The 72,089-nt window shown below is 42.3% G+C and overlaps 2 protein-coding genes across 9 annotated transcripts; one reads left to right on the top strand and one right to left on the bottom strand.

Annotated features, from left to right (window-relative positions):
* Positions 1 to 19,959: 19,959 nt before the first annotated feature.
* LOC109900472 (centrosomal protein of 44 kDa-like) lies at positions 19,960 to 33,540 on the bottom strand. 8 transcript variants are annotated; one of them, XM_031837846.1, is made up of 11 exons: positions 30,282 to 30,456; positions 29,948 to 30,046; positions 24,983 to 25,130; positions 22,104 to 22,250; positions 21,824 to 21,919; positions 21,472 to 21,624; positions 21,139 to 21,348; positions 20,799 to 20,865; positions 20,544 to 20,662; positions 20,244 to 20,281; positions 19,976 to 20,107 (listed from the first exon to the last, which is right to left on the bottom strand). In XM_031837846.1, the coding sequence occupies exons 2-11, from the start codon at positions 30,037 to 30,039 to the stop codon at positions 20,059 to 20,061; spliced, it is 1,119 nt and encodes a 372-aa protein (XP_031693706.1). In that variant the 5' UTR covers positions 30,040 to 30,046; positions 30,282 to 30,456; the 3' UTR covers positions 19,976 to 20,058. The 8 variants fall into 8 exon arrangements, 3 of the variants coding, with proteins under 3 accessions (XP_031693706.1, XP_031693705.1, XP_031693708.1); XR_004212003.1 differs by lacking the exon at positions 30,282 to 30,456 and adding exons at positions 30,527 to 30,556; positions 33,499 to 33,540 and having other exon boundaries at positions 20,005 to 20,107; positions 20,244 to 20,662; XR_004212005.1 differs by having other exon boundaries at positions 19,960 to 20,107; positions 20,244 to 20,662; positions 21,063 to 21,348; positions 30,282 to 30,458.
* Positions 30,414 to 44,872, top strand: LOC109900473 (F-box only protein 8). The gene is made up of 6 exons (XM_031837849.1): positions 30,414 to 31,085; positions 35,195 to 35,592; positions 36,432 to 36,558; positions 37,168 to 37,286; positions 37,355 to 37,551; positions 42,165 to 44,872. Exons 2-6 carry the CDS (start codon positions 35,204 to 35,206, stop codon positions 42,350 to 42,352), a joined length of 1,020 nt encoding a protein of 339 aa, XP_031693709.1. The 5' UTR covers positions 30,414 to 31,085; positions 35,195 to 35,203; the 3' UTR covers positions 42,353 to 44,872.
* Positions 44,873 to 72,089: the final 27,217 nt, after the last annotated feature.

A 72,089-nucleotide genomic window follows, 5' to 3' on the forward strand; every position in this document is an offset into this window, starting at 1 on the left:
TATACAGCTGCACCATCGAGAGCATCCGGACCGGTTGTATCACCGCATGGTATGGCAACTGCTCGGCATCTGACCGTAAGGTGCTACAGAGGGTAGTGCGTACGGCCCAGGACATCACTGAGCCCAAGCTTCCTGCCATCCAGGACCTATATAATTGGCGGTGTCAGAGGAAAACCCATAAAACTGTCAGAGACTCCAGTCCCCCAAGTCATAGACTGTTTGCTCTGCTACTGTATGGCAAGTGGTACCGGATCGCCAAGTCTAGGACAAAAAGGCTCCTTAACAGCTTCTACCCCCAAGCCATAAGACTGCTGAACAATTCATCAAATGTCTACCCGGACTATTTACATTGCCCCCTTCTATTTGTTTTGTACACTGCTGCCACTTACTTTAGTTTATGGGAAATATTTTCTTAACTCTTCTTGAACTGCACTTTTGGTAACTAAGCATTTCACGGTAAGGTCTACACTAGTTGTATTCGGCGCATGTGATGAACAAAGTTTGATTTGATTTGATGGGAATATGGCCCTGTCTTCACTATTATTCTACAATGTAGAAAGTAGTCTAAATAAATGAAAACCCTTGAATGAGTAGATGTGTACAAACTTTTGACTGGTACTGTATATTATGGTGGTACCAATCCTTCCACTTTGCTGTGTATATAATTTCACAATGGGTGTGATACAACACACCCATTTCCTGGTTATTCTGTCCTGCTTCCGGGAATCTTCATATCCAGAATTGTTGGCACCTTTGATAAAAATGAGCAAAAAAGACTGTATAAATAAATAATACAACTACTGAGCTATATTGTTTGCTCCATACAAATTGGGATTTGATACTAATATAATTGCTCAGAGAAAGAGATTTTGTTTAACAAGTATTCTTTAAAAGAATCAACAAACAAATATAGGGGTCAAAATAATTGACACCCATGTTTTCAGTAGCCTCCCCTTGTGAGGATAACAGCAATGGGTCTTTTTCTAAAATATTTTATGAGATTGGAGAACATAAAACTCTTTCTCTAAGCAATTCTATTAGTATCAAATAATATAAGCTCTAGACCTCAGCTGAATCTGATAATGAATGGTGTGGCTGTTGAACAAGTTGAGGAGACTAAATTACTTCGTGTTACATTAGGTTTAAACTGTCATGGTCAAAACATATAGATTCAATGGTTGTTAAAATGGGGAGTGTCTGTCCATAATGAAGAGATGCTCAGATTTTTTGACACGACATTTCAAAAAGCAAGTCCTGCAGGCTCTAGTTTTGTCCGATCTTGATTATTGTTCAGCCATGTGGTCAAGTGTCTGCAAAAAAAGACCTAGTTAAGCTGCAGCTGGCCCAGAACAGAGCGGCACGTCTTGTTCTTCATTGTAACCAGAGGGGCTAATATAAATACTATGCATGCCAGTCTCCCTTGGCTAAGGGAGAGACTGACCTCATCACTTCTTTTTATAAGAAACATTTATGTGTGGAAAATTCCAAATTGTTTGCATAGTCAACTTACACACAGCACTGACACACACACTACTTCACCAGACATGCCACCAGGGGTCTTTTCACAGTCCCCAGGTCCAGAACAAATTAAAGGAAACATACAGTATTATACATAGCCATGAGTGCATGGAACTCCCTTCCATCTTATATAGCATAAGTGAACAGCAAACCTGGTTTCAAAACACAAATAAAGCAACACCTCACAGCACAGCCCCTCTCCCCCATGTGACCTACTTTATGTGTGTATGTACTGACATGTACAGTATGTGTAACTGATAAACACACTATATGTTAATGTTCTTAAATGTATGTAAATTGTAAACTCCTTTGTAATGTCTTTTTCGTTATATGTCGGACACCAGTAAGACTAGCTGTCGCCATTGTCGTTGACTAGTGGGGATCCTAATGAATTAAAATCTGGTTTTATGTTTTCTGTGGCCCTAGGAAGAGTAGCTGCTGCTTTCGCAACAGCTAATGGGGATCCTCATAAAGTAACCCAAAATTCCAAAGGAGAGGCCTCTCAAGTGGTGCAGTAGTCTAAGGCACTGCATCACAGTGCTTGAGGCATCACTACAGTCCCGGGTTTGATCCCTGACCCATGAGGCGGCGCACAATTGGCCCAGCGTTGTCCAGGTTAGGGGAGAATTCGGCGCCTGCAATCTGATTTCTGTCGTCAGTTGGATGGTGTTTCCTCTGACATATTGGTCCGGCTGGCTTCCGGGTTAAGCGAGCAGTGTGTCAAGAAGCAGTGCGGCTTGGCAGGGTCGTGTTTCGGAGGAGGCATGGATCACGACCTCCGCCTCTCCCGAGTTGCAGCGATGGGACAAGACTGTAACTACCAATTGGGGAGAAAAAATGGGTAAAAGTAAAAAGGGTTGTCCCACCTCTCCATGCTATTTGCTCTCTCTCTCTCTTGAACTGCTGGTACAAAACATACATAAAAAATTGGCTTGCTCACATATCAAAATCAAACAAACTGAACGCTCAGAAATCCCTCCAGCCAATAATATCTATTTTCACAGCATTCAGCTCATGGTCTGGTTACAGGAGCCATTGGTCTAAATCAACTCTACTACCTCTTAACTCAGCTATGAGAAACGTTCAACTACCACCCATGGGCCCAGTGAAGAAACAAACCACCTACTCAGACATCACCGTATCCCCCTCTATTCACACTACTTGCAGGAAGAACTACTTAGAAACCTTTCAAAATATTTTTAAAAAGACAGTCCGCTATGGCCACTTCTTTGCATGCTAGAATCTCAATTATTAAAATCTATGTCCTCCCTCGTATCAATTTTATGAGTTCCATGTTTACCACTGCCCCCTATGGACTATTGGTCTAAACCTGACTCTATCATAAAGAAGTTCATTTGGGGGAGAAAGAGACCACAGATTAAATATGTAACACTACAAGAGAACAGAAGCATCAGGTGGACTTGCAGTTCCAAATCAAACATTTTATCACCGATCATTACCTGAAGACCTGATTAAACCCAGAGGCTTCTGTTCCTTGCCATGCTATAGAAGAGTCAATAGTTTCACCAATTAGATTACAATATTTAGGCAGAGTTGCAAAGAAAAAAAACATATCTCAGACTGGCCAATAAAAATTAAAGATGGGCAAAAGAACACAGACACTGGACAGAGGAACTCTGCCTAGAAGACCAGCATCCCGGAGTCGCCTCTTCACTGTTGACGTTGAGACTGGTGTTTTGCGGGTACTATTTAATGAAGCTGCCAGTTGAGGACTTGAGAGGCGTCTGTTTCTCAAGCTAGACACTCTAATGTACTTGTCCTCTTGTTCAGTTGTGCACCGGGGCCTCCCACTCCTCTTTCTATTCTGGTTAGAGCCAGTTTGCGCTGTTCTGTGAAGGGAGTAGTACACAGCGTTGTACGGGATATTCAGTTTCTTGGCAATTTCTCGCATGGAATAGCCTTCATTTCTCAGAACAAGAATAGACTGACAAGTTTCAGAAGAAAGTTCTTTGTTTCTGGCCATTTTGAGCCTGAATCAAAATCACAAATGCTGATGCTCCAGATACTCAACTAGTCTAATGAAGGCCAGTTTTATTGCTTCTTTAATCAGAACAACAGTTTTTAGCTGTGCTAACATATTTGAAAATGGTTTTCTAATGATCAATTAGCCTTTTAAAATGATAAACTTGGATTGGCTAACATAACGTGCCATTGGAACACAGGAGTGAATGTTGCTGATAATGGGCCTCTGTACTCCTATGCAGATGTTCCATGAAAAAATATTTTGTTTACAGCTACAATAGTCATTTACAACATTAACAATGTCTACACTGTATTTCTGATCAATTTGATGTTATTTTAATGGACAGAAAATGTGCTTTCCTTTCAAAAGCAAGGACATTTCTAAGTGACCCCAAACTTTTGAATGGCAGTGTACACATCAAAGGATCTTCATGAACATTTCAACCTATTAGCTATAAATGGCAATGATATATCTCTAGCAGTAGTGAAATAAAATTCCATGAGATAAAAAATATAGAATTACTTCAACGTTGCCCCTGACACCAGGGTTGCAAAAATGCCAAACTATTTATAAATTCCCAGGTTTTCCATCAATTTCAGTTGGAAGATTCCCGGAATCAGAAGGAAATGAGCCAGAAATCTGGAATCCTCCAACCAATTTTGGGAAAGTTACCAGAATTTTGCATCCCTACATCTGATACAGACAAACGTAGTGGTCTTATGGTTAAAGTGTCCCTGGTACTCAGCATTAAAGTTGCAATAAGCAGAAATCGCTCAGCCATTTCCTGGTTGCTAAAATTGTAATAGCTTGCCTAATTTCAGTTTATGTGACAAAACAAGCAATACTGGGGAGAGTCATTGTAACATCTAAACCGCTGTAAAATATATTTTCAATAACCCCAAATTTGGTATTTTCAGCTGTTTGAAGCTGGTGTACAAAACTGAAAGTAAAAGATGCAAGAACGAAACTTAGGAATGGAAGCATAGAAATAATGCACACAGAACATATCTACCACTTCTTAGACTTCCTTTCAGTGAGAATGACAGAATATAACTCACATTTCTATGTGTATGTGGTCAGGTTGCCCAAAACATTACATATTGCAGCTTTAAAGAGAGAGATTGGTGGTAAAGGCCCTGCGATAGACTAGAGTCCTGACCAGGGGGTGTACTTGTACACCAACCTGCCTCACGGTGCAGAACAGATAGACTCCTGCTCCTATGAGCCATTCTGGCAAGCATAAGCCAAGGCTCGTGCAAGACTACTTATACAATGTGATACAATACAACACACCCATGCTAAGTACGATAATGTGTCTGCCTAATTATGTCATAGGTCCTTATTAAATGGAGAGATGGGTGGAATGGTATAGTGATGGAATGTGTGAATGTTCTCTCTGTTCTCTCTGCTGTTGTTGGGCTTCTAGGCCATATGTAATGATAGGGTGGCTACATTGACTAGGAGCTGGGTGTGAACTTTATAGTTGAAATCATGTCATTAAGTTAACACCACCAGTCATAAAACTATATTTACATCTACCTCCCATCTGCTGTGAATTAGACAGGATGTTCTCTCTCCTGTTCAAAACTAACATTGTGCTCAATTGACGCACGTAGCTGTTCAGTCAGAATGGCATGTACCCATGATGTATTCATCACACTGTTAAATGCAAATTACTCAATGACTAAAGGGCATGTGATAATATGGTATTCCCATGTGTCAGGGTGTTGAAGAATGTTGATGAGAGTAATTTGTACAAGAGAAAGTTACACATCCTAATATGGTTGCTGAAGTTTCCTTTTCGTGATGGTGTGCAATGGCACAGCACCCATGTCACGCACAGCCACCACGGCTTAAAGGGGTCAGTTCAGTTAAAAGCACATTTTTTTATGATATTTCCACACTATGAGGTAAAAATAACACTGTGAAATTGTGAAAATTATGATAATACCGTTTTTGTGTAAGACCTGTTTGAAATAAATGCCTGAAATTTCAGCCTGTTAAGGTGGGATGGAACATTTGGCCCACATCATTATTATAAAAAACCATCTGGTTAAGGGGGTGGGTTCTAGACCATCCTGTCAGCCAATCAGGGCTATGTATGTAAATATATTTTTATTTTGCTTCATAATGTCCACACGATCAGACTGAGCATTTCAAGTATCAACAGAGGCTCAGGGAAGTAAATTATTCCAAATATATTTCGGAGTTTATGTAAATAAGCACAGTGATTTAGAAATGTCATTAAATGTTGGCTCAAAGTCAAAGGTGTAAAAACTGAATTTCCCAACCTGCTTTGAGAAATGCATACACCTCCAGGTTTTCACCTCCTGGTGAAAGGGTTTGTTCAAATACCATTGCCTCGCTCTGTCCCAGGTACAAACATGCGTCCTTTGTCCTGAACTTATCCACATTCTGTCTTTTATCCGTCTACTGTGTCCGCATTGTGACCAGATTTCCTGGTCTCTGCCTGTATGCACATTATTTGACAGATATTCTTTCAAAATAATATTTAATTATCTATTTTAACAAACACATTGACGCCATAAGTCAATGGTGCCACCTGTCAATAATTTTAGAGGCCGATATAATGATGATTTCACTGTGCAGATCCGTCTACACTTGTAAGACACAATGGGTCCCTGACTACCTCTGGAAGATCTGATCACAATCTTTTAATCATCTACAACTGTTGGAACAGTCAGAATGTGGACAAGACCGGGACAAAGGTTAGAACCAGGTATAAACAGGGCTTTTGAGAAGTATGGCTCAATGATTAATTAGATATTTAGAGAGAGTTTTCTTTCCACAGAGCAGCCCTTGATATGACCCTTTAAACATGCACCAGTGGGAATTGAACTCACAACGATGTTGTTGGTGGTAGCTCCACACTCTTACCCACTGAACCAGACGGGACCTTTTTTAAGGTTGGCAAGACAATTGGACAGACGAAAGCAAAAGTTCCACCTCAGTTTACTCAGATACACTGATTGGAAAAGCCTTGACAGGTGTGAACAAAATGGTGGAAGCCCATCGTTAGGCAGCCTTTCACCAGAGGGATATGCTATAAAGCAGCATCAATGAGTTAGCCAGCTAGATAATTTGCCTAAATCTTCTGGAAAATGATTTAAATTTGAAAATAAAACTTGAAATTGGCATGGTCTAATTGACTCGACAACCAATAAAACATATCCCAGTTCAGATTTCTTAAATGAACCAGAAAATAAAGTTATTTCTGGTTGTTTATCAAGGTTAGCTGGCTAACTCATTGATCCAGCTTTGTTGTGTACCCCTCTGGTCGGTTCTTTCAGATCAGTGAAATGAATGAGGAGAGAGGACAGGCCTTTCAGACTATGCAGAAAGAGCTAAAGCCTCACAGTGATTCTGGTCGTGTTCCCCTGCTCAGACGTTGCATGCATCCTCCGATGGCCGAGTGCCATGTAATCAACTGTGCAGTCGGGCACCAGTTTGCTATAACACATGATGTGTTTAGCTGATACATAAAATACCTATCCAGACGTTGCAAGATCTGGCATGCATCGACAACACTTGGGCAGAGGAACGCGCCCATTGTAGGAAGTAGGAGACAGAGCCCTCTAGTGATCTTCACTAGGCTGTACACCTGCACCTGTATGGATCCACAGCGAAGACTTTTCATCACATGAAGAACCAAGCCTCTTTACCTGAGTCAAAGGTGAGTTTTAAGTTCTTGTTTACCCATAGACTCTTTGTTATTCTTACAGTGATTCGTGTTGACTTTTTATACTCTGGAAATGCTTTTATTAGATCTGGTTCATTGACAAATATTGAGCAACAAGATGACTAATGTCTATGAAGAAACTCATGGAAAGGGTAAAGCCATAGAGCTAGATAGAGGACTCATCTTTTATAGAATCTGTGACAGCATGGGCAGCGCCATTGAGGCTACAACCCATAGGACCCGCCACCCAGTTGACTACTTTGACTACTTAAAATGGCAACAAAAAAAGCATGGTGGAAGCCCCCATGCTAAACTGGCCTTTTGGCATCGAGAGGCCTCTATCATTCTCTATGGGTAAAGCCCTTGAGGATCAGACATCTAGTTTCATCTCGGGAATCCTGGTGAAAACCAGTGACACAATGACTGCCATCTTGCAGGGTAACCCCCACAACATGCCAGAGAATACAGTAATCGATACATTTGATAACAGGCAGTAAGAAAGACCAGAAACCTTTCAACCACCCTTCATACATTTAGCCATAGTGTTTCTTTCAATATTGTGTCACGCAGCACAATGTCCGCATAAACAAAATGCATAATGCTTATGCCAACTTTAGCAGTATGTTAGTCTTGTGTAAGCGCCATGATGATTACTTTACAGTAGTGTCACTGGCAGTTCAACAAGTGATGTATTAAATCGTTTTGTCTGCACATTATTTTGAGATTTCCCTCCGTCATTTAGTGATATGCTCTTTTAATGTCTGGGCTTTGTAATGCAGTGTGTGTGTGGTGTGTGTGCATGTCTTTGTTGTATTACTGTGAAATAGGTGCATCCGCTTGACCTTGTGTAAAGTACTGTGACTGGCCTTAATGTGTGGTGCAGTGGAAAGAGGAGACAGATGGGTAGAACACAGCAGGAAACTCAGTGGTGTAAAGTACTTAAGTAAAAAATACTTTAAAGTACTACTTAAGTCATTTTTGGGGTCTGTATTTTGGGGGTTTTACTTTTAATATTTTTGACTACTTTTACATTTACTTCAGTACATTCCTCAAGAAGAAAATGTACTTTTTACTCCATTAATTTTCCTTGGCACTCAAAAGTACTTGTCACATTTTGAATGCTTAGCATGACAGGAAATCTGTCCAATTCACGCATTTATCAAGAGAACATCCCTGGTCATCCCTACTGCCTCTGATCTGGCGAAGTCACTAAACACACAAGCTTCGTTTGAAAGATGTGTTAGTGTTAGTGTACCCCTGGCTAAAATGGTGTCGTCTGGTTTGCTTAATACAAGAAATGTGGAATAATGTATATGTTTACTTTGGTACTTAAGTGTGAGAAATTACATTTACGTTTGATACTTAAGTACATTTAAAATCAAATACTTTTAGACTTTTACTCAAGTAGGATTTTACTGGGTGACTCTTTTACTTGAGTAATTGTCTATGAAGGTATATTTACTTTCATTCAAGTATGAAAATTGGGTACTTTTTCCACCACTAAGGAAAAGTGGTATCCCATTGGCACAGATGTCAATTCAACGCCTATTCACGTTGGTTCAATGTAATTTAATTTAAATGACGTGAAAACAACGTTGATTCAACCAGTGTGTGCCCAGTTGGATCCCGCTCTTCTGGACACATAGAACTAGCACACAACAACATGGGGATTTTCTCTCCTGTAAGGTTCTCGTGAACTCCTGTGACTCATTGCTTGTCTGAGGAGAAAATGGCACAGTGGAAATGACTTATGTTTGAGTCACCGCTGCCAAAATTGATTTCCCTATTCTATTTTTGACTATGATGATTCTCTTCATTTCAACCAACTACTGTTACTTCAAGGTCAAAGCAGCATGTTCTGGCAACATGTGTTCAAAAAGTGATTTACACACATTGATATCAGCAGGACTACACCAAACTCATGAAGCAAACTGTTGCCTTGTGCTGTGTAAGATAGGCTGCTAATTGGTGGTGGAGGGATGGTGCCAGTGTGAGAAGGTTAGGCTGCAAACACAGACAGTACTTACCAGACTAGAAGGTCACTGACTGGCTGCCAATTAATCTGATTGGCAGTCAGTCAACAAACTCCCTTCACGGTCTGAATAGAACGCCCCTTTAACCCATATATGCCAACACAATATGTTGTCAGTATTCCTACGGAGCATGTAAAGCAGAATATTATCAAATTCCTGTTGCATAGTAATTAAGTTGACTCTGAGGATGGTGTGGTATTAGTGCCTCTGCTTTATAGAACTGAAAAGCAACCAAAAGGTCAAAGGTCGTAGAGAAACAATATGAGTATATATGTCTGTAAGTCGAGCCGTCAACTTTCCCAGCATTGTTGCTTTCGCAAGAATGATATGACAACATGGAGCACATGTAGCAATGATGATTGACAGCCAGGGTTAAAATTAGTCACTCAAAGATAACGGACCAATTTTAAAGAGCATGCATCCATTGAAAATACCCTTAGGCTCTAATTACTGGCTACCACTTAGAAAGAGTGTGAGAGACATTCTTATTCGTTCATGGAAGTTTACTCCTTTACCCTCTGTTTATCATTCAAACTGCATTACATGACGCCTTGCTTCAGAAATGTCTAGATGTTTACGGAAACGTGTGTGACCTCGTCCTATCCTCTGCCGTGGTTGATTGGTTATCGACCACAGGATGTAGTTATTGTTTTGGAGGGGTTCGGAACCGATTTAAGATAAGAACTACAAGAGGTTAGTTAATATGTTCTTTACAAACTATGGTGGGAACGAGAGAGAGAGTACAACTCCCTGCCAATTCCCAGTGTTGCTCGGGGTTGAGATATCTTCAATGTAAACAGAGGCAGAAGGGCTTACATTGGCTCAGCATTCTATAAAAACTCTACAAACCCTTAGCTCGGCGAGATAGTCTTGTGTTATTTATTCTCTAAACAGCCTTTATCCCAGGCATGTTTTTCAACCATGATGACTGGCCTGTTGCCACAAGGTCTGACAATCCGGCTGGCCTTTGCAGCAGATGCGGTTTCTGTTTCATAACGGTCATGATAGAACAGATATATTTGATTCATTTTTCCTGGACAAATACAGTTGAAGTCGGAAGTTTACATACACTTAGGTTGGAGTCATTAAAGCTTGTTTTTCAACCACTCCACAAATTTCTTGTTAACAAGCTATAGTTTTGGCAAGTCGGTTAGGACATCTACTTTGTGCATGACTCAAGTCATTTTTCCAACAATTGTTTACAAACAGATTATTTCACTTATAATTCACTGTATCACAATTCCAGTGGGTCAGACGTTTACATACAGTAAGTTGATTGTACCTTTAAACAGCTTGGTTTTAGAAGCTTCGGATAGGCTAATTGACGTCATTTGAGTCAATTGGGGGTGTACCTGTGGATGTATTTCAAGGCCTACCTTCACACTCAGTACCTCTTTGCTTGACATTGAAAAATCTAAATAAATCAGCCAAGACCTCAGAAAAAAAATTGTAGACCTCCACACGTCTGGTTCATCCTTGGGAGCAATTTCCAAACACCTGAAGGTACCACGTTCATCTGTACAAACTCAGGAAGGAGACTCGGTCTGTCTCCTAGAGATGAAAGTACTTTGGTGCGAAAAGTGCATATCAATCCCAGAAGAACAGCAAAGGACATTGTGAAGATGCTGGAGGAAACCAGTACAAAAGTATCTATATCCACAGTAAAACCAGTCCGATATCGACAGCAAGGAAGAAGCCACTGCTTCAAAACCGCCATAAACAAGCCAGACTACGGTTTGCAACTGCACATGGGGACAAAGATCATACTTTTTGGAGAAATGTCCTCTGCTCTGATGAAACAAAACGTTTGACCCAAGTTAAACAATTTAAAGACAATGCTACCAAATACTAATTGAGTGTATGTAAACTTCTGACCAACTGGGAATGTGATGAAAGAAATAAAAGCTGAAATAAATCATTCTCTCTACTATTATTCTGACATTTCACATTCTTAAAATAAAGTGGTGATCCTAACTGACCTAAGACAGGGCATTTTTACTAGGATTAAATGTCAGGAATTGTGAAAAACTGAGTTTAAATGTATCTGGCTATGGTGTATGTAAACTTCCGACATCAACTGTATGTTTTCACCACTGATTTGTGGTGTGTTGTGGGCCAATGTGCCTCTTTCCGTTCTATAGCCTTCTTTACCCAGACTCTGATGCAGGTCCTGCCAACAGTCCACTGTCGTTTGTAGCGTCTGCTCGGTCAGTGACCTCAGCAGCACATTCACAGTGTGAGAGAGTCGCAGTGTTTATTTTTCAACTCCATGTCTGAGTGACCTCCACAGCTCGCCTAGTGTGCTCGCTCACAATGATAAGATGTTATTGTAGGACTTCCTATAGCCCTATGGAAACTGTTTTGATTGGGAACCCAAAGGGCTTTTGGACCTGATCCAAATATAACAACTTGGCTTCTATTGGCCGAGAGAGTGAGAAATAAGAGTCAATTTGCAATCAATCATTAGATGGAGAGGAGGAAATTATTTTCGGAACAAAACAATGAGGAGAAATAGTGGAGTTAAATTGGAGTGTTAGAAAAACAATCCTCAGCGTGAAGTAGGTAAATTGTCCGCAGGATGACCGGCTTGGAACCGAGACATATGTTAGGTAAGATAATAACGAAAACTTAATGTGAATCAAATCAACAATGACTGGATGGTTTTTACACAGGGGCCCTAAGCGGGATATGGGTCGGCCATGAAGGTTTAGATAGCTGGCTAGACTAACTTACCTAGCAATCTTATCGACATGAGTGACTTTCAGTGACTGACCTAACACAAGAAAAACTGCTGATGCACTAGCTAACAAATCGAAATTGCATGTGGTGTATTCTTCTATGCTATCTTTCAACAGTAAGTTGAGAACCCCCGACTGAGGTCCCCCCCAAATAGTCCCCCTAGCGGCCGCAGGGCCCTACCTGCAGCGCATAGTCTGAATATAGGCAGATAACAAAAACATCAAAGTCACTTTACTCGTGAGCTCAAGCAAGAGCTGACAAACAATAACTACCACTTACTGTGGTCCGTCAGGGGGGGGTGGGGAGGGGGTCATGGGGAGAATCCGCTATAAGCTAAGTGTCACATTTGATCGCAGGCGTGTGTCTACAGGCACTTCACTGCCCGGTTTGGGCCCATACATTTCAATCTTCACTGCCCGGTTTGGGCCCAACATTTCAATCTTCACTGCCCGGTTTGGGCCCATACATTTCAGTCTTCACTGCCCGGTTTGGGCCCATACATTTCAGTCTTCACTGCCTGGTTTGGGCCCATATATTTCAGTCTTCACTGCCTGGTTTGGGCCCATATATTTCAGTCTTCACTGCCCGGTTTGGGCCCATACATTTCAGTCTTCACTGCCCGGTTTGGGCCCATACATTTCAGTCTTCACTGCCTGGTTTGGGCCCGTACATTTCAGTCTTCACTGCTCAGATTGGGCCCGTACATTTCAGTCTTCACTGCTCAGATTGGGCCCGTACATTTCAGTCTTCACTGCTCAGATTGGGCCCGTACATTTCAGTCTTCACTGCTCAGATTGGGCCCGTACATTTCAGTCTTCACTGCCCGGTTTGGGCCCATACATTTCAGTCTTCACTGCTCAGATTGGGCCCATACATTTCAGTCTTCACTGCTCAGCTTGGGCCTGTACATTTCAGTCATCTATACCCGCAGCAGTCATTACAATGACTGATTACTCCAATTAGCCTAGCATGGTGCCTGCCATGTCTGTCTGCTAAGGGGCTAACCAATCAGAATGGTAAAGAGTTAATGGGCATGCTTGAGATCCAGCTAATTAGGGTGGGAATGAACTTGAATGTGGACTGGTGTGAGAGGAGGGAGGAGTGGCGGGGCGCACACAGATTCATATAGCACACACACACACTCAGGACCCTGAAGGAATGTGCCGAGTGCCAGCTCCCTTAGATTATCCCTCCTTCTTCCCTCTCTCTTTCTTTCTCTCGTTCTGTCTGTTTTCTCAGTACTGCTGTGACTGATGAAGGCTGGAGTGGAGATGCAGATTAAGGTAGATGTGGGGCAGTGACAGACAGAGCCATGTGTTCCAGCCAAGGCTAATCAACAAAAGATAATGACACATTCACTATTAACTTTTTTTCCTCTCTCTCACTCTGTCTTAATATCAGCCTCTGGGGGGCTCTTAGTCTTGAGACACATTGTGATTACATTATGAATCATAGCTGTGGCTAGCGTATTTGTTTTAGAGCAGAGTGAATTGGGACGCTGATGGTTTCTGGCTTTCAGTTAAAAACTCTAGCTCAATTGGTAGAGCATTGTGCTAACAAAGCCAGGATAGTGGGTTTGATTCCTGGGACCACCCATATATAAAATGTATGACTGTAAGTTGCTTTGGATATGCTGAATGGCATAGATACTGAACAAAAATATAAACACAACATGTAAAGTGTTGGTCCCGTGTTTCATGAGCTGAAATAAAATATCCAATAAATGTTTCATATTTACAAAAAGCTAATTTCTCTCAAATTTGTTTACATCCCTGTTAGTGAGCATTTCTCCTTTGCCAAGATAATTCATCCATCTGACAGGTGTGGCATATCAAGAAACTGATTAAAGAGCATGATCATTACACATGTGCACCTTGTGCTGGGGGACAATAAAAGGCCACTCGAAAATGTGCAGTTTTGTCACAACAGAATGCAACAGATGTCTCACGTTTTGAGGGTGTGTGCAATAGGCATGCTGACTGCAGGAATGTCCATCAGAGCTGTTGCCAGAGCTAATGAATCTGTGGGTTTACACAACTGAAGAAGCTACGGACAACAAACACATTTGAATTTTATCGATGGCAATTTGAATGCACAGAGATACTGTGACGAGATCCTGAGGCCCATTTTCATGCCATTCATCCACCGCCATCACCTCATGTTTCAGCCTGATAATGCATGGCCCCACATCTCAAGGATCTGTACACAATTCCTGAAAGCTGAAAATGTCCCAGTTTATCCATGGCCTACCGACTCACCAGACATTTCATCCATTGAGCATGTTTGGGATGCTCTGGATCGACATGTACGACAGCGTGTTCCAGTTCCCGCCAATAACCAGCAATTTTGCAAAGCCATTGAATATGAGTGGGACAACATTCCACCGGCCACAATCAACAGCCTGATCAACTCTATGTGAAGGAGATGTGTCGCGCTGCATGAGGCAAATGATTATCTCACCAGATACGGACTGGTTTTCTGATCCACACCCTACCTTTTTTTTAAGGTACAGTGTCTGTGACCAACAGATGCATATCTGTATTCCCAGTCATGTGAAATCCATAGATTAGGGCCCAATGAATTTATTTCAATTGACTGATTTCCTTATGTGAACTGCAACTCAGTAAAATCATTGAAATTGTTGCATGTTGTGTTTTATATTTTTGTATATGTGGAGGGAATTTGTATTGTATTTGTATTGAAACAGCTACTTGAGCAGATGGTGTTTGATTTACAGTATAATAGGTATGTTGTAGCAATAAGACAATGTAATATTAGAGCCTTTTATCAGAAATACACTTTGGAGTGAACAGATGGCATAGTTTGTTTATACCTTGTTGGACAGTAGTAGGCCTTTCTGCTGTAAAAGACACATGCTTCCTCAACCCTAAAGGAATATCGGTTCACAGTCAAGTCCATAAAAAAAGAAAACATTCAAATTGTGACAGCAAAATGTTTTTTTTCTTATAATCCAATCTAATGCCTTGGAGGATTGACTGTTTTACTGCAATTCGTAATGAACTAAACTGATGACTGAGAAGACGATTGCAAAGAAAATGATTAATGGAATCAATGGGCTTCATTCAACATTCATTAGCCTTGGAGCGATTCCCTTTATTCAATACATATCAACATTAGGGAGGGAGGGTGTATGTTTCTAGTGAATACACTTCCTCCCCTTCCAAAAGCCCTACAGCTCCGGGTAATTAATTTAAGCTGAAATGGAGCGGCTCTCGTCAACTCCACACAATGCAAGAGGTGTGTTTGTTCAACAGTGCTTCATTGTACTCTTTAGTCGTGTGTTGTATTCAATTCATAGAACATTCTTTTTCTTGGGAGAGGCATTTCTCTTGATAGACTACATACAGCAAGACACAGCCACAGAATCCCAACAACAATCAACACACACAGAAAACACAGGATGCACAGTGCAGAACATCAAATCAAAACCCTCACACACAGCCAGTAAAAACAAGCAGGGTTTAGGGAACTATCTTGAGGAAACATAGCAGTGGAGAAGAAGTGATTAAGGACTTCTCCCCCGGCTTAGCCACATCTGGGTAGGGCAGGTCTCAGATCTGCTACTTTTGGTGCTCGCTCTGTAGGTCTATGATCAGACTTTACTACAGAGACTGTGTGGTCTCACTCTGCCAGCTGGCACCTGCTGAGCTCCCAGCATCAAGGTAAGCTGCTCTACACACACACACACACACACACACACACACACACACACACACACACACACACACACACAGAGAGAGTGGGAAACATGCACACATTCACAAACAACTAGAGAGAGACACACACACCACCTCCACTGGCAGGGCTCACCTCTGATCTACCCATGTTTTTGCTGAGCTGCGTCACACTTACTCCTGACTCACACTGAAAGTCAATAACAATGTTCAGGAACAGTGCCTTGGATTTGCAATAGCAGACTCTGTTCCAGAATACTAATGTGTACATCCTTCCAGACAGGTCCAGACACATGACCTGGATGTTTCACCTCTCCAACAGCTTCAGCCAGCTAGAGGCCTGGGAGCTGAGCTAAACAACATGTAAGAGGGAAGGAGAGACGGAGGGAGAAAGGTCTCAGAGGTTAGGCTAGCTCTGTTCTAACTTGCTGTCTCTAGAACAAGGGGTCAATGAATGGACCCTCTAGGAATGACCATTCAGATGTAGAGTGGCAATTTGCTCTGGAAACATTCCATCTCACAGAGCACTTAGCACAGTAGCAGTGAAGGATAATTGTTCTCTTATACATAGAATGACCACTAGAGGGCAACAAGGAAGCATGAATTAATAATGTCAGCTGGAATATACTGAATAGCTGTCTGTTAGTGAACTCCAGTGGTCAAATCCAAACATCACACTGTGGTCAACGAAATAAAGGATTGGCAAAAGCACTGCATTTTTGGTGAAATTGAGAACTGGTGAAATATTAAGATTTTGTCTGTGAAATATACAAGCATTTGAACACATCGAACACATTTGTTTTCTGACTCCGTTAATACATTTGGTAATGCAACATTTATTAGATGCCTTCATCGAAGAAGATGCATTGGGGGCAGTGGTGGAATAAGTACCCAACTGTAAAGATTCCTTAATAGAACATGACTCAAGTAAAAGTCATCCAGTAAAATACTACTTGAGTAAAAGTATTTGGTTTTAAATATACTTAAGTACCAAAAGTAAATGTATAAGTAATTTCAAATGACTTATATTAAGCAAACCAGAAAGGCACCATTACATGTATTTAATTGTTTTACTAATAGCCAGGGGCACACTCCAACACTCAGACATAATTTACAAACGAAGCATTTGTGTTTATGTAGTCTGTCAGATTTTCTCTTGATAAGTGCGTGAATTGGACCATCTTCCTGTCCCGCTAAGCATTAAAAATGTAACTAGCACTTTTGGGTGTCAGAGAAAATGTATAGAGTAAAAAGTACATTAAAAGCTACATTTGTCAAAATTATAAATAGTAAAGTACAGATACCCCCCCAAAATATTTTTACTTAAGTACTTTACACCACTGATTGGCGGTTTGCCACTTAGAGAGCAGCAGGAGCTGCTGAAGACTGTCCAAGCTCCATGGATCTTTGTTTGAATGAAGGTCTTTGGTTCAGTTTGATTGAGTAAGTTATGCTCTGACAGAGCTAGGCCTTTTGAATTAGAGTTTGCTCATGTTCTGGGCCACTCAGAACCATGGTTCTAAGCCTCAGAAGGTGACCATCCCTCCGGCGACCAATTTGGTGGTTGTTTAGCCCCAGGGAAGTCCTGGCTTTTGATCCCAGTCCCCAGCTAAGTTTGTCATTAAAAGTCTATATTTTGGCTTTAACCTGCCTCTTGAGTGTTTGTACTGTGGCCAATCCTCGATTACACCACAGCTTATGTGGCGCTTACAGGAATCAAAGCCAAATCTCTGGTGTTGCAAGCACCATGCTCCAGCACACTGGGTTGTCTATTTCTTTGGATCCACAACTCTCCTTGGTCATTGTTTTTTTATTATGCATCTTTATGATATTTTAGGCCAGGATTCAATTAAAGAGCACTTTGTCAGCAAAGACCTCATTTACAGTACAACGCTGCATATCAAGAAGCTGATTAAATAGCATGATTATACACAGGTGCACCTTGTGCTGGGGACAAGAAAAGGCCACTCTAAAATGTGCAGTTCTCAAGTTGAGGGATTGTGCTATTGGCATGCTGACTGCAGGAATGCCCAAGAGCTGTTGCCAGATAATTTAATGTTCATTTCTCTACCATAAGCCACCTCCAACCTAGTTTTAGAGAATTTGGCAGTACGCCCAACCAGCCTCACAACCGCAGACCACGTGTCACCATGCCAGCCCAGGACCTCCACATCCGGCTTCTTCACCTGCGGGATCATCTGAGACCTGTCACCAGAACAGCTGATGAAACTGAGGGGTATTTCTGTCTGTGAGAAAAAACTCATTCTGATTGGCTGGGCCTGGCTCCCCAGTGGGTGGGCCTATTCCCACCCATGGCTGTGCTCCTGTCCAGTCATTTGAAATGCATAGATTAGGGCCTAATTAATTTATTTCAATTGACTGATTTCTGTGTATGAACTGTAAAATGTTGCATGTTGCATTTATAGTTTTGTTCAGTATAGTTGACAAATTGAATAAGGTGTGCTAGCTCTGGAATATATCAAGTACATGAAAAGGCCTGGGGATCTCCATGAGAGGTTTGAGAAACCACTACTTTATAACATGCCTTGAATTGAATCTCAGCCTGAATGAGGAAAACTTTGAGCAGAATTAGACTTTCTCAAATGATTCATTCCTTGTCCTTTCTCCTAGCCTTCTTTTCAAAATGCAATTGATCTTCTTCATACATTTCAGTTCGTACAGGGCCTAGGGGAGCTCTACTGTGAGGAGGAAGGATGATTGAACAGGAGCATTGTCCAGTATAGCCAGAGAAGACATCTCAGAGGTCTGTTGGTGACCTCTACTGGTCAGGTCCATAGTCAAAGTAAAGATACACAAGACCGGGTATTGTATGTAAAGTTGTTAGTGCAAATAAAATAGATAATTACAGTATCAGTGTAAAGTTTGGACACTCATTCAAGGATTTCCTTTATTTGTACTAATTTAAACATTGTAGAATAATAGTGAAGACATCAAAACTATGGAATCATGTAGTAACAAATCAAAATATATTTGAGATTCTTCAATGTTCAACATTTGTCTTGACAACTTTGCACTCTTGGCCTTCTCTCAACCAGCTTCATGAGGTAGTCACCTGGAATGCATTTCAATTAAAAGGCGTGCTTTGTTAAGTTCATTTGTGGAATTTATTTCCTTATTAAGGCGTTTGAAGTCAGTCAATCTGGAAAAGTGCAGTCGTAAAAACCAAGCGCTACGATGAAACTGGCTCTCATGAGGAACGCCACAGGAAAGGAAGACCCAGAGTTACCTCAGCTGTAGAGAAGAAGTTCATTAGAGTTACCAGCTTCAAATCTCAACTGTTCAGAGGAGTGAGTGAATCAGGCCTTCATGGTCAAATTGCTGCAAAGAAACCACTACTAAAAAAGGACACCAATAAGAAGAGACTTGCTTGGGCCAAGAAACACAACCAATGGACATTAGACCGGTGGAAATATGTCCTTTTGGTCTGATGAGTCAAAATGTGAGATTTGTTTCCAACCGCCATGTCTTTGTGAGACACAGAGTTGGTGAACGGATGACCACTGTGTGGTTCCCACCGTGAAGCATGGTGTGATAGGTAGCCTAGTGGTTAGAGCATTGGGCAAGAAACTGAAAGGTTGCAGGATCGAATCCTGAACAAGGCAGTTGACCCACTGTTCCCCTGTAGGCCGTCATTGCAAATTAGAATTTGTTCTTAACTGACTTGCCTAGTTAAATAAAAAAAAGTTAAAAAACAAAAAATGGTGTAGGGTTGCTTTGCTGGCGACATAGTCAGTGATTAATTTAGAATTCAAGGCACACTTAACCATCATGGCGCTAAGCCATCCCATCTGGTTTGCGTTTAGTGGGACTATCATTTATTTTTCAACAGTACAATGACCCAAAACACACCTCCAGGCTGTGTAAGGGCTATTTAACCAAGCAGGAGAGTGATGGAGTGCAGCATCAGATGACCTGGCCTCCACAATCACCCGACCTCAAACCAATTGAGATGGTTTGGGATGAGTTGGACCGCAGAGAAGGAAAAGCAACCAACAAGTGCTCAGGATGTGGGAATTTCTTTAAGACTGTTGGAAAAGCATTCCTCATGAAGCTGGTTGAGAGAATGCCAAGAGTGTGCAAAGCTGTCAAGACAAAGAGTGGCTACTTTGAAGAATCTAAAACAAAATATATTTTGTTTAACACTTTGAGTTACTACATGATTTCATAGTTTGTTTTCACTATTATTCTACAATGTAGAAAATAGTAAAAATAAGAAAAACCCTTGAGTAGGTGTGTCCAAACTTTTGACTGGTACTGTATATAATGGATTGTGAACAAGTCGATATTTATCCATGATACCTTTATTCATCACTCACATACTAATCCGGAGATCAATTACAAAAATACATATCTTTTTAAAGTCTGAATTTACATTGAGGGTTCTATACTTCTTAAAAGGCTGGATGTGTCTTTCATCCTAAAACAAAGGAGAAGAACAAAACTAAGTAAATAATGAAATGAAGTTTAAAATACTGCATTTGTTTTATACAGTAGATGGTGTATTAGCCTTGGTTAACATTAGAGGGAATACAACATTGATCTAGAGTACTTACATGTTGGCTATTCTTTCCAATCTCCCTTTCATATTCTCCTAAAGAAAATGAGTCAAGACAGAATGAAAAACAAAGTGCTTGATTTAATCCGTATTGCGGAAGATCCGCGTAAAAATTTGATGGTAATTTCCAATTGAGTCGGCATATGCAGAGTTTACCGTGAATGAAGTCTCTCGAACATTGCCTTTAAAATGTCAAAATCAACATATAACGTGGCTCTTTCACAATACTCCAGATTGAATCCAGCCCAAATAGTCTTCTAATGTTTCCATTATATTTACTTGTAATATCTGCCATTACCTCTGGGGGTGCCGTTGTCACACAGGGGCTGATGGGATAGCTAGCAGAAGGGGTGGAGGACTGAGGACGCTCACAGCCAGAGTTGTGTAGGAGGCTCTCTGGAGGACTGGGTCTTGACTCTAAGGGTATGTGAGTATCAGTTTAACTTTTAGATCACACTGGGAATTTGATCTTTCTATTACTGTATTTCAGTTGTTGTATACGATGGCCCCAATAATACTTTACTAAGACACTTTTGTCCAAATCAGTTCCAACCAGTGACTTCTTTTGCATTATCCGCCATGTGATGACTCCAACCTCTATTGATAAGTGACGACGACTCCTAGAGGGGAAAAAAAAACCTTGAAAGCTGTACATTTTTCCATCTTTAACCAGCAAACAGAGATACAGTAGACATTCTAGAATGGACTGACATCATTAGTTCAACATCTGCTTCTACTTGTCATTAGATAGAGGTACGGAGAGTTCTTTAGAAGAGTCTCCAGATCGGACAGATGTGGTGTAAAGATCCCTTCCTACCTGGGCCATGGCTGACACAGTATCCAATAATCCCTTTGCAGTGGATATGGACGGACGGACGGACGGACACACACACCTGGGCCATGGCTGTGGAGAGGGTCAGTCTGGTCTCCAGCAGTAGCACTCTGCTCTCCAGGTTCTCCCACTGGTGCTTGTCTATAGTGATCCTCCCGGCCTTCTCTAGAAGCTCCAGCCTCTGCTCCAGGGCCGAGAGCCTCCCCAGCCTAGTCTGGATCTGCGGCAGCTGGACCTCCAGCGCTGCCAGCCTCCCCTCCACCACCAGGTCCTGGTAGGGGGGGTCACAATCCATTCTGTGTGTGTGTGTGTCACTTTGGTGCTGTGTGTTACAGAGAGAAGGGCTGTGTGTGTGTCTGTGCTTATAATTGTGGAGAAGTATGCTGGTACTCACTGTTTGAGGGACTGTAGGTGCTTGGTTCTGGACCTCCTCCAGTCCCAGCCCCTCCTCCTCTTCCTCAGACTCTTCATTATCAGAGGTTCTACTAGAGGAGACCCAGGAGTCACCCCCAATGTGTCTCTCCACTAGTGGCCTGCTTAGGGACAACTGTGGGAAAGAACCATCTCACCTAGTCATGTTAAGGTCGGGCCATGTACTCATGCAGCATTACAATGGACAATTGTATTATTTTAAAATGTTTTATTTAATCTTTATTTAACTAGGATAGCTCAGGCCTTTTTGATAAAGTGTAGAGCGTTGAACAGGTCTGTTGGGCTACACTGTCATGTCCTTGGCAAAGACTTACTGTGGTGGCCATGGGGTTCATTGTTTCAGCCTGAAATGGGAGAGCCTCACTTTTGGAGTCTGAACTCGAGGCCTGAAAACGAGCTCTCGGCTTTGGCTGCAACACATGGACCTTTTCTTTTACCAGGTAGGCTATTGAGAACACATTCTCTATTACAATACAGACATGGTCTGATCAAGAGGGTGCAATAGTTAATTGAACCGTGAATACCGTATCATCATTATGTCGTTGATGATACGCTTTGCTCTAGGCTCGCCAAAGCTGAGGGAGACAGACTGACCTTGTTGCCTTTGCTGAGCTCTTTGTGTTTCTGCAGGGCGAAGGCGATGACATCACAGAGGATGCAGGTCTTTCTTTCTGCATAGCCAAACTGGAGGAACTGCTGCTTGGTCAGGACGGGTTTGTAGTGGAAGAGATCCCGCAGTACCTAGATGTGGGTGAACAATAGACAGTATGACACACACACACACACACACACACACACACACAGCTGAATTTGCCCTGCTGAAAAATTGTTTCAAATCAAAAATACACCATGGTTGTTTTTTCATTCAAACAGTAAAAAATGCAAAGAGCAAAACCATATTCATTGAAAATGACATTGCAAAGTATCTGGTACAGGGGTTTTAAACTCATTTTGCGCCGGGGGCCACATTCGTTCTTCAAGAAGGTCCAGAGGGTCACACTGAAAATGTGTTCATTTCTTCACCATCAAAACGTGCAAAGAAATTGTCCTGTATCCAATGCTTTTGCAATTTGATGCTACCCGACTGTCTCGGTTTCATTTGAATGATTATTAGTGAGCTGGACACAGTCAAGAAACAGTATAAATGTAGGTCCTTTATATTTTCTACAGTTTCCATTTGGTTGTAATCATTTTTTTTAAAGTATATGGAGTTTGTTTTCCCTTCCAAAAAATGATGTGAATTAAGTGTATCGAGGCAAGGGATACACATGAAAAGGGAATAATAGGAGCTGGAACACATGACAAATCCAAACATTCTACTGATAATTGTAAAACTCACTATAGTTGACATGAGTTCAGGGAAAGATGGCAGTAGGTATGACAGGAGGGCTAAATGAGTGCTTCCCTGTTACACAGACTATAATGCAGAGCAAATGGCTTGTCTCTTTGCACCGTCTTCTGTATGAAATGCTGCTGGTGTGTCGGCCCAATCTGTCTCCCATATTTTTGTGTGTGTGTGTGCCAGCAGTGACTGGGCGCCAGCCAGAGGGTCTAGCTCTTCCTTCTCCCTCTCCTCTCGCCAAAATGAACCGATGCTGTGAGAGGAAGATAGTGCTGAAGCCGCAGGCGAGCTAAGAGAACAGAAGAGGGGATTCTGATCCGAGATGAGAACTTGGACCAACATGGAGTTCCTGTGTTCACCGCAGGAATCAGGATTTCATGTGACCCTTTATAAAATAATTGCTCAAGGACGCTGTGCTGCCAACCACCGGTTGCCAGATGGAAGGAAACACCACCAGAGAGTGTGTTAAATAAAGATGCTGCAGATCAGGGCCCGCTCAGTGAAAACCCTTCTGGTTCTGATAGCAGGGTTAACAGAGGCTATAGTACAGCCTCAACAAAAAGACTGAAAAACCCCTGATGCATGTACACAAGTCATTCCTTCCAAGTCCTCAGTTGGTTGTGATGAGAGAGGAGCTGTAATATTAGAACGTGAGATGAAGGAAATGGCTTAGCCTTGACCTGACCAAGCACAATATCATGAAAAAGGGAATTCCGACAGTGGGATATTTCCCATAGATAGGAATTAATGGAATTTCTAGACTACTTTAAGACTCCATTCATGTCATTTGAGCACCACAGGAATGAAAAGGAATCCCACATGTAGCCTACCTTTAACCTCTACAGGGGAAATCGTGCACTGTTTCAAAATGACTTTATTGGTAGTGAGTGATGCAATAGCAATGTCTTCCATGTGTGTGTATTAGGGGAAAATATTGCAGTTCAGCTCAAGCTTGGAGGGGTTAAACCACAGCAGAGCATCTGGGTAGACAGCCATTGGCCTCAGGAGACCCCAAGGAATAAACTGAAGTCACAGTGTGCGAGTGTGTGTGTCCGTTGCCTGTGAGGAAACTGGAAACACTTTGCCATTTTGAACCATCACGACCATAACTGTGATGTATGAGAGAGGGGATCTAGAGGGGAGTCCCTGCTATTGGGAGAAACTGTTCCGTGTTAGGGAGACGACACTGCATGGGGCCACATGGGGAGAGCGGTGGTGGGGAGCCTACTGGAAAAGTAGGACCCAGGAAAGATCCCAGCACGCAGTGAATGAACAGAGCATTAAATCATAGGGAGGGCATGAAGGAACAAGCCTGGGAGATAATACAGTCAACTGGGGAGTGATGGCTTAGCCGTGTGTTTCTCAAACGGGTAGGTCTAGATGTGGGATTGCTGCAAGGGGGGGGGGGTACATTCAAAAACATGATTTCATCACGAAAGATGTTAGTCATTAGAACACAGACACTCTGCGTCTTCGACCTACCATTCTAATGGAGACCTATGGAGTAAAATCCCTCCACTGTGCATGATGATAGTTAAATACTAAGGCTATGTCACAGAAACATGTTAACCTACAGTACCCAGTCAAAAGTTTGGACACACCTACTCATTCAAGGGTTTTTCTTTATTTTTACTATTTTCTACATTGTAGAATAATAGTCAAGACATCAAAACTATGAAATAACACATAGAATCATGTAGTAAGGTGGGCATTGCGTCAAAGAAGCAGTGCGGCTTGGTTGGGTTGTGTTTCGGAGGATGCACGGCTCTCGACCATCGCCACTCCCGAGTCTATACGGGAGTTGCAGAAATGAGACAAGACTATAACTAACAATTGGATATTGCATTCCTCATGATCTGGTTGAGAGAATGTCAAGAATGTGCAAAGCTGTCATCAAGGCAAAGGGTGGCTACTTTGAAGAATCTAAAATAGATTTTGGTTTGCTTAACACTTTTTTGGTTACTACATTCTCCCATGCGTGTCGTTTCATAGTTTTGATGTCTTCACTATTATTCTACAATGTGGAAAATAAAGAAACCCTTGTCCAAACTTTTGACAGGTACTGTACACTATTACCCTTAATCGATTTGTTTTTTTTAAAGAACACAATAGAATCAATGTGTGGATTTACCTTGTAGATGCATTCGATAAAACGTAGGTCGTTCTTCCCAGTGAGTTCCACTCCGAAGCCCACCAGGTGTTCAGCAAGGTGTGGTGAATAGGAGATGAATGCATAACTCACTATGGGGAGAAAGGCAGAAGGATCCCCTTTGGCCAAGCTGGAGAGATATAGATTGTGTTTTACAATGTGTACTACTGTTTTCATATGAATTAGTATCATTGAGGCCTAAATATATGACAATAATGCTCTGTTCAGACAGGTAGACAGATTTTAATAACAACAAAAAGTTGACCAATCAGATCAGCTCTCATAAAGATCTGATGTAATTGGTCAAAATACCAATTAGTGGAAAAAAATAAGAAAATGACCTGCCTGTCTAAACACAGCTCAACACACATTTTGACAACAATGGAACCCAAACGAGTTCGATAAAAACTAAAAAATATATATATACACGTTTGAAAAGTAGCCAACCTTTTGTCTCCTGTTTTTAAATGATCTCACATCCACAGAAAATTGTATTTGAGCCACATAATTTTTTAAATTCCAAGCATATTGTGTTTGACGCTCTTCACTTCAAAAGGAATTCCTGCTTCCCTGTTCATCAGTTGTGCAGACTGGGGTCCTCGTCAGAGAGGGACCCACGACTGGTTAATGTAAAGCATGTTTACAAACAGAGTTATAGTCGGGCAGGGCTCCGTACAACCCCCTCTGCCACCTGCCGGAGACTTCAAAACAAACCCAGACCATGAACTGCACCCGTGACTACAGCTCCAATCTGGATGTTTATAGGACTACAGATGTTTAGTCTGTCTTCCAGCCAAATCATTTAGTCTTTGTCGCAAATAGCACCCTATAAAGTGCAAAAAAAAAATTAACAGAGCCTTATGGGCCCGTAGTCAAAAGTAGTGCACTATCTGGGGAATAGGGTCCCATATGGGAAACATCCCATCTCGTGACATTATCCTACACTACAGGTTTGCCTATAGCACACAAGAACATCATACAGACTGTTGATAATATTCATTCTAGCCTAAATTTTCATCCTTAATTCATCACAAGTTCCATATGTCATCACACTTGCAATGTGTTGGCACTTTCAAGACAAATACTGAGTGTAATGGACAAGGGCCATAGAAATCAGTGACCCCACAACCTGGATAAAGAGCTGGTCAGATATGCTCATCATAGCAATGGGATCATTGGAAATTAGGCTCATGGTGGAACAAAATATTAAATCATGAGAAATGCTACCATATGCACACCTGCCTCTCCTTCAAGGTCTCATCTGCCCAAAATATTCTTAGATACTGCATGGATGGTTAATAATTAAAATATTTGTAGAATAATAGTGAAGACATCAAATCTATGACATAACACATATGGAACCATGTAGTAACCAAAGAAAATATATATATATATTTGAGATTCTTCAAAGTAGCCACCCTTTGCCTTGATGACAGCTGTGCACACTCTTGGCATTCTCTCAACCAGCTTCACCTGGAATGCTTTTCCAACAGTCTTGAAGGAATTCCCACATATGCCGAGAACTTGTTGGCTGCTTTTCCTTCACTCTGCGGTCCAACTCATCCCAAACCATCTCAATTGGGTTGAGGTCAGGTGATTGTGGCGGCCAGCTCATCTGACGCAGCACTCAATCACTCTCCTTCTTGGTCAAATAACCCTTACACAGCCTGGAGTCGTTTTGGGTCATTGTCCTGTTGAAAAACAAATGATAGTGGGACTAAGCCCAAACCAGATGAAATGTTGCGTCATACTGATGGCAGAGTCTATGGACACTGCCTGGTGTCAACAGTACAGGCTGGTTGCAGTGGTGTACCGCCGACAAATCTGCAGCAACTGCATGACACCATCGCGTCAGCATGTACCAACATGAATGTGGAACATTCACGACTTGTAGAATCCATGCCCCAAATAATTATTGGTATTCTGGAGGCAAAGGGGGGTCTGACCCATGAGAAACAAGATTCTCTGATCTAATGAAACCAAGATTGAACACTTTGTCCTAAATGCCAAGCGTCACGTCTGGAGGAAACATGGCACCATCCATACGGTGAAGCATGGCGGTGGCAGCATCATGCTGTGGGGACTGGGAGACTAGTCAGGATCGAGGCAAAGATGAACGAAGCAAAGTACAGAAAGATCCTTGATGAAAACCTGCTCCAAAGTGGACAGGACCTCAGACTGGGGCGAGGGTTCATCTTCCAACAGGAAAATTACCCTAAGCACACAGCCAAGACAACACAAGAGTGGCTTCGGGATGAGTCTCTGAATGTCCTTGAATGGCCCAGTCAGAGCCCAGGCTTGAACCTGATCGAACATCTCTGGAGAGACCTGAAATAGCTGTGGAGTGAAGCTCCCCATCCAACCTGACAGAGCTTGAGAGGATCTGCAGAGAAGAATGGGAGAAACTCCCCAAATCCAGGTGTACCAAGCTTGTAGCGTCATAGCCAAGAAGACTTGAGGCTGTAATTGCTGCCAAAGGTGTTTCAACAAAGTACTAAGTAAAAGGTCTGAATACTTATGTAAACATACTTTTAAAAATATAGAAATTAGCAAATGTATATATACATACAGTAATGGCAAAAAGTTACAACAAATATGAATTTTCACAAAGTTTGTTGCTTCAGTGTCTTTAGATATTTTTGTCAGATGTTACTATGAAATACTGAAGTATAATTACAAGCATTTCATAAGTGTCAAAGGTCTTTATTGACAATTACATGAAGATGCAAAGAGTCAATATTTGTAGTGTTGACCCTTCTTTTTCAAGACCTCTGCAATCCGCCCTGGCATGCTGTCAATTAACTTCTGGGCCACATCCTGACTGATGGCAGCCCATTCATGCATAATCAATGCTTGGAGTTTGTCAGAATTTGTGGGGTTTTGTTTGACCACCCGCCATTTCAGGATTGACCACAAGTTCTCAATGGGATTAAGGTCTGGGGAGTTTCCTGGCCATGGACCCAAACTATCGATGTTTGTTCCCCGAGCCACTTAAGTATCACTTTTGCCTTGTGGCAAGGTGCTCCATCATACTGGAAAAGGCATTGTTCATCACCAAACGGTTCCTGGATGGTTGGGAGAAGTTGCTCTTGGAGGATGTGTTGGTACCATTCTTTTTTCATGGCTGTGTTCTGAGGCAAAATTTTGAGTGAGCCCACTCCCTTGGCTGAGAAGCAACCCCACACATGAATGGTCTCAGGATGCTTTACGGTTGGCATGACGCAGGACTGATGGTAGCGCTCACCTTGTCTTCGCCGGACAAGCTTTTTTCCGGATGCCCCAAACAATCGGAAAGGGGATTCATCAGAGAAAATGACTTTACCCCAGTCCTCAGCAGTCCAATCGCTGTACCTTTTGCAGAATATCAGTCTGTCCCCAATGTTTTTCCTGGAGAGAAGTGGCTTCTGTGCTGCCCTTCTTGACACCAGGCCATCCTCCAAAAGTCTTCGACCTCACTGTGTGTGCAGATGCACTCACACCTGCCTGCTGCCATTCCTGAGCAAGCTCTGTACTGGTGGTGCCCCGATCCCGTATTTGTGCCATTCCGAAGGTGAATGGGCAAGACAACATATTTCAGTTCCTTTTAACGGGGTATGTTAGTAGGTGCCAGAGGCACCAGTTTTTGGAAGGGCTGCAACACTGCTGGGTTTTTCACACTCAACAGTTTCCTGTGTGTATCAAGGTCCTCCACACAAAGGACATCCAGCCAACTTGAAAAAAATGTGGGAAGCATTGGAGTCAACATGGGCCAGCATCCCTGTGAAACGCTTGACACCTTGTAGAGTTATGCCACGATGAATTGATGCTCTGAGGGCAACTCATTATTAGGAAGGCGTTCTTAATGTTTGGTATAAGCCATGTATACTGTATACAGTGAGCTCCAAAAGTATTGGGAAAGTGACACATGTTGTTGTTTTGGCTCTGTACTCCAATACTTTGCATTTTAACTTCATAGTCAAATACTGAATGTCAGTTTTAATTTGAGGGTATTTTCATACCAAAAGTATTGAGATAAATTAACATGTGTATTAAAGTTGTCAAAAGTTCAGTATTTGATCCCATATTGCTAGCATGCAATGATTACATCAAGCTTGTGACTCTACAAACTTGTTGGATGCATTTGCTGTTTGTTTTGGTTGCGTTTCAGATTATTTCATGCCCAATAGAAATTAATGGTAAATAATGTATTGTGTCATTTGAGTCACTTTCACTTTAACTATAATGTGCTTCTAAACACTTATACATTCACGGGGATGCTACAATGATTACAGATAGTCCTGAATGAATTGTAAATAATGATTAGTGAGAAAGTTACTCACAAATTTCATACCCCAAGACTTACTAACCTCTCCCAATATAATAACAGGGGAGAATAGCATTTGGGGGTGTATGATATTTGTGCATCGAACATTCTCACTCATCATTATTCACGATTCATTCAGATCTATCTAATAACAATAGCAAAAATGGAGGGACTATGTACAAAAATTGTCATTTCTAAACGGTTCATACACTCAAATGACAGCTGACATTCTGCACATTAAACTCAATCATTGTATCATTTCAAATCCAAAGTGTCAACCCACTGTCCACCAGTCTTGGAACACCTGATGGTCAAATCAGGTGCTGGAGTACAGAGGCAAACAACAAAAATGGTCACTGCCCCAATACGTTTGGAGCTCACTAGATATCAGAATGAATTAATAAATATATGGGGGATTTATTTCTCCAATGTAAGCAAGTAAAAATGACAAATGTTCAAACATCTCCTACACTGCAACTAAGAGACTGAATAGTGGAGCCGTCATGTGGCCATCAACTGAACAACCACAACACAGGTGCCGACAGATTGTAAAGCTGGCTCCTTCCCTCAAAAAGTTTGGGAACGTGTCACAATTGTTTAGTTAGCACTGGCACCATTTTTTATCCATGACCTAGCTAACATACCCATTATAGTCGACCTCTCTTGGGTACTTCAATGCCCGTAGTTTAACATCCAGCTTCCGAAGACATCCTTTCAAATCACCGGTTGACATCATTGTGGACCTTGAAGATGCAAATGACAGACAGGTAACGTTACCACAACAATTCTCCCATTTAACAAATTTTGCAACGAATGGATAAAACACCAACTAGCTAACTAACAAACAATATAACGTTAAATGTTGGCTAGCTACCAACACAGCTTTCCAGCAAGTTACTTGCTAACGTTAGATTTTGTTGAGGTGACACGTTGTAGCAGCTACTGAAACATACCATAACACAAAATATAATAAATTACCTTGTATTTAAGTAGAAGGGCTTGCCAAATTAGCTCGCTAACTGGACATGTATTTTGTTTGTTTTGCCCGGGTAAATAACATAACTGCTGCGATTGGTTGCCATGATAAGTGAATCAGAAAAACTAGAAGGAAGATTCAAAAGAGCACATTCGTAGCTACATGGCGGTAAAAGTTTTGTTTGTAGACTTCTGGTTTTAATGTCGATGGTAAAATGACGACGACTTATGAAACAAGCTGAACTTACTAAATCCATGTAAAACGCCGTCTTTTCTGTCTGTAGTTGAAAGGAAAACAAAAGTATTCTGGTTAGCTACCTTTAATGTGTTAGAAGAAACAAAGCAATGCACTGCAGATTTTTTTGTAAAAAGTCCAATGGATTTCTGTGTAGCCCGACATTTTTTTCTAGAATAATATTTTTGAAACAAAACAATTGAAAGATTGTATATATCATAGTTAAGTACCATTCACAATCGTTAGATGGATTTACTCAGTTACAGTCACGTCATTTCCACCAATAACAAGCGAAACGTCAAACCAGACAACTGTGCGTGTGAAAAGAGGAGGGAGAAAGGAGGAGTTGAGGAAGCCCTATATTGAGTGATAGGGGCAGATTAGGCCTTATGTCACTTTGTGAGCAGTTTTTCTCTACAACAGCGACGATAGTGGGTATTTTTGGCCAGCATTCAGCGGAGATGGGAACATCTGGTTACCGGTAGAAGACCCAAAACTATTCCCACCGAAGTTGTTTACGTTCCTGACTGTGTATACGTCGCGGCGGCGGTACAATCTTCCATACAATTCAGGTAGGTGGCGCTGATTACAATGGTCGGTCATTGACAAGACGATGGCAGTTTGGCTTGTAATAATTATATTGAAGAAAGGCGAGGGCTTTAGGTAAATTTGGCTTGATAGTGAAATTATTACATATCAGCTTCTGAACATAACTTCAATGTTGATGTTGTTTACAGCAAGACACTGAACGTATTTCCAGCCCACTACTATCTGACTTTGTATGACAGTTTATCCAATTACTGAATTAGGCAAACGTCAACAGACGATGGGGCACATAACTCTAGTGCTTGACAGAGTATGGTCACTCTGTTCACCAAGAGACAGTTCTTATTACATGACTACAGGTATGTATGAATGTCCTTCTCACTAGCGAAACGTTTGCATTAGTTTGTTAAAGATTGTACATTCAGTAGGCAGCTGATCAGAATGATTTCTCAGAATCTGTATTGTGCGTCACTTTATCGACTGTACACCTACCATTGGGTACAACATTCTCCGTACAGGTAGGCTACCACCTGTTTTTCCATCACTAATAAGTCAAAACCCACTGTAGATAGTTGCTCATTTTAAACTCAAATGATATGTTTGCAACCACCAGATTCAGTTAAAACACCCCCCAAAACCAACTAATTTGAATGCCCCACCCCATGAACCAACTACCAATTTAGACCAACCATATGCCTGTCCTGTGCATTCCCTATACATCAGTTCAGCCAATGTGATCACACCATGCACTGTGCAAGTTTGCTCTTTCTACTGAATTATTTGTTCAGAAAATGATTAAAATAATTGACTAGCAAGCCAGGCCGTCATAAGTATGACAGTAAGACATCCATCCACATTTGAACAAATGCACCCTTAGGTCAGTTGAACTAATCCAAACAGTTTAGGCTATGTATCTAGACCTAGTCTAGGCCTACATATCTAGGACCATCTATGACCTACAGTAACCCTCTCGCCATATAACCAGTAGACAGACTCGTGTCAACTTTAAAGATGCACATGCAGAAATAGCTCTGCCTTTTCCTGGTTGCTAAAATTCTAATAGTTTTCCTAATTTCTGTTTGTGACAAAATAATCAGTCAGTGTAGAGAATCATTGTACCATCTAAACCGCTGTGAAATATGTTTTCCATATCCAATTTATTTTCTATTTTCAGCTGTTTAAAGTAGAGGTCAACCGATTATGATTTTAACGCCGATACCAATTATTGGAGGACCAAAAAAGTCGATACTGATTAATCGGCCGATTTAAAAAATATATATATATATATTTGTAATAACGACAATTACAATAATACTGAATTAACACTTATTTTAACGTAATATAAAACATCAATAAAATCTATTTAGCCTCAAATAAATAATGAAACATGTTCAATTTGGTTTAAATAATTCAAAAACAAAGTTTTGGAAAAGTAATATGTGCCATGTAAAATATGTGCCATGTATAAAAGCTAATGTTTAAGTTCCATGCTCAGAACATGAGAACATGTGAAAGTTGGTTGTTCCTTTTAACATGAGACTTCAATATTACAAGGTAAGAGGTTTTAGGTTGTAGATAATATAGTATTTATATAACTATTTCTCTCTATACCATTTGTATTTCATATACCTTTGACTATTGGATGTTCTTATAGGCACTTTAGTATTGCCAGTGTAACAGTATAGCTTCCGTCCCCCTCCTCGCAACCAACCTGGGCTCGAACCAGGAACACATCGACAACAGCCACACTCGAAGCATCGTTACCCATCGCTCCACAAAATCCGTGGCCCTTGCAGCGCAAGGGGAATAACTACTCCAAATCTAAAAGCGAATGACGTTTGAAACAGTATTAGCGCACACCTAGCTAACCAGCTAGCCATTTCACATCAGTTACACCAGCCATTATATGCTGATAGGCTTGAAGTCATAAACAGCGCTGTGCTTGCGAAGAGCTGCTGGCAAAACGCACGAAAGTGCTGTTTGAATGAATGATTACGGGCCTGCTGCTGCTCAGTCAGACTGCTCTATCAAATCAGACTTAATTATAACATAATAACACACAGAAATATGAGCCTTTGGTCATTAATAAGATCGAATCCGGAAACTATCATTTCGAAAACAAAACGTTTATTATTTCAGTGAAATACGGAACCGTTCTGTATTTTATCTAACGGGTGGCATCCCTAAGTCTAAATATTCTTGTTACATTGCACAACCTTCAATGTATGTCATAATTATGTAAAATTCTGGCAAATTAGTTCGCAATGAGCCAGGCAGCCCAAACTTGCATATACCCTGACTCTGCGTGCAATGAACGCAAGAGAAATGACACAATTTCACCTGGTTAATATTGCCTGCTAACCTGGATTAGTAGTTATAACTAGTGATTATGATTGATTGTTTTTTATAAGATAAGTTTAATGCTAGCTAGCAATTTACCTTGGCTTCTACTGCATTCACGTAACAGGCAGGCTACTCGTGGAGTGCAATGGTTAGAGCGTTGGACTAGTTAACTGTGCGGTTGCAACATTGGAACCGCTGAGCTGACAAGGTGAAAATCTGTCGTTCTGCCCCTGAACAAGGCAGTTAACCCACAGTTCCTAGGCAGTCATTGAAAATAAGAATGTGTTCTTAACTGACTTGCCTAGTTAAATAAAAGGTATAAAATTACAAAATATATACACATTTAATTAAAAAGATAATCGGAACTCGGCGCCCAAAAAGACCGATTTCCGATTGTTATGAAAACTTGAAATCGACCCTAATTAATCGGCCATTCCGATTAATCGGTTGACCCCTAGTTTGAAGCTTGTGTACAAAAGTAAAAGATGCAAAAAAATAAACATAACAGGAATCATGGACATAGCTTACAAAGAACATAACTAGCACTTTTTAGACTTGCTTTCAATGAGACTGACATATCTAGAACACACATTTCTTTGAATTTGGTCAGCTTGCCCAAAAAGTTACATATTGTAGCTTTAAGACATTCCCAAGTGTGTTTTTTGAGCAGCCTACAGTCTTAATGCTCTTCACGTGTAACCACGCCAGCCCAGGACCTCCAGATCCAGGCTTCTTCACCTGCGGGATTGAAACTTGGAGTGTTTCTGTCTGTAATAGAGCCCTTTTGTGGGGAAAAACATATTCTGATTGGCCTGGCCTGGCTCCAGTGGGTGGGCCTGTGCCCCCCCCCACCCCCAAGCCCACAGATGGCTGCACTGCTGTCCAATCACGTGAAATCCATAGATTAGGGCCTAATTTATTTAAATTGGACTAATTTCATTATGAACTGTAACTCAGTAAAATCGTTAATTGTTGCATTTATATTTTTGTTCAGTATATTTCGAAATGGCTTGTTGTGTAAAGTCACATTAGAATCTGCCTCGACCACTTACAGAGACTGTTCCAGAGTGCCCTTTCAGGAAGCAATTGCTTTGATTTGATCGGGCTAATGTATGCGAGATGACACATGAAAGTAGAGGCAATCGTTGAGATGTTTCTGCGGACAAACAGCTAGGGTCTGAATCCAGATTAAATTAACCCGTCACGGATGTTTCTCTATTTTGTGACAACCGCTGAGCCCTTCAGTGACTCAGCATAGCAGGGTAACTCCAAGATAGCTATGCCTACCATCAGCTGTTGCCATGCCAGTGACTAAATTAACCAGGAAGTAATCCAGCTGCCCAAACATTTAAACAAGGTAGAACGATGGCCTCCGTTTTTATATTGGATTGTTAAAATAGGACTTTGGATCACTCAAATGTAATTATAAAGCCCTTTTTACATCAGCAGATGTCACAGAGGGCTATACAGAAACCCAGCCTAAAACCCCAAACAGCAAGCAATGCAGATGTAGGTGCACAGAAAAAACTCCCTAGAAAGGCAGGAACCTAGGAAGAAACCTAGAAAGGAATCAGGCTCTGAGGGGTGGCCACTCCTCTTCTGGCTGTGCCGGGTGGAGATTATAAGAGTACATGGCTATTTAAGGCCAGATTGGATGGCCAGGAAATTCCCAATTTAATGCCTAGTAACTAGACCACTGAGCTACTTCTGTTTGATATTCCTCCTGAGGGAACCTATTCCCTATGTGACACATGCAGACTGTGCTGCCTGTGTTGTCTTGCCTTTACACCAGATCCTGCAGATGGGTCAGGGGCTGTGGAGGGTGGCCAGGAACCAGCAGCTGCAGCAGGAGTATGGAGAGCACTGGGATGCTGGACCTGGCCTTGACGGAGATCCCCAGGATTTGGGGATGGAGATGGGGGTTAACCCAGGCCAGGCTCCCCCCTCCCCCGGGGTGGGCGACCTGCCACCTCACCCCCACCCGCGGCGCCACCCCCAGCACTGCCAAGGGGCAGACATCTACCAGCTGCTACGTGCCCGCCGGGGGAAGGAGCAGCAGGGTTTCATAGACCTGGAGATGCTTCCTCCAGAGCTCAGCATCACCATCCTGTCCTACCTGAACGCTACAGACCTCTGTCTGGCATCCTGCGTGTGGCAGGACCTGGGCCACGACGAGTACCTCTGGCAGGGGTGAGTAGTAGACTGACAGGGTCTGTGGAAGGGAGGAAGGGGTGAGTAGTAGACTGACTGGGTCTGTGGAAGGGAGGCAGGGGTGAGTAGTAGACTGACAGGGTCTGTGGAAGGAAGGCAGGGGTGAGTAGTAGACTGACAGGGTCTGTGGAAGGGAGGCAGGGGTGAGTAGTAGACTGACTGGGTCTGTGGAAGGGAGGCAGGGGTAAGTAGTAGACTGACTGGGTCTGTGGAAGGGAGGCAGGGGTAAGTAGTAGACTGACTGGGTCTGTGGAAGGGAGGCAGGGGTGAGTAAGTAGACTGACTGGGTCTGTGGAAGGGAGGCAGGGGTAAGTAGTAGACTGACTGGGTCTGTGGAAGGGAGGCAGGGGTAAGTAGTAGACTGACTGGGTCTGTGGAAGGGAGGCAGGGGTGAGTAAGTAGACTGACTCGGTCAGTTAGCGGGTGTTCAGAATGAATTATTAAAACTAATGTCACTAATTGGTATTTTGACCAAATAAGATCAGCTTTTTTAAATGTGAAAAGTTCTGATGTTATTGGTCAAAAGACCAATTATTGGACAAAATATCAGAATCGGGCTCCCTGTGTGAACGCAGCCAATGAGAAGTGTGCTGCAGGACAGGACCTGATACACCATTACAGATTCATCTATGTTTTTAATTGTCCACAAATCATTCAAATGGTGCTTGCCACAAGTATAACATGTACCAGGTTCTGTGTCTTTAATGGTTCAAAGAGTTGATTGGGTGATCATGTTTCTAATTGCAGTCCTCCCTTTTTCTCTGTCGCTCCCTTGTTCCCTGACTTGCTCTCTCTTTCTCTGTCTGGCTGTGCCCTAGTTTGTGTAAGTCCACATGGGGTCACTGTTCCATCTACAATAGAAGGCTTCCCTATGGCTTCTCATATAGAAGACTCTACATGATGCTAGATGAAGGCAGTCTGACGTTCAACGCTAACCATCAGGAGGTAAGTCATCTCTTTTTCACCTTTATCCCAAATGCCTCGTCCACCTTTTTAAAGCACCACTTCCCCACTGAAACACTCCGGTTTCCCGGACGTAGATAAAGCCGGCTTAATCTGTTTCCGGGAAATTGTTCAGTATGTATATATATATGTATATATGTATATGGACCAATTAGCTTTTTTTCACTACGTTATTGATTCTTGATTTTTTTGACCACAAAAAATATATGATTTAGAAATAGTGAGTACACAATGAACCCACCACACTTTACACATCAAACCCACCACACTTCAGCCCACCTTGAAGACAAATGACTACCAGCTAAATTACTTGTTTACTGCCGATGCATACATTCTGAAAGACATCAGCCTTGAAGGTCACTGCAGGTCAAAGCCTGGTTCCCGAGAATCTGTGGAACATTCTAATGGCGTTATTTGGTCTGTCTGTATCGCTAAGTGGATTAGGCTCACTATGGCCAGCCACTTAAAGGGCATGTGATAGCTGTGTGATGGACTGAAATGGTGCTGGGTCTCTACTCTCCCCCTCTAATCCCTCTTTCTCTCTGTGTGTGTTTCATATTGACTCCCCCCCCCCCCCCCCCCCCCCAATAGGGTATCAGTTACTTCATGTCCAAAGGCATACTGGTGGACCACCCCAAGGAGCTGGCCAAGTTCATCTTCTGCACTCGCATGCTCAACTGGAAAATGCTGAGGGTATACCTAGATGAGAGGTGGGTTTTCTTCATTGAATTCTCACTGGGCTTTTTTCAAATTCTTATTGGCTTGTCTCTAATTACAGGAGAGATGTGTTGGACGAGCTGGTCACGCTGCACAACTTCAGTAACCAGTTCCTGCCCAACGCACTGAGGGACTTCTTTAGGCACATCCACGCCCCAGAGGAGAGGGGAGAATATCTGGAGACGCTCATCACCAAGTTCTCCCACCGCTTCTGTGCCTGCAACCCTGTCCTGGTCCGGGACGTGGGTCTCAGCCCAGGTCAGTGCACTGCAGGGAGTTGTAGTTCTAATCTGCAGGGTGTTTAGGGAAGTCGGATGAGTGTTATGTTAATTCAGCCTATGTGAGCGGAGGGAGTTGTAGTTCTACAGGATGTTTAGTGGGGGGAAATTGTAGTAATAAATAATAAATATTTTTTTTGCCGATCTAGCTGTCTGCCCGCGCTATAGAGTGCTATATCGGTCTGCTAATATAGGACTAGTGAAGGCCCAGCGCACTACTTTTGTAAGAGAAATGTATATTTAAAAAAAATATATATGGGCCTCCTGAGTGGCACAGCGGTCTAAGGCAGTGCTAGATATGTCACTATAGACCCGGGTTCGGTCCCGGGCTGTATCACAACCGGCCGTGATCGGGAGTCCCATAGGGCTGCACACAATTGTCCCAGTGTCGTCCGGGTTAGGGGAGGTGACTTTAATTGGCTCATCTCAATCTAGCGACTCCTTGTGGCGGGCCAGGTGCCTGCAGGCTGACCCCGGTCGTCAGTTGAACGGTGTTTCCTCTGACACATTGGTGCGGCTGGCTTCCAGGTTAAGGGGGCATGAGTTAAGAAGTGCGGTTAGGTGGGTCATGTTTCGGACGCATGACTCGACCTTCGCCTCCCCGAGCCCGTTGGGGAGTTGCAGCGACGAGACAAGATTGTAATTGGGGAGAAAAAGGGTGTAAAATACAAAAATATATACAGTCAGATCATACATTTTTGTCCATTGACCATGTTGTTATTGTTTTAGCTGTCTACCATAGCATATTGGAGTTAAAATGAAAGGATGAATATGAGCTTGAGGGTATTTACATCCAAATCAGGTGAATGGTGTAGGAATTACAGCACTTTTTATGTGGTCCCCCCCATTTTAAGGGACCAAAAGTCATTGGACAATTGGCTGCTCAGCTGTTCCATGGCCAGGTGTGTGTTATTCCCTCATTGGTTAATTTACAGGTAAGCAGATAAGGTATAGAGTTGATTTCAAGTGTGGCATTTGCATTTGGAATCTGTTGCTGTTAACCCTCAATATGAAATCCAAAGAGCTGTCCTTGCCATTGAAGGAAGACATCATTAGGCATGAAAAATCAAAACAAACCCATCAGGTGTAAACACATTAGGTGTGGCCAAATCAACTATTTGGTACATTCTTAGAAAGAAAGAACGCTAAGGAACACCAAAAGGTCCGGAAGATCACCAAAACAACTGTGGTGGATGACAGAATTCATTCCCTGGGGAAGAAAACCCCTTTTCACAACAGTTGTCCAGATCAAGAACACCCTCCAGGAGGCAGGCGTATCTGTGTCAAAGTCAACAATGAAGAGAAGACTTCACCAGAGTAAATACAGAGGGTTTACCACAAGATGTAAACCATTGGTAAGCCTCAAACAGGAACACAGCTTTAGAGTTTGCCAAAAAACATCTAAAAAAGCCTGTACATTTCTGGAACAACATGCTATGGACAGATGAGACAAAGATCAACTCGTACCAGAATGATTAGAAGCGTATGGAGAAGGGAAGGAACTGCTCGTGATCTGAAGTATACCACCTCATCTGTGAAGCATGGTGGAGGTTGTGTTATGGCGTGGGCATGTATGGCTGCTTCCCTTGTATTTATTGATGTGACTGCTGACAAAAGCAGCAGGATGAATTCTGAAGTGTTTAGGGCTATATTATCTGCTCAGATTCAGCCAAAAGCTTCAAAACTCATTGGACGGTGTTTCACAGTAGAGAGGGACATTGACCCGAAGCATATTGCGAAAGCAACCCAATACTTTTTTTAAGGCAAAGAAGTGGAATATTCTGCAATAAACAAGTCAATCACCTGACCTGAATCGAATTTGAGAATGCATTTCACTTGCTGAAGGCAAAACTCCCCAAGAACAAGCAGGAACTGAAGACTGCTGCAGTAAAAGCCTGGCAGAGCATCACCAGGGAAGAAACCCAGCATCTGGTGATGTCTATGGGTTCCAGACTTCAGGCAGTCATTGACTGCAAAGGATTTGCAACCAAGTATTAAGTAATTTAATTTGATTGTCAGTTTGTCCAAGTATGTATAAAAAATTGTTGAAATTCCTAAATGGTTCATACAATAATTTTTACAAAACTGTTAAATTTAAGGATAAATCTACACTTAAAGCACATCTTGATTGTTTGTCTTTATTTTTACTATTTTCTACATAGTGAAGACATCAAAACTATGAAATGGCACGTGGAATCATGTAGTAACCGAAAAAGTGTTAAACAGATAAATATATTTGAGATTCTTCAAAGTAGCCACCCCTTGCCTTTGACAGCTTTGCACACGCTTGGCATTCTCTCAACCAGCTTCATGAGGTAATCACCTGGAATGCATTTCAATGATCAGGTGTGCCTTGTTAATTTGTGGAATTTCTTTCCTTAATGCGTTTGAGCCAATCAGTTGTGTTGTGACAAGGTAGGGGTGGTGTGGTGTACAGAAGATTGCCCTATTTGGTAAAAGACCAAGTCCATATTTTGGACAAGAATTATAAGACCTGAAGGACAGTCAATCTGGAAAATGTTAACTTTGAACGTTTCTTCAAGTGCAGTTGCAAAAACCATCAAGCGCAATGATGAAACTGGCTGCCATGAGGACTGCCACAATAAAGGAAGACCCAGAGTTACCTCTGCTGCAGAGGATAAGTTCATTAGCATTACCAGCCTAAGAAATTGTAGCCCAAACAAATGCTTCAGAGTTCAAGTAACAGACACATCTCAACAACAACGGTTCAGAGTAGACTGTGTGAATCAGGCCTTCATGGTCGAATCGCTGCAAAGAAACCACTACTAAAGGACACCAATAAGAAAACAAGACTTGCTTGGGCCAAGAAACACGAGCAATGGACATTTGAGTCCACATTTTTTATTTTTCGTTCCAACCGCCGTGAGACCCAGAGTAGGTCAACGGATGATCTCTGCATGTGTGGTTCCCACCGTGAAGCATGGAGGAGGTGTGTGGGTGTGCTTTGCTGGTGACATTGTTGCTGATTTTTATTTAGAATTCAAGGCACACTTAGCCAGCATGGCTACCACAGCATTTTGCAGCGATACGCCATCCCATCTGGTTTGGGCTTAGTGGGACTATCATTTGTTTTTCTACAGGACAATGACCCAACACACACTTCCAGGCTGTGTAAGGGCTATTTGACCAAGAAGGAGAGTGATGGAGAGCTGCATCAGATGACCTCGCCTCCACAATCACTCGACCTCAACCCAAGTGAGATGGTTTGGGCTGAGTGGGGCCGCAGTGACAGATGGATTCAACCAGTCTAGACGTAGGTCTGCTTTAGAGGACCGAGCCCTAGAAGACCCAAGTACTGTAAAAGGCCCTTTACTCCACTAGGAGCTAAAAGGAATAGGTGATGTCACTGTAAACACCTGACATCATGCGTCTATCTGGTCTTGTCTTGTCGACAGTGCCTGCAACCACCTGCCAGTTTCTGCCACAGTCGAACAACTCCTAACTCGGGGTCCACGCTCAACAAATCCCACAGGCTTTAGGTCTTCTCTCGTCTGTTGATCTCCCCACAATGCCTCTGTAATTTACAAAGGGCTCTGATGTTGCACTTGACCCAAGTTGTCCTGTCCTTGTTGCATGATTCAAATGTGTGAGAAATCTTTGTACTAACACTGTCATTGGTCCCTAAAGCCACAATAATCCCACGGGTTTAAAGTGTTTGGCTGGAGCGCTGCCCTCACTCTCCTATCGCAGAACGGCGTTGTAATAACATCTGGTGTGGTTCTCGGCCGCTCTGCGTCGTCCTGGAGGAGAAGCCGGCTGATTTATTATAAACTTACTGGCGATAGAATTGGCAGAGCAGTAAAGGAGGAGCGGAGATGTAGGCTCTCACACTTTCTCTCGCTCTCTCCCACTCTAACGAGACCCCCTGTTCAGCCCCTCTTAGTCTGCCCAGAACCAGGGCTGATACCCACACTGTAAGGTCTGAGAATATGAGTAGACATGTCTCTTTCCTTCCCTGTTATGTGTCCTGTAAAATAATATTATTCACACTTCAGAATGTGTTTATTTTTTTAGACATGTCATTATGAAGCTATTTTTCTTTATCTGCCCTTCTTGTTCTGATGCTCTCCCTGTCATTTATTCTTAAACTCCCACCCACCCTCTCAGCCAATTGATGACCACACAATGAACAGAGAAAGTATTGCTGGACTGAGAGAGACAGCAACTAAAACATTGGGGCTGGCTAATATATTGAATACATGTATATTACTAAGCAAGGTTTTTAAAAAATATGTATTTTGTTGGTGTGTGTGTGCCCCATTGCCATTATTTATCTTAAGTCTAAAATAATTTTTTTGGTAAACACCATCACTTTTATTTATTAATATATTTATCATTTAGCAGACGCTATTATCCAGGGTGACAAAGTGCCTTGCTCAAGGTCACATCGGCAGATTTTTCACCTTGTCGGCCCAGGATTCAAACCAGCGACCTTTGGGTTACTGGCCCAACGCTCTTAACCGCTAGGCTAGCTGCCACCTCACAGCTCCTTATACAACTTAATCTTCATTGGATGCTTGGTGCTGGGACTTGTTTGACCTCTCTCACATTCTGTCCATCTCTCCTCTCCAGATGCGGTGTATGTGCTCTGCTACTCGCTCATCCTGCTGTCTATAGACTTGACCAGCCCGCACGTCAAGAACAAGATGTCCAAACGCGAGTTCATCCGCAACACGCGCCACGCTGCCCAGAACATCAGCGAGGACTTTGTCGGCCATCTTTACGACAACATCTATCTCATCGGCCACGTGGCGGCCTAACCGGGAAGTGACGAGGAGTGGAAGTCGGTGAATACATGAACCAGTGATTGCACTGATGCAAGATACTACTTTGGACAATAGTTGTTGCTGGTCATTCTTAATATAGGGTCCTGTACTGCTAGCAATGATGCTTGTTTCCATACTGGGTGGGAGGCGATCTGTTCTCCAGCTGTAGAGCCAATGGAGACCAAGTAGCGTAGCGATTTGGCCCGCCCACATGAAGTGACATCTTAAGGTGTGAGATATAGCCTCAGACAGGCTAGATGTATATTCAGCACAAAAGTAGCATATGACAATATAACCAACTACTTCCAGCTTAACCACGCAGAAGTGTAGCTCCAGTATGTTAACGAAGTCAAGAAGAAGTTAAACATATGCCATGAACAAGGACTGAATATTATTACAGCAACAATTAGCAGTTGTGGTTCACATTATACTCTGTTTTTGTTTTGTGAATTACTCTTGAGTTTTGAGTTTTAATATTCTGGTTTACTTTTTTAAATTAATGTTTTTGTTGGAATGTTTTTTACAATTAGAGAAACTTAAAAGAATGACTAATGGGCTGGTAGAAACTACACTGCATTTTTGTCCTTAACTTTGTAAACTGGATTAAATTGGATGGAATGAATATGAATTTCCAAGAGGCACAACAATAATTCATCCAACCACATTTACAACATGGAATCCTTTTATTTTTATCAGAGAACTTCAAAGGACTATTTGCGTCCATTCCAAAGTATTTTATGAGTTGTAAAGTAATCGCCATGGGTCATACTCTGAATTGATGTATGTGGATGAGTAGAATGTCCATGGGAATCTCAGAGCATCCAATTTTGAGTTTGTAATGTGAACTCTCATCTGCATGCATCTCGGCCGGGTCATATTAATTAGTATGCAAAATTGAAAACGTTTTTCACCTACGGAAGACGAAAATAAATGTTTCTTATTGGACAAGTCCAATTTTGTTTCTCAATGTTGCAATCCATTGTATTCTATTTGGTGCCTAATGAACACTGGTAATACAGCTCTTGATTGTTGATGGAAAAATAGGTGTCAAAGTTGAGGACAATTGTTCAGTGAGTTTTTACCTCAGCCCAAGCTGGGATAGGTAATGTTGGTAAATGAAGGTATCTATGTTACTTTATCCTTTTTGTTGACAAGCATTCTACCCCTTCAAAACAGGCTGAATCCCAAATTACATCCTATTCCCTATGTGTTGCACTACAGTTGAACAGGACCCATAGGGCTCGTGTCATAAGCAGTGCACTATATAGATGCCTGTGTTTACACAGGCAACCCAATTCTGATAATTTTTTTTCCACTCATTGGTCTTTTGACCAATCAAATCTGATCTTTTCATTTCCAGATCTGATTGGTCAAAAGACCAATTAGTGAAGAAAAAATAATCAGAATTTGGCTGCCTGTGTAAACCGCATAAGTGACACCACAGATATGAACGTTAATCTTTCCCACCATCCTTTGCGGACAACATTTATCTTGTGATTTGTTTTATGTGTGTGACTCTGGACTGATGCCTCTATCATGTTTTAAATCTTCCTGTCAATCTCTAATCTATTCTATGACTGCAACGTCACTCTTTCACACCCAACCTCTTCCCAGTGACTCGAAGGGCTTGATTCTATTTGCTACAGATGTCCAGAAATATGTAATATAGATCAGACATACCTCTGATATGTAGAATAAGGAATCAAGTCCGCTCTATTCGTGACATTTCTTTAGGCAGTGTTCAGTATTGCACGTGACCCAGGACTACCAGATTGTTTCTTTTAATGATTACTAACTAGTGAGCACTTTAACCAGGGGGTGTTTTCTCTCCACACTGCTGTCTTCTGATTCATATATATATATATATATCATACTATTTAGTTTTCACATATCTGAAGGACTGTTTGTTTTCTATCTGTTGTCTTAGCCATGCAGTCTTTATTATTAGTTCTAGTGCCAATAAACAAAATGTTGAAAATGACGACCACACTGACATGTGAACCTGAGCAGAATAACAACTGTGGTAAATGTTTGCATACAATTGATTAAACCCCAGATTTGATTTGCACATGTATATATTTAAGTATAGAGATTTATATAAGAAACATTTTATTTTGACGTATTTTAACAGATTTTTTTTCCTCATAAGTAGACCTGTTTTTGCACTGACATTTTGTATGAGCACTGGACTGCATGCAGAGAACTGAGTCTTTGCACAGTTCATGTTCTCCACTACCATGATGAATTTAAGTGATTTGAGATTATTATTGTAATATTTATGAAATGTTAATTACACTTAGTTTAACAGCAGCAAATGACAGTACAGACTTTTATTTTCTTCAATTCCATGTACATTTTAGTTTCCTGTGTGGATTTATGGATTGAGATTTTTATAGACGATTCCCTTTTCAACAACCTAACAAAACCATTTACATCTGAGATAGGTTGCTGAATGACAACACTGAAAATAAAACCTGTCTAGATTGTATACAAATTAAACTCTGAGAAAATATTCCCCTTGTGTTGAGCTGTGAATATTTCTACAGTGATCATAATGTTTTTATATATTCAAGATCGTGACCATTACTGATTCGCCCTTCGACTATGTACACTATATTTACGAATTAAGTCACCTATATACACCTCTCAACATGGCTCTCGAAACTACCAAACCCCATTTTCAAAGCTCCAATCCATAGTGTATACTATAGAGTTCCTCTGAGCCTGTCAGTGTATAGATAGACAGGAGTAAATCGACTCCAGACACAACATGACCCTCGACCTCTAGCGGAGTGTGCTTTATGTGCTGTAAATGAAAAGGGAGAGCATCACAGGGGCCGTCAGCAGAGAGATACAGGGCCCTTGGAGCTGCATGGGAGAGGGGTCAATCTGAGAAAGTTTAGAGAGTGGTGATGCAATGTGTACCCTGACCCCTTTTTAGCTCTCCATAGCGCAGGGAGACAAGGTACCATGTCAAGGAGGGAGAATATATAACTCAACTTTATCTGTCTTCCTCAAAGACTCCTTTCAGGGCCTACGGGGAAAAAAACATAGCAATGCCAAATACTAAGCTAAATTGGATGGAGAACTGAAATGGTTCATGATTGAATGGTTGGTAACCTACTTTAGATGACACGATCCATTGGCTTAATCATTCATTTAGTACCAACTTTTTCATTAAAACACATGTTCGTACTAATTAAGATATGATTAATAGCCTACCTATCATTGTTGCAACAACCATGGGGTTATTCTACATTGAGGACCTATAACTACAACTGTGCCAAAAGGAGCTCCAAGCGCCTTCCATTACTCGTATTATATAAAACCAATACTATTTAAGAGAATCCTACATGCAAGTTACATTAGTTCATAGGAATCGTCGTGTTTAATTGACTGACATAAATTACTTTCTGATAAGGCAGATTCTTAACTTGAGTAACGCGAGAACGCACGAGTTGACCCTGTAAATCAGTCGATGAAGATTTGTGCCAAACAATCGATTATGCCCATAGGGAGGAAGGATGGGACATAAAATATACAAATAAGGATTACAGTTAGTTCAACACACTGACCATCAAATTGTACATGCAACATTAATATAGATACATGTAGGTGTCTTATTATACTTTGTAGTAATTTGCAACATTAAATGGAAATAGTGCAGAATAATAAACATTCACATTTTTTTTTATTACACATAACTTATTAGCCTAGCTCATACATGTTCATTTATTGGACCATACCGTTCATTTAATTTAGTCTAGGTGCATCTGAATCTGAAATGTATGATGAAATTAGATTTTTCTTTCTACCTTCCAATGAACAGGCTGAATTTGATTCTGCTCTGTTCCCATAGCCTAATCAGGGTTTCCGATAGTTGATGCTGTTTATACAGGTAACCTTTTTTTTCGGAGTGGCTGACACCGAGGTTGCCTTTCATTTGGAATGATTGATGAAGTCCTTACGGTTCTCCATATTCTGCAGTTTGTCAACACAACTACCTGCTGAGGGAGCGGGACGCCACGCTGTCGCTGCTGAGACGCGCGGTCTCTGGATGAAAGCAGGAGGAATTTGGGTAGGCTTCGATCCCATAGCCTAGCCTATATTATAAAACTATACGCTGTAATTTTACTAATAATAACAACAATAATAATTGTAATAACATTTACCAACATTCATATTGTATATTATTGAGGAACAGTAGGCCTATTCTAAAATTAACCCACAGAATAGGCCATATACAAAATACAGTTTGAGAGTTCAAGATAAAATCTACCTAAGTTTACGAATTTTGTAGCAAACGTATAATATCTTTCTGGACAGGTTACGGCGAATGTTGAGTTCCATTTACCAGACTTTTGGTCATGTAAATCAAAAACGGATGCTAATCTGAAAGAAGCCAGGTATAATAAAAGTAATACAAATATCATTGTCATTATTATAGTCAAATAGCCCCCCCAAGAAAATTTTAATAAAATGAAAAGAATAAGAATATGGATGGATAAGAATATTTCGATTCTGGAAATAGGCCTATCTACTATTTCGTCTAGTTGACGCCAGCATGATAGGCCTACTTTCACTAGTCTCGTACACTTTGGCGAACTGACCATCAAACTCTAAACGCGATCATGTTGGACTAATTATGTTCATCCGAAACACAGCAACCGGCATTTTTGCAATACTATCCATGACATCACAGTTTGAAAAGAGGCAAGAGGGGGGAAATGGCACCGCATGCATCTCCTTTCATTATTTTGGTATGGAACCACCAATAATGTTTTCTGCCCAAGGTTTTAAATGTGCTTTGGCATCTTTATTGGCGTTACTCTCACGCAAGGCTTCCTCGGGTCCAAATGTCAAGCAGATGCCAAAGTTGGGGATGTTCTTAACAATCTGAAACCGCACCTCCCAATTCAAAGCCCAAACCCAACGCTCTTGGAAATTGGAAATTCGGTTCCCATAGCCTTTATTCTTTTTTTTGTGTCATTTTACAATTTATGGTTTAGGATTATTGGGTTTTTAATGATTTTCTGCTTTTTTTAAAGTCCTAAAGTAGATCTCAATCAATGTGACATTGAACTATTGTGATGTCAACAGACAGCAGTTATAGAAAGGCAAGACTTTTGAGTGTTTGTTTTGTTTACCGATTTGATCCATGAGTATAGGCCTATATTGTCTGCAGTTTTCAAAAGCATGCCAATAACTCAATCTGATTGCAAACGTGCACTGATTACGTTACGGAAGTTTTGGTTGGATCCACTCGGCCCCATAACACCCCTGCACACAAGGGGATGTGTCAATAAGGTTTTAAAAGCGTATTAATACAACTGAAAATGATGATGAAGATAATTTCAAGAAAACACGTTAACTAGGGGTAGTCCTTTGAAAGAAATGAATTAGCCATCGGCTGTCCCGCAATGATGGTGCATGTAGCTGCCCTCTCTGTCTCCGGGTCTTCTTTGGTGCTCTTGAGAACTCGATTTCCTATCGGAAAAGCCTCGAATTGCGATTATTTTAGGGAGTTACATGGCCGAAAAATAATATAATTATTTGCAATAGCATCGTTATAAGATCTATCTAATAAGTTCTCAATACTTAAACAACGTATATTGGTTGTAGGGAATAAAGCAATTTACGTGATATATAACGAGATGTCCTTATGATCATTCTTTCAACATGATTCTCTATGATGAAAATATTTCAGAAATACGTTCCATTATCCTTATGAAATACGTTCCATTATCCTTATGAAATACGTTCCATTATCCTTATGAAATACGTTCCATTATACTTATGAAATACGTTCCATTATCCTTATGAAATATGTTCTATTATCCTTATGAAATACGTTCCATTATCCTTATGAAATACGTCAGTTCACGTAAATAAATTAAAAGCAGAAACATTTTCACAACAATATTTCCCCTCGCACGTATCAAGTAGCCTTATTGGCCATATCATAAATGATCATGATACGATATTATACTGATATGATTACCTGCTATAATTGCTTGTTAGTCCGCTGAAATGTCACATTTGATTTGATCAAGGAACTGCACAAGAGATAACGGACTTTCGTTCTGTCAGAGGTTTAAAAGAACTGTAATCTCCAGATGGCCTTCTAATTGAAAATGGGCTGCCTTATTTTGTACTTAAGGTAACAAATGAAAGACGCAAGAGGACTTGATTTTTATGGCGGTTAAGTCATGAATGGGGAAGTCCTTTCAAGGAAGATGGAGGAGTATTGTAATCCACTGAATGTTTATTTATATAAATGAATCCTACATTTGCTATAGGGTTACATGGATACATATTGTTGTTGGGTGGGGAAGATTAAAACAATATCCTACCCTTTTTCTGACCTGACAGAGCAGCAGCAAGTTGGTCGCAATTGATACTAATGTCACAGTCCATCCTAAAAACAAAATGGTATAAAAAGTTTGAAAAATCTGAAATCTTCTTATGATAATGTAAATGTATGTTCTCATAATGAATTACAATATGTCCAGGTATAGCCTCTGTATAGTATACTGGCAATGAAACCAAGCCAGTGAGGCAACTAATTGTATAATATAAGTCCAGTATATACCATAAACATAGCCCCATCTTCAAACAGGGTCATTCTCTCCAGACACAGACACACAGACACACAGACACAGACACAGACACAGACACAGACACAGACACACAGACACAGACACACACACACACACACACACACACACACACACACACACACACACACACACACACACACACACACACACACACACACACACACACACACACACACACACACACACACACACACACACACACACACACACACACACACACATATCTTGCAGCCTAAAGTGTCCCTTATTTTCTGGAGTGGACAGAGAGTCTTCTGGACATCCAACAGCTCTGGCCAGCTGTTGTCCAGCTGTGGGGAGCGTTCAGTGACCAAGTCTCTATACCTATCATAGACATCCCATCACAGACACGGCCCATAGGCTGATTCTCTATACCTGTCCTGTCATGGCTATGCTCTGATGAAGGGGTTAGGGAACAGTTGTCTTCTGTTTCATACAGGGAAGAAGGAAGGAGACTTCATATCCTATTGGACAGGGTACTTTTCAAAACCTCGGTCTGGCGCTCAGAGGTACGATATAATATTTCGTATTTGATTTATTTTGAATTCAGATTGGGAAGGAATATGGCCGCGATATGACATGGCAATAATTTTCAGCACCAGGACAGTACTGTCACAGCCATGTACATAACCTAGTTGACTGTTGCAGTCCGTTCTCTCTCCTTATGGTTCTCGTCGAATACTCAAAGGTGAGTTCCTGATTCTAAGGCGAGTCCTGAATAAGCCGTTAGGTGACGTAAGTGGTGGGGATATGTTTTATGGGATGTTTTTTTCCTGAGACCATATCTCTCTGACAACTTACATTACATTACTGCCTCCCCTCCCCCAAACGACATAAAGATATACTAGGGAGAGCGCCCTGCCTAGACGTGACAGGCTGGGGTGTCTGACACTTGTCAGATTACAAGGAGGGGAGATCAGTGATCAGTCTATAGGCTGTTGAGCTGTTGGATGGAACTACTGCTTTAATCTATCTGCTTATACATCCCCATCATATCGCAATCGCTGCGCTGCTACTGTTACTAGATTGGCACTGAGAGATGGAGAATAGAATAGAATGGGCTGGAATGGAATAGAATTGGATAGAATGAGATAGAAAATAAAACACCAGAATATTCACTCATTTGTCCAACATAGCCCACACATTATAACACACTGGAGTACATGTCCAACATTTGTAAATGAACTCTGCTGTAAATTTGGCAATAAGCTTTTATGGAAGGAGGCAGTTCCTTTCCGGATGGCGAGGGTCAACTTATTCAAAGGCTCTCTTCTGACATACTGCTGTACAACACCAGGCCATTCAGCAGCACTATGACAGTGTTATTAGATCCTGAGTACATCTCAGGAAGTGTGGCCCAGGCTTTACTGTCTATGCTATTGAACATTAAAAGCCCACAAGGCGTAGGAGCGTAATCTATATAATAACCCACAAAGGTTTCATTTACAGAAAGCCCGCTTGTTTCTCACCTCAGTGTCTACGTCTTAAAATGTATCCTATTCCCTACATAGTGCACTACTTTTGACCAGGACCCACAGGGCTCTGGATAAAAGTAGCACACTGTGTAGGGAATAGGGTGACATTTGGGACGCAAACCAGTGAATTCCATAAGAGTTACATTGTATCAAGCGTCAAATCTAAACAGGATCTGCTGGGCTGGTTTCCAGCTAGGGGTTCCTAAAAGATCCGACAGGAAATGTGATGGAAACCATTGACACACAATCTTCGGTTAAAGCTGTTTTCTGGCCTTGCGAGGGTCTAGTTTCTGTACTGAATGAAGAGGCAATAGGTTGGGGGTAAAGTGGGGAAGTGACTTTCAGTGAATCGTCCAAGGTATGCAGTATAAAGGCAGGGTACCCTGGCATATTAAAGCAAGGGTGGGAAAGCTACCATAAGGTGTGTACATCCAATACACAGATGGGGTGGCACAGTCAAACACAGACCAACAGAGTGGTCAACCACATGTTGTGAGAGTTGTTATGAATGGCGTTAGTTATAGTAGGGTGGGTGCCAATGTCCCCACTCTCCACAAGAGCTCATCAACTCCAATGCCCCCTGCTTCAAAGCACCAGGAGGGAGACCCAGAGATCCAACGAGACCTCGGTTGGGAGCAGCCCTCTGTGGGTATAGAGGGCACCAGAGCCAGGGTACCGGGCCCTCCTGGGGCCTCCGAGGTCCAGCCCTCAGCCTCTCTAAGGGCCCAGTTCTTCCAGGTTCCTTTGGCCCTCTGGCTAAAATAATATCCAGTGGCTCCAGTCACTGAGCCTGGTTAATGCATCTGTCCAAGGTCTGCAATTACCTGGTCATAACATTACCCCAGCCGTTGCCAGCCAACCAATCAGGGCAGGGCTTCTATAGGCTTCTAAACAGCCACATTTCGCCAATGTCAAGCTGTTTGATCTCTGAGGGTAATATTGCTGAGAGAAACGTATCAAGAGAGAGAGGAGAGGGGAGAGGCCGAAGATATGTATTTTTGTCGTCTACCTAGTTCCTATTGTTTGCAGGTATCCACCTTCATCACAGACTGGGACATGCGAGGCATACTACACACACAACTGTGGACGTTTACACGTATAGAGAGAGAGACACACACACGCACAGATAATCATGCATTATGTTTATACACTTTTAGTAATAAATAAATACTATGGGCACGTGTTCAAGATGTGTTGCTTATAAATCACTCTGACATTTTTCTTTTTTATATGTCAAATAATTATTCAGCTCTAGTTTTTAGATGTAAGCTATCCGTTATATACGTGTGGGGTTTTACGATCATTCAAATAACCTCATTTCTGTAGGCCTAATGCTGCTCTGCGTTGTGCCTGCATGCCGCCTCTTCATTCTAGCTTAATGAAGCATGGACGTGTTGCTTGTTTGTTATTTGTACAAGTCCAGAATCGTCTGTGTACCATGTTTTGCTGCTGTGCCTATGAGCACTGGAGGTATAGTGGCTCCGTGTCTGCCTACTGAAAAACATAAAAAGGCGCGTGATTAATCGTGCAATTACCAGGGTAATTTTCCCTCTTATCGGCGACGGACTGCAGAGTGATTTGCTTTATTGACGTCCTTGTTTTCACACATTACTACATTGTAAAAAGTCTAGGTGCGTTAATAAAAGGCAGAGGTGAGCGCTGTGTAATTATAAAACACACATCATTTGTATTCCCGAGCCATCAAAGCGGTGAGACATAATTATCATTACTATGACAACCGATTATGTTTGTTTTTCAGAATGATTTGTAACGGGTTTTGATTTGTAATCGATTCGTTTCATCATAATTATCTTAATCAGAGGTAAATAATCACATTGAGGGGATGAATTAGTGCTTCAAGAAACCCTAGAGGAACATTTGACCGCCTGGTTTATCATTATGTCCTTTACATAGAAATGAAAACATCCTTGATTTTGACCCACTCAACATGCAAGAAACATATGGCAAACTCTACTTAAGTAGGCCTAGCTCAGGTAAATGAACGTTTGCTTTGAAATGCAATGCAATAAGGCTTTATTGATCTTGTAGACGACATTGGAACTAAATCTAGGCCAGACTTTTTTTTAAACAAGGTGGCATTTATCCAGTTATTCTTTGTAATGATTAATGCGATACGTATATATATATATATATATATATATATATATATATATATATATATATATATATACTCAATATTAATATAACCTTATTGCGTTTCACTTCAAAGCAAACATATTAATTTACCTGGGCTAGGCCTACTTAAGTAGATGTTGATACATTTTTCTTACATGTTGAGTGGGTCAAAATCAAGAACGTTATATATTTGGGTCGACTGTTAGAAACAGCTACATAAGAGATTGATTGAATGTATCAGTTTCCGTGTGTGTGTGTAATGTATAATGCTGTACTTTTCCTATAATAGAAAATCTATAGGCCTATCGTATATTGAAGATTGAGGTGTCCCTTCGCAATCATCGGTGCAATGCAGACTCTTCCCCCGGTTGTTGGAAGAGGAGTAATCGGCTATATAGGCCAGTCAAGCATCCTCTTTACATAGCCAGAAAAAGCTAATTATTTGTTTCAAAGTGACCATGAGTATGGCATTCTTTTCAAACAAGGATTACATTGCCACGAAACCAATGAATAAACTATTAAAATGAAAATTAAACGATTCATAATCATTCGATAGTGGATAGGTCCATTAAGAATTGAAAGTGAAAAAAATCATGCTTTCAAAATAACGACAATGAGGAATAAATTCACATAGACAACAATGATGGGTTCAACAATTAGATTAAAACATTTTACAGTTGCATTCAGGTTCAGTGAGCGAATTGTATGCAGTTTAGGCTATTTATTTTCCCTTATTTAACTTGGCAATTACGGCCAGACAAAGCAAAGGCACGACATAGACTTAGAATACTTTAAACATTGCTTCGAGTTGTGCTCTTATACGATGACGTATGCATGCCACATCGTTTAAATGATGTTATAGGCGGAATAATGAATCATGTTATTATTTTTAATAAATGAACGACATATTTTTCACTAGGGTCAAATAAAAACGAACGGTATGCTGATTCATTTAGAAAATAATGGATTGTAGCATATTTTACTCTATATATCTCATATTTGAATGCGAAAGGAAATTCTACACACCATGAGCAAGACCTTTTGACACAAAACAGGCAGGAAGAATTACTTAATTAATTCCTGATCACATTTGGTATTGCATAAAAAAGCCTTTCTTCAACGAGAGCATGGATTTCTCTCCAAGAGTTTTTGTGTTTCGTTTTCAGATGTTTTCATTATACACTTGCCTGACATATGAATTCAATTAATGAAGAGCAAATCTGCACACAATATTGATGCTCTACGCTATTTGCTGTTCTGTCCTTCGATACGTCAAGGACACATTACAAGAGCTGGTCACAACGATTTTAGACCAAATAATAAGTCAAATAAGAAATCAATTCACGTAAATTTGGCCTGCGCTCTTAGAAAAAAGTCCCAATATGTGATTGCACCATTTTCGCATAAACGAACAATATACACTCTCAGAAAAAAAAGTTTCAGATAGTTCCAAAAATGCTTCTAGGGCTTCATATGTGGCACCTCTTAAGGGTTCTATATGGCGCCATGTATGAAGCAAGCAATATAACCCTTTTTTGTTCTGTCAGGATTTGTTTTTAAAGAGTGTATGTTTCGTTTATGCCAAAATGATACAATCACTACTGGGACTTTTTTCTTCTGAAGTCGACCATCTTCTCATCGAATGTGGAAAAACCATCATTGCTACCCGTAAGGTAGACCACACTCTCTCTCTCTCTCTCTCTGCACCAAGGCATTGTCCAGGATCACTAGGTGGCGATAGAAACCCCCACTAAAACACAACGTGGTTTCAGAGATACCTGCCAACTTTTCGCCTCAGTCGAAACAACCAAAACAAAAACATGTCCCAAGTGTAAGCAGCATTCAGAAAGAACACAACCTCCCTAATAAACAACATCAATTACTGTTTTTCTCTAAAACATGAGTTCATGCTCTGTAGTTAACTTGAAGGCCTATTACAGCTGCTCCTCCAATCAGATCCTACTGGGAACACACTCAATGTTGTTTCCATGTCATTTCAATGAAAATATGTTGATCAAACATGGAATAGACATTGAGTAGATGTCTGTGCCCAGTGGGATATCAACCATCCATCAACCCCATCAACACCTGGGGCGAGTGACTAGAAAGCTTACAGTTTATGTTCAAGTTGACTTTTCGTAGCAGGTTAGAATAATTTACGTAGCAGGTTAGGATAATTAGGTCAGGGTTAGCTAAAATACGAAACAAATCTACTTTTGACATCAATTTGACATAAACTGAATCCCATCTAGACATGGCCGCATCTAGCTGAACAGTGAGGGAGAGAGTTCTAATCCCCACTGTTGTGCTCTTCAGTCTCTCTCTCTCTGTGCCTCTCTTGGCTGCTCTACCAGTCTCTCATCTGTCTTTTACTCTCCCCATCTCTCTACACCTCTTTTCTCTAGAATGGTGAGTGCAGCCAGTCACATCAAACAATCTCTCACTCCAGTTCTCTATTTTATTTAGTCTCTCTCTCTCTCTCTCTCTCTCTCTCTCTCTCTCTCTCTCTCTCCTCTCCTCTCCTCTCCTCTCCTCTCCTCTCCTCTCCTCTCCTCTCCCCTCCCTCCGGGGCCCGAGGTGACCCAGGGTGCCCCTCTCACCTGCTCTGACCGCCTGCGTGGCCCTGTGGGCGGCCGCGGGTCATAAGGCTGGCCTGGACTGCCACAGGAATGCCCCCGGCTCCAGGCATTACTCACAGCTGTTGGCATACACTCAGTCCTCTGGCTCAGACCGTCCAGACACACTGTGCACTTTCCCCACATTCCTCCACACGTTGTTCCTCCTCAACCCCAAACTGACTGACATCTAGTCAACCCCAAAGCCAGCCTGGACAACCTAGTCCGTCCCAGACATAGACATGTGTGGATATTTGTTGCCTGACTGGCAAGGGAGATGCACGGTAAGAGGGTTGCAACGCCGCACACAGCATGGAAAACACTGTCCATTGAACACTGTATCTAAAGTAACATTCCATACACAAAACAATGGGGGGGAAGAAGGTCATCTTGCAAAAGATTCATTCAATTATAAACCGACGGAAGGACACTACAACATGTCGCACATTTTGATTACACTCCATCGAGTAATCTATTAGTGAGACATTTCCCTCATTAAAGATCTTGATTATTTTATCGTACAATTATATTGCTACAGTCAGCTAGAGAGCTGGAACCCCCATTCCAATCAAGCGCGGTATAAAATCAATCATCCTCCGGTTTCAGTGGCCACAGTTTTACGGCTGCTACAGACGTGCGGGGCCGGAGAAGCTAAAAGTGGAGGGCCTGTACCTGGATTATGTAGCCGTTTGAAGTTTCTCCCTCTCAGATGGGCCCTTCAGTGGAAAGACACAATCAAATTGGGCCCCCTTCCCAGTTTAAAGGGGCTAGAGTGGGACCACCAACAGCCAGGGCTGGGGCCGGCTTTTATGGCCTAGGTTGGGGCTGGGCTGAGGGGGTTGAGGGGCCGGGGTAGGCTAGTAGCTAGCTGGGAAACCATTTCAGCAATGGAAGTGAACAGTTGGATAATGGCCTTCTTCCCTCAGGGGTGGCTCGATGCGTTGTAAATCCTAGGAGTCCCATACTCCATTTTTACTAGGTGCTTGCCTTGCCTGCTGATGTGAATGGATGAGTGAGTATCCAGTTTCAATTTAAGTTTGAAATAGTAGAAATTAGACTGAAAAGGGGCACTTATAAGGCAGAAGTCTTGTTTTTCGTTCTCCGCAAAGACACATGCTTCAAAGCGACATAAAATGGGAGATCTTAATCCACTTTTCTGCTGTTAATTAGTTTTTTTTCTGAGACAATAGGCTTGGGTTGCCCTGTCTGTACCAGAGAGAGAGAGAGAGAGAGAGAGAGAGAGAGAGAGAGAGAGAGAGAGAGAGAGAGAGAGAGAGAGATCGAGAAGGAAAACAGGGAGCCTAAAGAACCCTTTATCTCCACCCGTCCTGATCAGTTACTCTCTCCAAAATGGCCGCCCATGTACCACTACCAAACACCCCTTCCTCCTTCGAGCTTGCTACCATAGAAACGGGTCATTACCATAGATACATGGGTCAGACCCGGTATGACCTCAGAACAACAGGATGCCAGCAGCCAATCACGGGCCTCCCTCACGTCCCTCTGGATTAGCGGTGGCATAGAGTGAGACGTAACAGATGCTTGCCCTCCTTCACCACTCAGCCACAGCAAGGGAGAGCCGAGCATTTCATCATCCTTCTTCACAGCTCCAGTCGCAAAATCCAATAGAAGCTTAAGCCACAACCATCTTGAGTATTTGGGAGTCATGCATTTAAAAACAAACAAATGTTGTCCACAAAACCACCATTGTTTGACCATAAGGACAACACATACACTAATATTTGCGGAATCAACTCAAATAAGAAAAAATTAAGTTCTTGTTTTTTACTTGTCAGACTACAAATCAACCCGGATTGAGTTTCCAATCACAAAACTTGATGAAACTACACCTCCCATGATCCTCTGTAGTGGCTTCATCATAAACCGTGGTGGTCAGAGTAGCCTAACAACATTGCTGAAAGCTGTGGAGGAGCGGCCAATACTAAACAGAGCTGGTCCCATGGTGTTAGCACCTGGGTGGGCAGGCAACTTTCCCATGTCAAAGGCGGCCCTCGCCATTCCTGTCACAGCGATTACACGCCCTGTAAAATACTTGAAATAGTGTCGCATTAGTGAGAATATGTGAATGAGATCGACTGTTCTGTGATAGCCGGGGTTTGCGTTCATGTCCGTGTGTCGTGGCATGACGCCTACGTGACAGGGACAAGTAGGCGGTGCCTCTTCATAACAACAACACTACTTTACTCAACGGCCTGCGGAAAGGATGTTTTCCCAGGCGTCTAAACATTATCCTGGTGCCCTGTATGGACATTTCGAAATCATGGAAATCAGTCACACACATCAGAATTCAACGCTCTAACCCACTTGCTAAACCCTTCTGAATGGGCCTGAAATAAACTAAATGACCAAAAGTATGTGGACACCTGCTTGTTGAAATGTTCATTCCAAAATAATGGCCATTAACATGGAGTTGGTCCCCACTTTGCTGCTATAACAGCCTCCACTCTTCTGGAAAGACTTTCCACTAGATGTTGGGACATTGCTGCAGGGACTTGCTTACATTTAGCCACATGAGTGAGGTCAGGCACTGATGTCGGGCAATTAGGCCTGGCTCGCAGTCGGAGTTCCAATTCATCCCAAAGGTGTTCGATAGGGTTGAGATCAGGGCTCTGTGCAGGCTAGTCAAGTTCTTCCACACCGATCTCGACAAACCATTTCTGTATGAACCTCGCTTTGTGCACAGGGGCATTGTCATGTTGAAAAAACTGTTGCCACAAAGTTGGAAGCACAGAATCGTCTAGAATGTCTTTGTATGCTGTAGTGTTAAGATTTCCCTTCACTGGAACTAAGCCGCCTAGCCCGAATCATGAAAAACAGCCCCAGGTCATTATTCCTCCTCCTCCAAACTTTACGGTTGGCACTATGCATTAGGGCAGGTAGCGTTCTCCTGGCATCCTCCAAACCCAGATTCGCCCGTCGGACTGCCAAATGGTGAAGCATGATTCATCACTCCAGAGAATGTGTTTCCACTGCTCCAGAGTCCAATGGTGGCGAGCTTCACACCACTCCAGAGAATGTGTTTCCACTGCTCCAGAGTCCAATGGCGGCGAGCTTCACACCACTCCAGAGAATGTGTTTCCACTGCTCCAGAGTCCAATGGCGGCGTGCTTCACACCACTCCAGAGAATGTGTTTCCACTGCTCCAGAGTCCAATGGCGGCGAACTTCACACCCCTCCAGCCAATGCTTGGCATTGGAAATCCAATGCCCGACGAACAGTTCTTGTTCTGACGTTGCTTCTAGAGGCAGTTTGGAACTCTTTGGTGAGTGCTGCAATCGAGGATGGACAATTTTTACATGTTACGTGCTTCTGCACTTGGCAATCCCGTTCTGTGAGCTTGTGGCCTACCACTTCACGGCTGAGCCATTGTTGGAATTGTCAGACATCATCTAAAGTAACCTTAGAGCAAAATAAGAAAAAAATACAAAACACTCAAATGAAAACAAAAATCTCTGTTGAGTGAAGAAAAGCATAAGTATTGCTTTATGTTCTGGTTACATAATGACCATTAGTCATTTGTAAAAAGGATTAATTATGATGAGGGCATGACGAAAACAAACAAAAATGAAGAAATTCAAAATAAGGTGAAACTAGTCCTGTTGCAGCCTGGTAGAGATAGTTGTTATTGCGGAGACCAACGAAAGTCAGTGCACTGAGAGAGAGAGAGAGAGAGAGAGACAGACTTTCGTTGGTCTCTCTCTCTCTCTCTCAGTGCACTGACTTTCGTTGGTCTCCGCAATAACAACTATCTCTACCAGGCTGCAACAGGACTAGTTTCACCTTATTTTGAATTTCTTCATTTTTGAGAGAGAGAGAGACAGACTTTCGTCTCTCTCTCTCTCTCTCTCTCTCTCTCTCTCTCTCTCTCTCTCTCTCTCTCTCTCTCTCTCTCTCTCTCTCTCTCTCTCTCTCTCTCTCTCTCTCTCTCTCTCTCTCTCTCTCTCTCTCTCTCTCTCTCTCTCTCTCTCTCTCTCTCTCTCTCTCTCTCTCTCTCTCTCTCTCTCTCTCTCTCTCTCTCTCTCTCTCTCTCTCTCTCTCTCTCTCTCTCTCTCTCTCTCTCTCTCTCTCTCTCTTCTCTCTCTCTCTCTCTCTCTCTCTCTCTCATACTTCATTCATTAGCTAAACTAAAATCCATCCAATGGTTTAATTGTTTGTGGCCTGTATATCTTTAAGGCACCTTGTTTTGGAGGTCGGAGGCCAAGAGGAAACAATGGGACACTGTTTTCCTTTTTCTGTTCATTTGTTCTCCCGGCAACCCTGCCGTTATGGCTCTTTATCTAAACGAATCTCCCTCATGCATCAGAAATCATCCAGAGGTTTATATGTCTGTAAACCTATGTTTATATTGTTTCTATATATGTACAGTATATACAAAAACTTGTGTTTTGGTGGTACAGTATCCCTTCACTGAAACATTCATTAAGATGAGGGTTAACGGACACTACTGTATGTTGGTATACGATGTAATTCAGTGTGGTTCTTTGCTGAGTGGCTATGTGACAGAACTGTCTTATAAAGAGAACTTCATGACAGAGTGAGTGTACTTTGCGCGTTAACCTACCTTGTTAGTCGAAAGACGACTTTTACAGGCCTGTTAAAATGGCAAAATAGACCTTTTTATTTTTACCTCACCTCTGCATGTGTGTAAACTAAGAGTTTGTAATTTCCTGTGACCGTATCTGCTTCCCATCCTCCTGTGTTTAATTTTTATTATATATTTTTTACTATTTAAAGTCGAATTTTCTTTCTCTATTCAGCATTTCTTCCCCGCTGTGGGGTTGATTCCAACCAATTTGTGTGTCTGAGGTCTGGTGCCTCTAGTATACATTTATATCAGCAGGCTATAGACCTTTTCTAGCATCAGAGCTACTTTTCTCCTCACCCTTGCAACTCTTCCCCGGGTCCTTAGTGCACAAGAGAATATAGTGCACTATGTTTTCTGTCAATATACCTAGCAAAATAATGGTTAATAAACAACTCTAAGGTGGGCCCTAAAAAAATCTGATTTAAAAAAATATGTTTTATATTTTCACAAATTATGTTTTCTCAGTTAGATTTTTCCTGGTGTTAGATATCTTTTAGTTTTTCCACTCTCAGAATATATATATTTTTAGAGAGAAACAACTAAATTGGATGGTTAAATCACATCAGAAGACCATCCTTTTTAGGTCTGGAAGAAAACCAACACATGCATTCTTTTGGTGTAATTCCCAATTCTTTGCACATCTGGCTCTTTAAATGTGCATCTAGTGAGTGAGGAATGTGCAGTCTAATTGTAACGGTTTTCTTTAGGCGAAGTAGAGGTGGACCAAAATGCAGCGTGATTGTTATTCATGTTTTTGAATGAAGAAAACTATACATGAATAAACTAACAAAAACAATAAATGTGAGAAAACCTAAACAGCCTATCTGGTGACAACAAACACAAAGACAGGAACAATCACCCACGAAACACTCAAAGAATATGGCTGCCTAAATATGGTTCCCAATCAGAGACAACGAAAAACACCTGCCTCTGATTGAGAATCACTCCAGACAGCCATAGACTATGCTAGATACCCCCACTAAGCCACAAACCCAATACCTAACAAAACCCCAAGACAAAAACACACCACAATAAACCCATGTCACACCCTGGCCTGACCAAAATAATAAAGAAAACACAAAATACTAAGACCAGGGCGTGACACTAATGCGCAGGTCTAGCGATGGTTCTGTACTGCTGCTCCTCATTTCTTAGCAAAGTTTGCTAATAACAAGTCATCGACACAAATGATATACTCACTCAAGGTATACTTCTGCCAGGTAATCCTACTTTGCAGTTAACATTTCATTGAGAAGTATTTCTGTCAACCTACAAGATGGCTATCACATCAGCTGACTACACATGAAGTAATAGACAAATGTCTGCACCACACAGACAGACACGGACCACATTGCTGGAAATGAATTGCCCCTCATCCCAGGAATATTGACTTGCATTTCACAGTAATGTCTACGTCGTGGCCAAAAGTCTGCTGTATACATGGAGTATACCAAACATTAAGAACACCTTCCTATGAATGAGTTGCCCTCAGAGCATCAGTTCATCGGGGCATGACTCTACAAGGTGTCAAGCGTTTCACAGGGATGCTGGCCCATGTTGTCTTGAGGAAACTGTTGAGTGTGAAAAACCCAGCAGTGTTGCAGCCCTTAACAAAAACCGGTGTGCCTGGCACCTACTGACATACCCCGTTAAAAGGAACTGAAATATGTTGTCTTGCCCATTCACCTTCGGAATGGCACAAATACACAATCCATGACTCAATTGTCTCAGGGCTTAAATATCCTCCTCCCCTTCATCTACACTGATTTGAAGTTGATTTAACAAGTGACCTCAATAAGGAATCATAGATTGACCAGGTGAATCCAGGTGAAATCTATGTCATGGAAAGAGCAGGTGTTCTGTTTTGAATACTCAGTGTTTGTACAGTCGTGGCCAAAAGTTTTGAGAATGACACAAATATTGATTTTCAAAGTCTGCTGCCTCAGTTTGTATGATGGCAATTTGCATATACTCCAGAATGTTATGAAGAGTGATACGATGAATTGGAATTAATTGCAAAGTCCCTCTTTGCCATGCAAATTAACAGAATCCCCAAAAACATTTCCACTGCATTTCAGCCCTGCCACAAAAGGACCAGCTGACATCATGTCAGGGATTCTCTCGTTAACACTGGTGTGAGTGTTGACGAGGACAAGGCTGGAGATCACTCTGTCATGCTGATTGAGTTCGAATAACAGACTGGAAGCTTCAAAAGGAGGGTGGTGCTTGGAAACAATGTTCTTCCTCTGTCAATCATGGTTAACTGCAAGGAAACACGTGCCATCATTGCTTTGCACAAAAAGGGCTTCACAGGCAAGGATATTGCTGCCAGTAAGATTGCACCTAAATCAACCATTTATCGGATCATCAAGAACTTCAAGGAGAGCGGTTCAATTGTTGTGAAGAAGGCTTCAGGGCACCCAAGAAAGTCCAGCAAGTGCCAGGACCGTCTCCTAAAGTTGATTCAGCTGCGGGATCGGGGCACCACCAGTACAGATCTTACTCAGGAATGGCAGCAGGCAGGTGTGAGTGCATCTGCACGCACAGCGAGGGTAAAGACTTTTGGAGGATGGCCTGGTGTCAAGAAGGGCAGCAAAGCAGCCACTTCTCTCCAGGAAAAGCATTAGGGACAGACTGATATTCTGCAAAAGGTACAGCGATTGGATTGCTGAGGACTGGGGTAAAGTAATTTTCTCTGATGAATCCCCTTTCCGAGGGGAAAAAAGCTTGTCCGGAGAAGACAAGGTGAGCGCTACCATCAGTCCTGTGTCATGCCAACAGTAAAGCATCCTGAGACCATTCATGTGTGGGGTTGCTTCTCAGCCAAAGGAGTGGGCTCACTCACAATTTTGCCTAAGAACACAGCCATGAATAAAGAATGGTACCAACACATCCTCCGAGAGCAACTTCTCCCAACCATCCAGGAACAGTTTAGTGACGAACAATGCCTTTTTCAGCATGATGGAGCACCTTGCCATAAGGCAAAAGTGATAACTAAGTGGCTCAGGGAACAAAACATCAATATTTTGGGTCCATGGCCAGGAAACTCCCCAGACCTTAATCCCATTGAGAACTTGTGGTCAATCCTGAAGAGGCGGGTGGACAAACAAAAACCCACAAATTCGGACAAACTCCAAGCATTGATTATGCAAGAATGGGCTGCCATCAGTCAGGATGTGGCCCAGAAGTTAATTGACAGCATGCCAGGGCGGATTGCAGAGGTTTTGAAAAAGAACAGTCAACACTGCAAATATTGACTCTTTGCATCAACTTCATGTAATTGTCAATAAAGACCTTTGACAGTAATGAAATGCTTGTAATTATACTTCAGTATTCCATAGTAACATCTGACAGAAATATTTAAAGACACTGAAGCAGCAAATGTTGTGAAAATTCATATTTGTGTCATTCTCAAAACTTTTGGCCACGACTGTACACTTGTTGTATTCGGCGCATGTGGCAAATACAGTTTGATTTGATTTGAATGACAATATCCATTCTAGTCATTTTATTTGTATGTAGGACATCCTCTCCACCAAAGGAGAGGAAGCAGCCATGTCCGTCTGACAGGCTTTTAATTCAACCTAGAACAGAGCAGCTTACAGGGAAACAGACATCTCACCTGAGATTCTTTTAATATATTTAAATATCAAATTGTTGTCCATTACTATTATAATGTCATGCGCAGGAACATGTGAGCATGTGTACCAGGTGAATGTGTGTGTGTGTGTGTGTGTGTGTGTGTGTGTGTGTGTGTGTGTGTGTGTGTGTGTGTGTGTGTGTGTGTGTGTGTGTGTGTGTGTGTGTGTGTGTGTGTGTGTGTGTGTGTGTGTGTGTGCGAGAGAGACGCTAGAATCTGCAGTGGTGGATTTCCCCATGGAGAGATGGGAGGGAAGGCCTTTCACCTTCTCTGGCCCTCCTTCTCTGACCCTCCTTCTCTGACCCTGTCTCTCTCAGAGTGAGGTGTGTTAAGAGTTTTTGTAATGTATTTATTTATTGTACTCTCAAAAGGTTTATAATATGGCTGCATTGCCATGTTTAAGGTGTACACAGATCCATTCTGTTGATTGTGTTATCATTTTATGTGATGGGGGATAACTCCTTAGTAACCCAATACATTTACTGTCAGGGGTTTTATACATACAGGATGTGAAGGCTACAGTTTGTTGTGTCTTGTATAACATTTTGAAATGTTCAGCATAAATTGCTGTATTTTATTTGGGTGTTATTATTGGGACATAAGTCTGTTATTCATGTGTAAATGTAATAATGATGTAGCATATCTCCCAAGGTTACATGTCATTATAATTATGCACATCGTTTACCAGGATGGATATACAAGGCTACAAACTGTATTTACATGATTAGCCTACAAAGGCTAGATTATTTACTGGTGTTTTAGAACACAATAAAAAGTCCTCTGAATTTGTATCTCGCTTTCACAGCATTAGTGAAGTGTCCAATCGTTTCACCATTACGCACAGGGGAGATTTCTAGATAATTTCAAGATAGCAGAAAACTAAGAGCCACCACTTGTGGCTAATTGATTGAACCCAGGCCCTATTTAGTGACTGTTGGGCTGGCTGGGTTCTGTGAGGTTGTGGCACGTTGAGCCTGCTGCTATCAGAAGCTCTGCTCCCTTATCTGATCACTGTGATCACACCAGCCGGTTGGTCGGTCATCCCTGAGTCGACAGTACGTGGACCAGGCCAACCATGCGCAGACCGTGGTCCCAGTCACCCCTTTGGCCTTTGATTAGTCATCAGAGAGAAAGGAGGATGGAGGGGCGTCTGGTCGTTGAGGGGGGCTAACATGATTAGGAGCCTGAATGGCCACTGCAGCAGCCTTGATGTCACAAATGGCCTTAAATCAGCTGCTTTAGTGGACTAGTCCAGGTTGGGGCCGGTGGCTGTATAGACCAGCTGCTAGACGCCTGACCAGCCTGATGGGGGACATTAACAAGACTGTCAGGATGACCTGGCCCCCAGGGGGTCACAGCTGGACCACCAACTGGCCGGCACTTGTTCCTGTTCCTGATAGGGAGGTCTGAAATGACTGTTTCCTAACAGGCCCCTTGTCGTTTCATATTTGGATTCATGTAATGAACATACTGTAAATGTTGCTGCAACTGCATGAAGAGCTTTTTCAAAGGTAACTTGAGAAGAGTTAGACTCAGATTTCACTAAAGCACAAGATAATCAGCTAGATAATATCCAGTTAAATGCATATGAAAGTATCACACTGTTTATTGCGTATGCATTACTTACGATGAAATCATTTCTACTGGATTCCATTTATTTTTCTGGAAAGGTTATGGAAATGAAACACATTTCTGCTAAATCATCTGTATCTTTCCAAAGGAGAGAATGAAAAATAATATAGAATAATAATATAATACTATAGTTGCCACAGTGATATACATTCTGAATATTCCCATGTACTGTTAATGAAAGCACAACAAAGTCATTTACCATCAGCTGTTTTAAGGGGCTCATGTAAAGCGCTTAGGGTAAAGTGAGGTTTGCCAGAACACTGCAAGAGGATGCTTGCTGGATATCCTGGTCGTGGGTAGTTTGGTGCACTCACTCCAACGAGTGCACACTACCACAAAAACAACACACACACTCCAACGAGCGCAGACTCTCGCTAAAACAACACGCGCACACTCCATCGAATACAGACTGACACTGAAACACACTGATAACTCCAATTTCGTTTGCCATCTCGTTATCTTTGTGTCTCCTTTCGAGGTTTCATTTGAATGGTGAACCATTACAGTGTGTGTGTGTGTGTGTGTGTGTGTGTGTGTGTGTGTGTGTGTGTGTGTGTGTGTGTGTGTGTGTGTGTGTGTGTGTGTGTGTGTGTGTGTGTGAGAGAGAGAGAGAGAGAGAGAGAGAATGTCCCTACAGTAGAGAAATTGAAACGACACCATGTATAGCCATACTTATTTCTGAATCCCCTTTGTGTTTTTCTATATGGGTCATACACCAGTCATTAGTCCTTAGAGGAAGCATCTCTCTGCAACCCAGAGGTTACCCGCGTGCCAGCTTTCATGTCGGCGGCCACGGCAACCCTCTGTGACTGCGGGTGGCACTGCCGCCGCTCAAAGGCCCCCATTATGCTGCCCCGTCTCCCGCCTGCTCAGTTATAAATGATTTTCTTGTCCACCCAGAGTGTGCGGTATCATATACCCTCATCATCTTCACATGCAAAATATCCCCATTTCTTTTTCCTGCAAAGAGTTCCAAAGCCTTAGTCCTCTTCAACGAGCCATTGAGGATTTCCCTAATTGCCCTGAAGGAAGTGTTTCTCATGTTTAAATAAATACAGTTAGTAATGACCTGCCAGTTAGCAGCCTAGATGCCCTTGGCTGCTGACTGATAAGGAGGGTTAGGCCTGTTTGGGTCAGTTGGACTCTGAAACATTTTTACACATTATCAGACAAGGCAGCGGGCAGAGCAGAGAAAGAGAGAGAGACAGAAAGGGCACAGAAAGAGAGAGAGGGCACAGGGAGAGAGAGAGACAGAAAGGGCACAGAAAGAGAGAGAGGGCACAGGGAGAGAGAGAGACAGAAAGGGCACAGAAAGAGAGAGAGGGCACAGGGAGAGAGAGAGACAGAAAGGGCACAGAAAAAGAGAGAGGGCACAGGGAGAGAGAGAGACAGAAAGGGCACAGAAAGAGAGAGAGGGCACAGGGAGAGAGTGAGACAGAGAGAAAGAGAGAGAGGGCACAGGGAGAGAGTGAAACAGAGAGAAAGAGAGAGAGGGCACAGGGAGAGAGTGAGACAGAGAGAAAGAGAGAGAGGGCACAGGGAGAGAGTGAAAGACAGAAAGAGACGGCACAGAGAGAGAGAGAGACAGAGAGAAAGAGAGAGAAGGGGGAAACAGGAAACTATAAATCAGAAAATAGCCAACGACTGATTGCTGTATACTGCTAATTGAATCAGAGTGCTGCTCGGTGCAGTCGGCTCTCAAACCCCATTTCCATTTCCATTCCGGCCAAAAACACACAAACACACAGACCCTCATCTGACCATTGTCCGTATGTCCGTCTGTCGTCTGTGCCCAGCAGGGTTGGGGTCAGTTCCTTTTAAATTCAAATTCAAAAATTTTCTAATAGAGACACATTGAGGAAAATTGAAATTAGAATGGGAAGTTCAGTATATTCCCTGAACTGACTGAATTGTTAAGGAACTGACCCCAACCAGCCAATGGCGGGGGAACACAGGAACGGGACAGGATATCAGTGAAGGTGGACTATCACCATCACTATCAACAACACTAGAGGGGGGCCAAATCACTGTGTAGTGAAATCAGCGCTGCCGGACCAGACGGCCCCCTGGCCCTCTGACACTCACCAGATACCTTGCTGGCCCTGCTTTAATTCACTTAACCCTGTCCCCTATGTGGTTCTGGGACCTGAGTAGCCCCTGGGCAAGGGTTTGGGTTTATTACCATAGGGTTAACTGGATTTGAGCAATGTGTAATTGATGCTTAATGCACGTGTGTGTGTGTGTGTGTGTGTGTGTGTGTGTGTGTGTGTGTGTGTGTGTGTGTGTGTGTGTGTGTGTGTGTGTGTGTGTGTGTGTGTGTGTGTGTGTGTGTGCATGGTTGCTCTTGGAAGTGGACATGGAGATGGAGAGAAGGGTTTGATAACGTGGTTATATCCGGATTATAACGTCGGGTTATATCGTTGATTTACATGCTAACATGAAACAGATCCACTGTCGTAGTTAACGCTGTGATTTATTTAGCTGACGTTAGACGACGTGACTTTGACTGGGAATGAGTCACTGGTACATGATAAATACATTCGATCACCCGGTATATTGCATGTCTTTTGTCAGTTGTATCAAGGCATAGCAATGTCAAAATATATGGCGCACACTCTGACACATTTGGCCTGTCATATCTTACTTTCATATCGTCTGTCAAACTATTTTGATTAGCTAATATATTACTAAGAAAATATTTTTCTGGCATCTATTATTTTACTGCTAGAAAGAGAAGCCTCCATTAAAGTCGGTGGTGTGGGGTATCCGAGTGTAGACCTCTGCTCTGTGTAGGGAAGGGAGCAGAAAGGTCATAGGTCATTTTGTGGTTTTAAGGTGATGATTGCCTTAGCAACAGGGTCACCACCGACAACAGCCACCAACAGACCTCTCTGCAATAAGTTATAATTGCTTCAGAATCGTTGTGCACATAGCCCATTCTCCAACTAAAGGGTTAAAGAATATGGTTTATAGTGATGAGCTCTATGACGCTATCATTCAACCGCTATTATATCATTGATTTCATAAATAGCACTATTGCAATAGATCTTTTAAATGACTTTTAATCAAGGCGAACAGGCCGTAAATCAGAAGGAGAGTTGACCGCGGCAGAGGAATGAGTCTCCCACTCATATGTCTGTACACGGGTTATACTTCCTCTGTTTTGCACAGTGATTCTGCTCTGACGGTTCATTTTTCTAATTCTCTGGTTTTTTTTCTTCTTTTCCTTTTTAAAAATGTTCTTCTTCTTGTCTTTTTATGGTGGAGTTGTTTGATGAGGTTTCTCCCAGAGCGTCAGAGAGCTCCGTGTTATTGGTAGTGGCTGCATAGGGCTGGCCTGGACTGTGTACGCCCCTGTCACACACACACACGCGGACACACACACACAAAACAGGAAATGCACAGCGCCAGGGCACACGTCTTTGATTACAATGATTCATTCACTCCTGTACACTGTGGAAAGATTAATATTGTCACTGTTTGTTTTGAGATTCACAGAATGTCGATAAATCATGCCGATATTTAATGGATGATGGAATGGTGCAACACTTTTATTCCACGTCGCGTTGCTTTCCATTCACAACTTGCACCTGACCCGATAATAAATGTTTTGAAAACAATCTCAATATGGAAAGATCAACAGGCTGTGTAACCAGGGGAAATATTTACACATGGACCAGGCTAATATGGAGAGGGGCATTGTGCCAATCGAGGGGGGGGGCCCTGCCCATTTTCCCTGCATTAGCCACGGGGAGCGAGAAAAATGTGTCACTAGCTAATCATGATAGATAGTTCTTACAACTGCAATGGCAAGTGCTCTGTTGCTGCATTCAACACTACAGCTGGTGGTAAGCAAGCTCCGTATTTGAACTTTTAGCTTAAAGCTACAGTTGAAGTTAGAAGTTTACATACACTTAGGTTGGAGTCATTAAAACTCGTTTTTCAACCACTCCACACATTTCTTGTAAACAAACTATAGTTTCGGCAAGTCGGTTAGGACATCTACTTTGTGCCTGACACAAGTCATGTTTCCAACAATTGTTTACAGACAGATTATTTAACTTATAATTCACTGTCTCACAATTCCAGTGGGTCAGAAGTTTACATACACTAAGTTGACTGTGCCTTCAAACATCTTGGAAAATTCCAGAAAAGGATGTCATGGCTTTAGAAGCTTCTGATAGGCTAATTGTGTATGTAAACTTCTGACACACTGGGAAGGTGATGAAAGAAATAAAAGCTGAAATAAATCATTCTCTCTACTATTATTCTGACATTTCACATTCTTAAAATAAAGTGTCTTAGGTCCTAACTGACCTAAGACAGGGGATTTTTTACTTGGATTATGTATGTCAGGAATAGTGAAAAACTGAGTTTAAATGTATTTGGCTAAGGTGTATAATCAATTCATATTTTTCCTTCAATTTTACTTATCTGTTTCAGACTGTGCTGTTCTATATCTCTATATCAAAAAGCAGACACTAAAATGTGAGATGACACAAAATGTGAAGATAAAAGAAAGACTCCTAATCAGCATCATAAGCCTCTCTGCTCTCATGCGTGACATCAATGGAAACACTTGTGTACCATCACCAGTCCTTTTGTGTTTGTTTGTCTTGTTTCCACACAGTACTGATAATAACTTCCTGTCTTCTCAGAGATAGATAGGCAATCATGCTGGAGCAGACCAGGGCCTCCACATTCAACTCACTCGTCACCACAAACACACTGAGAACCATAGAAATATCATCACTAGAACAGTTGAAAAAAAATGTAGACCACTGTGATTCTATTTCTATCCTGAGAATAACTTCATTCCATCCAAACCCATTCATATTCATGGTAGATTACTTTTATCTCTCCTCCTTCTCAGTCAGTAAGTCCTCGCTCACACAGAAGTCAGCCAGCCAGGCCCCCAGACTCCCAGCAGTTAGAGGGGCTCTAGCCTGCACTCTGCCTTAGGGTTCAAAAGGTGGAGGAGTGGAGAGGCAATTGAGTAGTCAGAGACAGCCAGACTCTCTGGTCATCTCCGTCTCCTTCCCCCTGGCTTTGATTTCCACTCTGGGGCCCTGGGAGAAGGAAGACCCTGAGAGGCAGGGGGCGCAGAGCGATCGGACGTGTCACGGCGTCCGGCACAACCCGTGATTTATCCTCGCCGGTCGGGACCCACGTGAACACACCTCATTTGATTATGATGATGCAGAATGTCGGAATTCTTCGATCCGTGTTCAGTTACGGTTAAGGTTGGAATCCTTATGTGGACTGAGAAAAGGGACTGAGGGAAGGGACTGAGAAAAGGGACTGAAGGAAGGGACTGAGGGAAGGGACTGAGGGAAGGGAGTGAGAAAAGGGACTGAGGGAAGGGACTGAGGGAAGGGACTGAGAAAAGGGACTGAGAAAAGGGACTGAGGGAAGGGACTGAGGAAAGGGACTGAGAAAAGGGACTGAGGGAAGGGACTGAGAAAAGGGACTGAGGGAAGGGACTGAGGAAAGGGACTGAGAAAAGGGACTGAGGGAAGGGACTGAGAAAAGGGACTGAGGGAAGGGACTGAGAAAAGGGACTGAGAAAAGGGACTGAGGGAAGGGACTGAGAAAAGGGACTGAGGGAAGGGACTGAGAAAAGGGACTGAGAAAAGGGACTGAGGGAAGGGACTGAGGGAAGGGACTGAGGGAAGGGACTGAGGGAAGGGACTGAGAAAAGGGACTGAGGGAAGGGACTGAGGGAAGGGACTGAGGGAAGGGACTGAGGGAAGGGACTGAGAAAAGGGACTGAGGGAAGGGACTGAGAAAAGGGACTGAGAAAAGGGACTGAGGGAAGGGACTGAGAAAAGGGACTGAGGGAAGGGACTGAGAAAAGGGACTGAGAAAAGGGACTGAGGGAAGGGACTGAGGGAAGGGACTGAGGGAAGGGACTGAGGGAAGGGACTGAGAAAAGGGACTGAGGGAAGGGACTGAGGGAAGGGACTGAGGGAAGGGACTGAGGGAAGGGACTGAGAAAAGGGACTGAGGGAAGGGCCTGAGAAAAGGGACTGAGGGAAGGGACTGAGAAAAGGGACTGAGGGAAGGGACTGAGGGAAGGGACTGAGAAAGGGGACTGAGGGAAGGGACTGAGGGAAGGGACTGAGAAAAGGGACTGAGAAAAGGGACTGAGGGAAGGGAATTAATAATATGGTTCCCATTTTGAGTTTTTTCTTTTTCGCTTCATTAAAAACATTTTTTTACAAGGGTGTAGGTTGGCGAGGAAGGGTGGATAAAATGGGGTTTGGGGGTGGTGGGTGAGGGAGGATTACGCATGCCAAAAGTTCAGGTGTGCCAGCTTTGAATGCATAAAACGAAACGAGAGAGAGAGAGAATGAACAAAACGAGAAAGAGAGAGAGCGAACGAACGAGAGAGAGAGAGAGAATGAACAAATGAGAGCGAGAGAACGAACAAAAGAGAAAGAGAGAGAGGAGATTTTTTTGGATGAAAGCCTGGCACACCCTGTATCCCTGGATATTTTTACGGCCGCCTTTAAAGATTACTGTTCAGAAATACCGTCTGGGAGGTGGTGGAGGAGTGGAGGGAGGGGGGAATAATTGTGAAATCAATTAGCCGGCGGCGCGGGGTGATGAGGTGTAGTAGGCCTCTCTCTCTCTGGTTGACACCCGCTGTCCCCTGCATTATTGTCCCAGTCCCAAATGGTACCCTAATCCCTATATAATTCACTCGGGCCAATAGGGCTCTGATCAAAAGTAGTGCACTACGTAGGGAATAGGGACGCAGACGTTGTCAGCTAGCGCTAGACCGCCTCACGCCCACCTCCGCTACACTGGGCATCTGGACTACACATGTTAGGCTCTCCTACAGCCCCCCCACCCCCCCACCACCAAACTACCACCCCCCCTGTGTTCCCCGCTACCTTTACACCCTACACCCCTTCCCCCTTCCACCCTCTCTCCCCATACAGCAGTAAGGCCCTTGAACCCAGAGTAGGGTGGAGGAATATTCC

The sequence above is a fragment of the Oncorhynchus kisutch genome, linkage group LG12 (assembly GCF_002021735.2).
Source record: "Oncorhynchus kisutch isolate 150728-3 linkage group LG12, Okis_V2, whole genome shotgun sequence".
Lineage (NCBI taxonomy): Eukaryota > Metazoa > Chordata > Actinopteri > Salmoniformes > Salmonidae > Oncorhynchus > Oncorhynchus kisutch.

What these genes read in the sequence shown, in the direction of transcription:
- LOC109900472 (XM_031837845.1), bottom strand. Translation starts at nt 30,039, where the DNA reads ATGATGTCAACCGGTGATTTGAAAGGATGTCTTCGGAAGCTGGATGTT. An exon ending in AGCTCAGCAAAGGCAACAAG is followed by an intron (nt 21,920 to 22,103) that starts GTCAGTCTGTCT and finishes CATGTGTTGCAG; the next exon opens with CCAAAGCCGAGAGCTCGTTT. An exon ending in TCTCCACAGCCATGGCCCAG is followed by an intron (nt 20,866 to 21,138) that starts GTGTGTGTGTCC and finishes TTTCCCCTCTAG; the next exon opens with GAGTCGTCGTCACTTATCAA.
- LOC109900473 (XM_031837849.1), top strand. Translation starts at nt 35,204, where the DNA reads ATGGGTCAGGGGCTGTGGAGGGTGGCCAGGAACCAGCAGCTGCAGCAG. An exon ending in GACGAGTACCTCTGGCAGGG is followed by an intron (nt 35,593 to 36,431) that starts GTGAGTAGTAGA and finishes GCTGTGCCCTAG; the next exon opens with TTTGTGTAAGTCCACATGGG. An exon ending in TCAACGCTAACCATCAGGAG is followed by an intron (nt 36,559 to 37,167) that starts GTAAGTCATCTC and finishes CCCCCCCAATAG; the next exon opens with GGTATCAGTTACTTCATGTC.